The sequence below is a fragment of the Castor canadensis genome, chromosome 3 (genome assembly GCF_047511655.1).
Source record: "Castor canadensis chromosome 3, mCasCan1.hap1v2, whole genome shotgun sequence".
In the NCBI taxonomy this organism is placed as follows: domain Eukaryota; kingdom Metazoa; phylum Chordata; class Mammalia; order Rodentia; family Castoridae; genus Castor; species Castor canadensis.
This window is the reverse complement of record NC_133388.1, coordinates 185,910,485-185,982,573: the sequence shown is the minus strand read 5'-3', so window position 1 is coordinate 185,982,573 and position 72,089 is coordinate 185,910,485. Positions and strand designations below refer to the sequence as shown.

At 39.9% G+C, this 72,089-nt stretch overlaps 1 long non-coding RNA gene across 1 annotated transcript; it reads right to left on the bottom strand.

Annotated features, from left to right (window-relative positions):
- Positions 1 to 39,197: 39,197 nt before the first annotated feature.
- On the bottom strand, positions 39,198 to 69,493 carry LOC141421737 (uncharacterized). The gene is made up of 4 exons (XR_012446437.1): positions 69,429 to 69,493; positions 56,764 to 56,813; positions 45,532 to 45,563; positions 39,198 to 40,958 (listed from the first exon to the last, which is right to left on the bottom strand). It is a non-coding gene; the product is annotated as an uncharacterized lncRNA (long non-coding RNA).
- Between the last annotated feature and the right edge of the window lie 2,596 nt (positions 69,494 to 72,089).

Sequence of the window (72,089 nt, the reverse complement as noted above, 5' to 3'; positions counted from 1 at the left end):
GTTCTAAGTCTGGGAAGTCCAAGATCAATATGGCAGCAGGTTTGGTTATCTAATGAGGCTACACTCTTCTCAAGATCATTCCTTCATGTTGCTTCCTCCAACTGGGTTGAATGCTGTATCCCCACAGGGAAGAAGTTGGAAGGGCAAGCTAGCTGAATGTTGTCAGAAGCCCCTTTAAGAAAGACTTAATCACACTCATGAAGGGAGGAGGCCTCATGACCTAACTACTTCTTAAAAGCCTTACTGCTAAATATCAACACACTGGCCACTGAGAGTCATCACCTGAGTTTTGAAGGACATACATTCAAACCATAGTCAAGTAGCACTTTAAAGATGAAAACTGAAGCCCAAAAAGTAAAACTTGCCCTTCCATTCTTGCTAATGTTATTGTGATACAAACTATTTTTCAAAAAAGTGTGATAAAAACTTGAGCACTGTGCATTTGGTGGTATTGAGTATTATCGTAGAACACTTGAAGTGCAATAATAACACTGTGCTTATGTCTTTAAATGACAAAGCTGAAGCAGAATCCCTACCTTTTAAAGGTGCGTATTGAAATATTCATGAATTAAACATTCTAACCTGTGGAATTTGCTTCAAAAAATTCCATGAGAGAATTGGGTGTGGGTGAGCTTCTAGATGAAGTAATATTGGCCAAGGCTTGATAATTGTTCAAGGTAGGCAGTAGGGAAGTCACTTTACTATTCTCTTTATTTTTGGTCATGTCAAATTTTGTATAATAAAAGATTTTAAATGATATGAGATTCTTTGTAGATTTGCTCCCCCTCTCCACCCCCTTTGAAACCATCGGTCTCCACTCCCACTCCTGACTCCTTGAATACTTTAGCACTAACCATTCATTGCCTCTTGCTTTCTTTTGCTTCTGCTGTTCCCTAACTCAGGGTGTCCTTTCCTTTCTCTTTTACCTGTTCACTCATTAAGACCAAGTGCAAATGTATTTTCCATAAAATCTACTTCTCATCTCTGTTGGAGAGAGGAGTTGAGCAGCCCTCTCTGAGCACCTACAGCAGAAGAGTTCATCTTTGTGGTAGCACCTATACAGGCACATCATGGCTAAGAAGGTAGAGCTGACAGGTCCAGAATGTGGGTTTCTCCCCACCTCACTCTTTCAGCTGTTACTTACAGAGCACCTGCTTTACAGCAGCTGCCATGTGTCTATGAATGAGATAAACATGAATGAGACTCAAACTCTACCCTCTAGAGATTCTCACTTATTTGAGAGATGGGGAAGTTGTCCATTTAAAAATGTCATGAATCAAAACATGGCAGGTTGCAATAGAAGAAGATCCCCAAAGAGATGCAGAATACTCATTCCTTGAAACAAGCCTGGATGGGTAAGGATGTATTTAAGTGGAAAATGGAGTGGGGGAAGAGAGGGTCCTGTTCAGCCAAGGCAGGAATACATGCCCAGAAGGCCTGTGGCCAGAGGGAGCATGGTACATTTGGACAGATGTGCATGTCTGAAAAGGAAGAGAACAGTGGGATAATAGGACAAAGGATGGAGCCCAAAGCACATCAAGATAATGAAACTTGTCTTTTTCATTATTGATTCTCCAGTGCCCAGCAACACCTACCATACAGCGGTCACATGTTCAACATTTCCTATAGTAATCAGCCCAGAGACATAACCACTGAGTTTACTCGTGCCAACATGACCCCCGAGTTGAATGTGTGCCACACAAAAATGAACAATGGATTTATCTTCATTCCCTTTCCTTTTTAAAAAAAAATTTTGTCCATATCATGAAGATTTCGGGTAAAGTCAAGACAGAGCTGCATCAGGAATAGGCAAGTCTGTGTAAGACAGAGGAGTAGTCTGTAGGACTTCATCTCTCCTGGTCTGAGCCTGTGACGTAGGTCAGCTCCCAGAGAGTTGACTCCTGGCAGGATTCCAAATCTGCAGCCAAGAGCCCAGCAGCTTCCTTTTCTCCACCTCCAGATCAATCACACAAGATTTTCTGTAGCCCTAACTCTAAATTTTCCTTTGATCATTATCTTGTCCCTTGATATAAGCCCAATCTCTGTCAGGGCCAGGGCACCAGGAGAGACAAACTGCCTGTTAGCAAACTGACTGCAGATTCTTTGGAAGCTGAGCCACTTGCAGGCCGCCTGCTGATGCTTTCGCTCTGTAGGACTTCAAAGGGGAACCCCACATATTTAAACACCAGGGGGTAGAACTGCTGGAAATAGATGCAAAGACTACCTCCAGAGGCACAGCAGTGCTCTTTTTCAGCTTCAAGCAGTGCTGTTCCCTAAGGAGGCTCAAAAACCAAAAGGTATTGGTTAAGGAAACTGGAGGTGGGGGCAGAGTGGAATTTTAACCAGCAGTAAATGCCTCTAGGTAAGAGATTTCTCTTCACTGGGCCTCAATTTCCTCATCTATAAAGTGAATGGATTGATGATGTTTTAAGTGCTTTTCTATCCTTGAGGATGTATCTTATTTCTGGGAGAATGGATGGATGGATGGACGATAGAAAAATGAATTACGTAGATAGATGATAAAAAAGGCCACTGTAGAGATAGATAGATAGATAGATAATTGACAGATAGGAAGGCAGGAGGGAGAAAGTGCCAGAAATGGCATAAGAAGAATCTCAATCCTTACTCCATTGGTTATTAACAGACTTTAGCCAGCTCCAAAATCTGTGCATTGCCTTAGGTTTTAATTCCCTGGCTCTCAATTTTCTCAACTGAAATTCGTGCAGAATGTTTCACCGCATATCAGATTTAAATAAAATATTATGCAGAAATTGCTTCTTGTTACCTCATAGATGCCCATTAAATGCAAAATAGCCAAAAACTACTAAAGCACTAGAGAAGTGCATTGGTTCTCAGAATCATCGAAAGAAAGAAGGTATGTGCAATTGCCAGACTTGTATATAAAACTGCCTGTTTGACACCTTCACTTTGATGCTTCTCATCTGTCTCAAAATCAACCTGTTCCAAATTGAAAGCTTCAAGCGTCATTTAATCCCCAAAGACCCCTTTGACCTACCTATCTTAGTGATAGGACTATATCCATCGCATTTCTTATAGAAATCCAAGGACCCTTCCTCACCCTTCCTTCTCTCTAATCTTCATGTTTAACTTCTCACTAATTCCAATCAAGTTGATTTGCAAAACACTCAAATCACCAGCTTTCCAACTCAACTCTATCCTAAATCAAGATGTTCACATCTCTTGTCTAGATCACTCCAGGTTTTTCTAACTGTCCTCCTTACTTCTATACTTGGTCTCTCAGCAACCTTAATCCAATTTCCATACAGCAGCAGGAAGATTCTCTGAACATGTAAATCAGGCCAGGCCACTTGTCCACTCAATATCCTTCAGGGCCTCCTTTTCCCTTAAGATATAATTCAAGTATTTCACAATAGCCACCAAAGCCCCCTATGCTATGACTTGAGTTGATGTCCTCAGATTCATCTTGCATCATTCTCCCTCTAAGCCAATGTGCTTTATCTGCACTGAAATACCCAGTTATTTCTCACTTCAGAATCTTCATTCCACTACTCCTCTATTTCACTTATCTAACCCCTACCCATCCTGTTCCATGAGCTAATTAATGTCTACCAATCTGCCATCATGAATATCATTCAAAACATTTTCTCTGACTCCTCAGTTAAGTGAGGTTCCTGATTATATCCTGCCCAAGGACCCTCTGTTTTATCACCAATTCCTGTTCCTGTGAAATCCTGCTTGTTTCAAGGCTGTCTGTCTCTTGAATCAAATCATAATTCCCACAAGGACAGAGATTGCTTTTGTCATTGCTATTGTTCACCACTTGTGTCCCCAGCAATTCATTTCGTTTCAAATGCTTATGTCACTAAACATTTGTTGAATTGTTCAATGAATGAATGAAGTCACTACATTTTCAGTAGCTTCTAATAAAATCCAACGGCAAGATGTAATGTCTCAGACAATGCTTCACTATTCTCTCATACTTAAACCTCAAAAATACTTGGAAAATAAGGTATCTCCAAACTGAATTTCCTAGGTCCCCAGAACCTCAAGATTAAGACTTGAAGGAAATTAAAAGCCTTCTCATCTAACCTATAACTTGTAACGGAAGATTTTTGTATTTCTAACCTTGCTGACATTCTTCATAAAAAAATTATCTGTTGGTGACTGCATTGTAATAGTGAAATTAAAATATTTTTCTTTTGAAATGCTTTCCAGTTGATTGTTATTTTATCATTCATATGATGAAATATAAAGACATTTTCATTTCCTAAGTCTAGATAAGAAATAGGGCTGGATATCACTGATAGGGGAAAAGTTCACTGTGACTGCTCACTACCAGCATCAGTCTTATAAACAAACAAGTGCTGACCAGGAAGCAACTTAGTGTGAAGTTCTAGGTTCTTTTTGTAAATAAGGTAACTAGAGTCCAAGAAAATTGAAGGTTTTTCCTCCAATAACCTTCCTAGTCACACAACTGATAAATTCTGAAACCACAGCACTTGAATATCTGACTTCAAAACCCACACAATGCATAAATTTTGAAAGTTAGGTAAATTCTGAAGGCAACTTATTAATAATACAAAGATTACTGACAGGTTCTATATGTCCCTCTCTAAATTCTCAATTTGCTACCAACTCAATGGCCTCTTATTCCTGGCACCATCTTTCTTTCTTTCTTTTTCCCTTCTTTCCTTCCTTCCTTCATTTCTTCCTTCCTTCCTTCCTTCCTTCTTTCCTTTCTTTCTTTTTTTTCTATGTGAAGGAGGTATGGTGTAGCATTTGGAGGAAGCCATGTGTCTGTGGCTCATTTTTTTTTGACTGGGAGGATGGTTTTAAGTAAGAAACTGCTTCTGGCCCGTTGACAGGCAAGTGGTTCATGCAATGAGGAGTCTGGCTGAGGGTTGAGGTTTCAAGGGTCCCTGTGCTCTCTCTCTCTCCCACAAAATTTCCACACAGAAGAGTCTGGCTCCATTACTAGAAGCTGCATAGGTGTTTGCATTTTTCTAACATAACACTTCTCACAATTGCAATAAACTAATTTATTAAGTAGTTCTAGGTTTGACAATGTCTCCATGACTAGAGGTTCATCTCATAAAAGCATGACCTACTCAGAGTCAGTGTCTTGATCCATTTCCTGCTGCTACAAGAGAATACCGAAATCTGGGTAATTAATAATGAATAGAGATTTATTTCCTCACAGTTCTGTAAGGTGGGAAGTCCAAGATCAAGATGCTGGAATCTGGTGAAGGCCTTTTTGCTGTGTCATCCCATGGTAGAAGGCAGGAGAGCTAAGAGGAAAAAGAAGCCAATCTCACCCTTTTATAACAGCACAATCTCCCCATGAGAGTAGAGCCCTTATGACCCAAACATTTCTCCTTTTAAAAAATTTTTTATTAGGAAATATTCATTATACAGAGGGATTTGTAGTGACAATTCCAATTAGACTTATATTGTACATTATTTACATTGCCCCCATCATCTCTCCCTGTCAGTCCCCTCTCCACCCCACTTAAAGCAATTGCAAAAGATTATTTAGTTCTGTTTCATATAGGTATATGAAGCCTATCAACCATATACCATCACCTTAATCTCCTTCCTTCACCTCCCGCTTCCCACCAGTACCCCTCCATCTGCACACACTGTGCCTATTTTTCAGTCCTGGTTTTCTTTATTCATATTTAAGTGGACTTTCAAAGGAGTGTCTCAGTGTGTGCCCTCTGTGGGTGTGCTTTACTTTGGTCTGTTCAATCCCTTCGAATACTCTCACTATTCCAAACTTCATTGCATGTTTAGTGATTTGAAAATCAATACCTACTTCTTGAAAATATTTGCAAAATGAAAATGTACTAACCCACAATTCAACTAACCAGAGCCAACACCCTTTATTTTAATAACCCAAATGGGTAAAACTTCATGTGGACAATGGCATATATACAGGGAGAGTAGCGATTATTAGTAGCCACATTTCTTTTCATAGATAAAAGTACATACCAATGTTCCTGTTTATCTTAAAAAAAATCGCTAAACTGCAACCAATAACGTCCTTCCTGTGTTAATCAAACAATCATGCCTAGTTAATAATGACCAACTAATTTAAAAATTTCAAAGTAGATGTATACAATTTGCCAAAGTTTACTTCTAAATGATGCCCAACCTGGTTAATGTTTATAGCCTCAAGGTGTTCACCTCCTCTCAAAACCAGCCTTGCACATCAGCCCTATGGGGAGGGACAGCTCATGCCAGAGGTAAATGTGGGCTCCAAGATAAAGAGTAACTCAGCCAGAAAGCTAAGGTTCAAACATGTCTGGTTTCCATTAACTGGGATTGCAACAGTCTCTTCAAAGGCAAAGGACATTCTTCCTTCCACACCTAAAAAATATTGCTTCCTCTAAGGTATGTACAGGAAAAAATCCCAGGTCAAAGTGCAGCTCTCTTTTGTAGAGTTATCCTGTTAGGCTGATTTTAGATGAATTTTGTTGTTGTTGTTGTTTTTAACAAGGCAAATAATATCTGCTTATCATAAAGGAAAAAAAGGTAGAAAACACCTGTCATTACAAACATGAATTAACTGAGGTCATATCATTATTATTTCCGAAAGCATTTAACAAAATGAATATGTTCTTCACATATTGCAATTTGTGAGTTTCTCTCCAGCATTTTAATGCTGCTTGGTATTCAATTGAAAGAGTATATATTATTGTAATCAATCAATTCTTTTTGACATTTGATATTTAGACTGCTTCCAATTTCTAAACATTTTAGCAATAAATATCCTTTCCTCACTAACTCATTCCACAAGGACTTAGTCAGCACCTACAGTGCCAGCCATATGGTGCTTAACTTTTTGCTCTTAATTGTTTCATTAAGATAAGGTTTCCCAGAGATGGAACTGCTGGTCAGAGCCTACTTTTCAGGATCTGATTAGAACTGCCCCTTGTGCCCCTAGAGAGGTGGCGCCAATCAATCTCTCCATAAGTTCCACCTAAGGATGCTTCACTCACCCCAAGGAGATAGCAGGTCTGGTTTAAGGTCAGATTTACTCACACTGGACTCATGCTGGTGCCAGCACCTTGTGGAAACAAATCCTCAGCACTCACTCCTGAGACCTACTCAATCAACAATTGTGGTAGGTACAACCCAGTACTAGGTTTTAACACATCATGTCTATGATGAGTAAAGTCTGAGAACCATCTATATAGAGCAAAGAAACAGCTGCAAATGATGCCTTCAACTAATATTTCCCCTGATCACTGTGCAGACTTCCTTTGTCAATAAATTTTCCTGACACTGGTTGAGAGCTAGCTCTTCAGCAAAGGCCCCAAAGGGTTATCAGCCCAATTTTGAAGCTGGTTGATAAGAAAGTAAACTCCAGAACTGAGATGGGCAGAATACTAGACAGAGAAGGGACAGAGAAGTGGACATCTGCAGGGAGACTGAGTAGGGTGGCAAGTAGAGCCTGAACTATTTGCTGAAAGATTGGCAACTAACATCTGCCTCACCTCACTTGTAACTTTATGACTTTGGGCAATTATATAATTCTCTTAATCCCCTGGTTTTTTCTCTAGTTGATCAGGAATAAAATACCCCATAGTGCATGTGGCTGAGAGGTTCACATCCAATGAGCTATATGAAGTGCTTTGGAAACTGTAAAGCCTTATGTATATTGGGGGCTAACACTATTATCAGAGACCTGGGCCTGGTGTAGGGGAAGGTTGCTCTTCCTGTGCAGAGTCCCTCTTCCCAATTCTAACCATGAAATTCACTTCTTCCTGTAAACCTTCAAAGACCCCATTTATCAGCTGTCAGAGTACAAAGCAAACAGCCTCCTTGGCCTCCTTTTGAGGGATATCACTTACACTTTGCAGTTGGAATATTATCCTTCCTATCTGCAGACTGCAGAAATGCATGATCCACTACTCTGCTAGGTTTTAAGGAAAAATGCTTAGACGGAGCACCCCAGTTGCAGAGAAAGAAACAGACTGTAAATATTCAACCCACTGTTGGATATAACAGCGTAATGTTTAGGGTTCAGAGACAAGAACGCCAATCTCGACACTCTTACTGGAATCAAGAGGGTATCTTTGGCCGTGACAAAAGTAAATGGCCAAAAGAGAACCATTGAATTTCCCTGACAAACTGCTTTCCCTGAGTTCTCTTATCTGAGAAAATAGCTCCATGGCTTCTCATACCACAAATACGAATCATCCTTGATTCCTTTTCTTTTTCTCATCTTTTTTTTTTTTCCAGTACTGGAGATTGAACCCAAGGCCTTGCATATGCTAGACAAGAGTTCCACCATGTGAGGTCATACCCCAAAATTTTTTTGGTATATTTTGCTGTTTTTGAGATAGGGTCTTGCTAACTTTGCCTATGCTGGCTTAGAATCCTCCTAGCTTCACTTCTGGAGTAACTAGCATGGTAGATACTGACTGAACACACACAGCTAGTTCTTTGGATCTCAAGTAAGTCTCTTAATCTGAGTCTCAGTTGCCTCATCTGAAAACTAATAGAGAATACTTTGTCTCATCTCAGGCTGCTCAAGAATTAACTTACACAGCCTCCTTCTAGTCTTTGACCACATACTCTGCTGAAAACACCAACAACTGCTCTACAGAGAAAGGTGACATCTTTGAGATCTATTGCATAAATATTCAGGAGACCCATGCTATACCCAGGCACTGTATAATAGACATAAAAATGCAAAGGAAGGGCTAACAAAATGGCACAAGTGGTAAAAGTGTCTACCTAGCAAGCACGAGGCTATGATTCAAATGCTAGTACTGCCAAAAAAAGAAAGAAAGAAGAAAATACAATAAGAAAAAAAAAAAGTAAAAATGAAAAGGACAGAAGGGTCCCTGCTCTCCTGGAGCTTATAATTCAGTAGGTGGTGAGGTTAATGGACTCTGAAGGAATATAGAAACAAGAAGAATTGCAGATCATAATAAGTGCTGTCCAAAGACAGACTTAAAATAAGACAATTTGATAGAAAATGGGTATGTTGCCACTTGAGACTGGGTGGCCAGGAATGGTCACCTATTGAGGTCACATTAGGTTGAGATTTAAATGACAAGAAGCAGCCAGCCATATAAGTAGGATGAGAGAACAGCATGCTTCAAATTGAGGGGACAGCCAGTACAAAGACTGTTAGGCCTGAGGGAACTTGGAAAGGATAAGGAATACCAAGAATAGCACGGCTGGAATGTGGCTCATGCAAGAAGGGGTGAAATCTAGAGTCAAAGAGTAAGGAGCTGATCAGAGGACTTTGCAAACCAAGGGAAAGAATTTGAGTTTACTTTGTTTTTCCAATGACAAGAGAAGCCAGCAGGAGATTTTAATCAGGAGAGTGAGTTGGTCTTATTTGCCTTTTTTGAAGATCACTTTATGGGGAATCGATTACAAGATGAGAAAATACAAGGGAGATTAGTGAGGAAGATGTTAGCAGAGGCTCAAGTGAGAGAGGTCAGTGGTTTGGACTAGAATGGATATGGGGGAGTCAGCAAGAGACACAATTCTGGATGTATCCTGAATGGAAAGTGAAGAGGACATGGTACTCAATTCAATGTAGAAGTTGAAGTTGACAGATGGAAAGAAAAAAACATCAAGGACAATTCAGGTTTCCATCATGAATTACTACAAAGCTACTTAACCTGAATGGGAAAACCTGGAAAAAGTAGTTTTTCAAAGGAAAGAGCAAGAGTTCTCCTTTGGTCCTGTTATGCTTGTGATACATAAAGACGTGCCTGTGGAGATGTCAAGCTGGCATATCTAAGTCTGGGGCTCCAGAGTATGCTCAGATCTGGATGAGGTAAAAATTCAGAAGTTTCTGGTATCTCATATTCCACTCAAGGGCCTATTTCTTAAAATTCTACACAATGTTATGCCCTCAATTCTTTGCCACAGCCTAGGCAAACATAAATGAATAGCATAACTTCTGTCCTTGAGATACTCTCACTGATCTGATAGAAATGGCATCACACCATTTACAAAGTACTGGGCTGCACATGTGCCTGAGATGGTAACCTGACAAGCCTTCCACTATGTACCTAGTTTTCTCTCTGGTCCCTAGTTCTGTTATTCATAAATGGGAGTAATACCACCCATCTTGTCTACAGGGCAACAGAGATCTTGAAGGCAATAATGTAAATGGAAAACAAGAGCCCTGGATTATCATCCTGCTGCAAAGAGGGAGAAAGCTGGCATGACAAGCTTATTAACAAACTTACACCAAAACACAGGGCTAAGTTCTGGCTGATAGGACTTAAATGTGCGAGCCTATCTAATCACTGCAGCAGGAAATGTAATTCTTCACAAAGCCAGTGTTGCTATGAGAGAATCTGCATGAGGTAAGATAGGATGGAAAAGTTTCTACGCCACTACTGCAACTCAGTGATAGCTACTTAAAAACAGGCACAAAGCACTAGGTGGCTGTTGGTTTCCTAACAGCCCACTCTTGACCCTTAGCAAAGTTCATCTTTCAGACTTTCTGCCAATGGCATAACATTGTCCAAATTGTGAAAGCAATGAGCTATAGAGTAGATATACCCTGAACTCAAACTTCAACACCAGCCCCAATAACTCTACCACGTGTGACCAAGTCCCTCAGCCTCAGTTTCCTCAAATATAATATGATTGTGATAACCGTCCTCTAACAGAACAGCCAAAGCACATAGAAAGAATGGTGTGTGTGGTACATAATGAATGCCCTAAAAATGTCTTTATCTAAAAAGCAAGAATAGCATATGAACTTATTTAAATCTTTATTCACTCAGGAAGGCCATGAATGGATTTTGTTAATCTGGGCATTGCTAACCTCTAGCAGAGTGGAGGTTCTATATATGTTTGTGGAATGAACAAATAGCATGCAGAATAGCTGTGTGAAGTCCTTCAAGGGCACAATAAGGAACCTCTGGCTAAAAATGCCTTCCTCTATACCAGAGACCTTTCCCTACTGAGCTCAGCTGGTGCCCAGAAGTTGGAAAAATCTACTTTATGACTTATAATTTCTATAGCATCTTTGTTTAAGAAGAGTGACAGTGGAGCTCAATGGAAGAAAAAAAAAGAAGAGTCCCTGTCACTATATAATTATCTCATTTTTCTTCCCCACCCCCAATAGAGGAAAGACTCATTTTAACAAAGGCAACATTAAAACTTGCTTCTGCTCTGGCAGGTTAAAAATATGTCATTGTGAAGACTCCTATAGCATGATCAGCTCACACAGCAGGAGAATATTCATTGCAAGAAATTTCTTTCACCTTGTCAAAGTTGAATTATACAAAAGTTACAGTATTTTTAAGGCTAGTATTTCCCAAAGTACATCAATTGGGACACTCAGTGTGTAGAATGTTAGCGGGCATTCCTGGGAAGGCAGGGTTTCATTGTACCTACGTTTGGGAAAGACTATCAGGTTGTTTCATCTTTAATATACTAGTGTGTGTTGCCGATATCCAATAGCATATAAGTGATTACCCAAATTTATTGGCTTTCCATAGTATCTATAGAATTAACAACATTTTGAGAAATGTCTGGAGACGGAGGAATAGAACAGATACTCTTTGCTACAGTTTGAATATTAAACATCCCCTAAAGGCTAATGTTTTAAAGGCTTGGTCACCAGTCTGTAGTGCTACTGGGAGGTAGCTTTGTGGGAGGAAGTTAGGTCATTGGGGTCATGCTGTCATAGACTAAAACCCCTAAACCCAGGAGCCAAAGTGAATGTTTTCTCTTTTTAAGTCATTCACCTTATGTATTTTGTCACAGCAATGGAAAATTAGCACATCTTTCCAAATCCTTTATGGCCCAAGTGAACTGCTCATTTCTGGCAATATAAAATGCTAATGGAAGCTACAAAGAAGTTGAGCATGTTTTCATACTCTGGGAAATATATCTCTGACAATATCACAGATTCACGTATTTTTTTCAGATGAGGATTCATTTATTCATTAATACATATTGGAAATCTACATGAACGAGGCGCTATTATTAAGGCAGACATCTGGTCCCTCAGAAAGAAGATCCTTTTGAATGCTAGAGGTGATTGAGAAGGGAGTGGAAGCTTAGGTTAGGATGTAGGGTTTGGAATGGTGGAAAACTTGAGGAGCTAGAAGAATGGGAAGAAATGGAGTATTAAAAGTCCTATTGAGAACTTACTGCTATCAGGCTATTTGCTGGGTCTTAGGAACTCAATGGTAAATAGGATACTGTGTCAATTTTCAAAGAGCTAATTCCTTATTGAGGAAAGACAGTATCTGATTTTACTCTAGAAAACTTTGGGCTAACATGTAGAAGGGCCAAGTCCTCATAGGGTATGGCCTTAGGACATAGGTAAAATAGGTGAAAATTGAGAAGGCCTGGCCTAGACCAACGATAGTAGAGATAGGGAGACTTAGATACATTTTTTAAAAATTAAGGATGCAGAATGGACAGAATGAGATTAAATGAGTGATTAAAAAAAGTAAGAAAGACTTCTAGGATTATAGCTTTCAGCAAGTAGTAGAAAATGGTATCAGTCAGGGAGACGAGGGTATGTGATGTGAGATGATAGGGTCAAGATTTTGGGGGGCTATTCAAGAGGAGATGTCAGAGAGGCAGCTGAGTTGGGGACACATTTCTGCAGTTCGGAGTGAATAGGAAAGAGGTAGAGACATGGAAGCCAATGCCATAAGTGCAGTAACTGTGCCATGAAATTGAAAGGAATTATGGAGGGAGAGAGTGTAGAAGGAGAATCAAGAGGCCTTCAAAACCCATAAACTTGTATCAACACATCGATTTTTTTTGCCAGTTAAGACCTATTTTGAATTTCCTACCTATCCAGAACTTCAAGAGAACATTTTTTGTTGCTGAAGATGATAACTAAGTCTATGATAATTTGTTACAGCAACAATAGGAAACTAACAGATAGACACAGCAGACCTGACTTCAACGTGGGGCTTAAAAGTGAACTGCATGGTTCTTTCTTAGAAGAAGCAGGAGATAAGTGAATATGCCTGTCTCCTCAATGCTCACCTGCTCTGTGGCTAGACAAAAGGAAGATTGGCCTCCCACTTATAGTAGATTTAAGCTAAGTACTTCAGCATAGCACAGTAGTTGAAAGAGAAGAACTCATATAATATACGATTATATTTTGTACAGCTCAAAAACAGGCTAAACTACCCACCAAGTCAAGAGTTAACGTGGAGGTTCCCTTTGGGGAGGAAGAAAGAGGTTATATTTGGAAATAAGCAAGTGGGAGACTCCAAGTATTGGCTGTGTTTGCTTCTTGATCTGGGTAGTAGTCTCCCAGTTGTGTCCACAATGTAATACAGGGATTGGCAAACTTTTTCTATAGAAGATTCAATAGTAAATAGTTCAAGGTTTACTCTGTCATCACAGACCAAAAAGCTGCCAACAAAAAACCATAGTGGAAAGGTGAATGATGGAGGGGTGAACTCAGCTATGATGTATTGTAAGAACTTGTGTAAGTGTCACAATGTACCCCCAGTACAAATAAAAATATATGTATTATATATAATCAAATATATATATATATATACATTTTTAAATATATAAAAGAATCCATACAGGAATCCCTGCATTCTAGGAAAACCACACTTATATAAACAGGTGACAGGCTGGAATTTCCCTCTGGGTTATAGTTGTGCTGTTCCCTGTGATAATGTATTGAACAGAATATTTATAATTTTCGTACTTCTCTGTATGTATTTTATTGTTCAACTTTCAAGAGTTTATAACAAGCTAAAAAAAAAAAAAAGCAGGATTGTTTCTGCATTCAGGCTCCCTGGATTCTATTCTTGCTTCTTCTACTCAATTACTCTGTGACATTCAACTGCTTAATTTCTCTGAGACTCTGTGTCCTCATCTGCATCCTGGGCACAATAATGTACCCTAATTCATAGGACTGTTGGAAGACTGACTTGAGATGAAGCACGATCAGTGCTGAAGACAATGTCTTATTTACAGGCAGCTTTCAGTCAATGCTCACTATTCTTATTCTTAATATAGATACTCCTAGCGATTCTATAAATACTGGCTCTATTAGACACATGTTACAAGATGAGCAACTGAGGCAGTCATTCTCCTGCCAAAATCTTTCAGTGGTCTTTGTCTCATTCCAGTTTTCTTAAACTAGCAAACAAGATTCTTGGAAGCCTTTGACACAGCAATGTGTAACTCCCTGACCACACCATGTTCTTCAAATTCCTGTACTTTGAGAAATGCTGTTCTACCTGCATGAAAGAGCTTTTATTTCAGCAGCTCAGTAAGTCCTTGCTCTTCTCCCAATATCCTGTTTATTGCCATCTTCTCTATTAAGCATCTGAGTCTTAGATACCAAAGACTAGTGACCTTAAACACCTGTAGTCCTAGCTACTCAGGATAGAGTTCAGGAGGATTGTGGTTCAAGGCCAGCCTGGACAAATAGTTCACAAGACACTACTTCGAAAAATATCCAACACAAAAAGGGCTGGTGGAGTGGCTCAAGGTGTAGGCCCTGAGTTCAAATCCCAGTACTGCAAACAACAACAACAAAAAACCTTGAACCCCATGCATCAGGTATCATCTTTCTCATTCCTACTTGTCTCTATTTGTCAAGGCCATGCACCCAAAGCATGTCTGCTGCATGGACTGAAGTTCTATTCCCCTCTAAGGTGTGAGTTCTTATTTCTGCTTGTCCGGCTTCCAACATAATGCCCAGCAAATGGCTGGTGCCCAATAAATAGTTGTTAGATGGATGACTGAATTGATAGTTGGAAGCAACTCCAAGGCTTGGGCATTCCCACAGACAGGTAGATAACTGGTGGCAAGTAGCACAGTCCCAGTCTCAGCAACTCCATAGAAAATTCCAACCATCATGAGTACCAGTCATCAAGGGATAATAGTATAAAAGTCTTATCTGTATTTTACACCACAGGGGAAATTCTACAGATGTTACCATAATTATGTCTCACATTTTCCAGTCCTAACAACAAATAAAATACATGCCCAACATTTCCCAAAGAGTCTGAGAGAAAAATACTCTGTTGAGGCAATTATAGTCCACAGCTGCTGCCTACGATTGTCTACAACTCCCACAGAACCCAAGAACATTCCTTCAGTGTTAGAAGGGACCTTCTAGCTGGGTTAGCTTGTCAAGGCCCATCGCTTTACAGATGAAGAAATAAATAACTTGTAGAGTTTTCTTTTTTCAAAATCATTTTACTTAGATATTTTATGTTGCTGGACTTTATGAGACACAATGTTTAGAGACAATGTTTCATTTCAATTATAATCTTACAAATACATACATGCATACATAATATATACATAAATACATACACAAGAGAAAGGAAACTATGAAAGTTATTTGGAAGGAAGATATAGGCTGAGAGAAAACTTGGATACAATTTTGCCCTTGTCAATAATGACAGTTCCTCTTATGGAAATTGTTTTGCACAACAATTTCCAAGCAGAGAGCACAGTCATGATGAACACACACCACCCACATCTGAAGTACTCCTGTGTGTTATAGGTAGAAAGGCATGAATCACTTGACTATATCACAAATCCTTACAGAAAAAAGTGTTTTATAAGAACACTTGTTCTCTAGGGAGTTCCCAGAGGCTTCAATGACTGCTTCCTGTTATGACCAACTCCTACAACTCTGGAGTCTGGTTCTTTATATTTTAAATCATCCAATGTGACTCCCTTCTTTGCTGCTGGGGAAAAGCCAAACCAGTATTGCTAGGTCCAGTGTAGCATCAGTTACAGAAAAGCAGGAGGCAAGCCCACGATTAGGGGAAAAGTTCTAGTTCTTCATGGTCTTATCTGGCTCCTTTGTTCTTGACATCCCCTTCTGGGGTCTTGTTCAATCCCTGGGTTCTAAGCAGACCAAGTCTTGTTTGATAGGTTTCATTGCCCTTCTGTTGCCTGGAGTCTCCTTTCTTGAGCATCTTCCTGGTCAAGATGCAATTTTGAAGGCTTTGGCTCAGAGTTACTTCTCTTCTTTCTCACTGTGAACAGGTGTTGCTTCCAGCTCCCAGCCAGTGCATCCAGTAAAGCTCTCCCCACAGTTCTGTGGACCCATTGTCTATTCAGTTATTTCCTGTCTCATGGAGACAGGGCCCTCATCCTACACCTCTGTGTCTATCATAGTGTCAGGCAATGCAAGTTTGTTGGATGCATGAAGAAATTAATGAAGACAGAGACCCAGAGAGAAGCCAGAGTCATGTAGGATGGTAATATGGAATAGTGCAATAATTTGGGGGAATAAAGTTAACTAAGCTTCTTTATCAATAGATTTCTCAGAATCTTCTGTAGGCAAATGTGCTTAGTAAACATCTACAGGGGTGATATTTATAAGTACCTAGGAAAGAAGTGCATTCCAACTTACCTATGGAATACTTATGTGTGTGTGCTCTTTCTGTTTCCCAGAAATACTGCTCAGGAGGTATAGCTTTAGGGCATCCTCTACCAGACTGTTCCCTTGAGGTGAGTCCTTCACCAGCAAGCATATTACCAGTCATTGCCTGAGTGATGAACCCAATGAACAAGGCTGTAAGTGCTGCCACAAATGACTGAGTTGAGTTAGACTTCAAAGTATCTCAAATCAACCATGAGGCTGAAATTCCCACAATGAAATTCTTCCTCTCAACTTAAGCAAATGCATCTGGACTTTGAGCTGGAAGCATCTTGCATACTTCCAATGGCAAAGCAATGGAAATGGGTATGCTAAGTCACTAGCTTCTATTCTTCATCTTTTGGTAAGTGAAAGGCACCAGAATACCTTCTAACCATAACACTGATGTAACACACTTCTGGGTGCTCTGTACTCAGTGTGGTGAAGATAATCCTGCTAATTTCACCACCAGTGGTATTTTTATGGATATAAAATTCTTGTCATGTTTTGATTCCTCTAGGTATTCCATGAATAAATAAGAAAGGCAATGTGATTCAGAAATTCATTCATAAAAAAATTTACTGACCACTTACACTGTGCTAGTGTTGAAGATACAATAGTCTGTTCTAGAAACTAGAAAACAAAACATCTTCTATTATCAAAAGCACTTAACAGTAGATCAAATAGACAATAATATTCTGTACTTCTATAAAAATTAATCACAACTTAAAAGGAAAATCACTGTAGCACCCGGTTTATCAGGACATCCTTAGCACAAAGTAGGTAATAAATATTTAGTAAGTGAAGAAATGTATGGATGAATATGGCTGCATTTGAATGGACACATGACACATCCAGAAGGTTTTACAATGTACTGGAAACTGAGGCATACCTTCCAGATGGACATGTTCTAGATAGTGGGAAGAGTAGATGAGAACCTCCTTAAGTAAACAGGTTGTCAGGAGGAGAGGGCTGTTTCAAGGACAAGGAATAGCCCCATCCATTGAGTGGGGACTTTGGGTTGTGACACAGAATTCACACCAGACAGTTATATTGGGGAAAGGCTTAAAAGACCATTAACTGCCATGTTACAAAGCCAAAATCACATCCTAAAGGTAGACAGGAACAACTAAAGGAAGTCTTTGACCCAAGAAGTGATAGGTGATAGCTACTTTTAGGCATAAGGATATCTCATTATTACAAGGTGAAAAACACTAATTCGTTGGATATGGAATGAAAAGACTTCTCAAATCTGAATTCTTTGGAAACATAAATACAAGGTAATGCTCTGGGTCTTGTGCATAGAAAATATTGAATAGACAGTGTCCAAGACCAGCAAAATGACACCAAATAAGCCAATGCTTAACAGGCATGAGATTTGGGCAAGTTGCTTAAGTTTACCAAACCTGAATTTCCTCCATCTCAAAAGAGGATAAAAATAGTACCACCTAATAAGACTGGTTGTAAGGATTAAATTAGGTGCTGAATGTCAACTATTTACAAAACACCTGAACCACAGTAAATGGTCTTAGCATACTACTATTTACACTGGACTCAAAATCACAGGTAACTTTTCATCCACTCAATAGGTCCTTGTGAGAAGTCTGGGACTAAATGAATCAAGTTAAAGAGGCTAATTCCTCTGTTTCCTTGTGAGATGACAACACAGATTTTGAGGGAATGTTGTAAATCAAGTGAATATTTTTGTTTCTTTCATTAATATTTCTGTTGCCTTTGAGTATTCATCATTGTTAATGGCAGGAATTTAATTTTTTGGTGACATTTCAAAGCCTGTTTCTATATTAATTCAATTTCCATTTTCTAGTGCCAAAGATAAAGGCAATGCCAACTTATTCTCAATGTCAACTTGTTTAAGATCACAAAACTGAGCTCATCAATGACAGAAAAAGATCTGGAATGAAGGTTTTCTAACTCCTGGCCTGGTGTCCTCTCAGAACCATCAATATTATTTTCTACCCCCACTGAAGTGTATCCACTAAGCAAAAACCCTAAGATGAGTGAGTAGTGAAGCACCCACTTGAAGAGGTACAAGAATGCATGGGTGTTTACTGGTATGTGGTGAATCTGCAGCATTCACTTTCCAAATGAGTCAGCCACATGGTCTAATGGCTTCATTCAATTTTGACACTAAATGTAGACAATCACGTACAGCAACCACATGCAAATATTTGGACTGATGTCTTTTTTGCTCACAATGTTTTCCTTGCATCTTCTAATCAGCCAGCCATAAACAATATGAAAGGCTTTTCCATTTGGTATCTGAAATTTCCAGGCTGTGCATAGCATCACCAGAGGATCACATCCTCACATCAGTGCTTCCCAGCTAACACAGAAGGTTCTGCTCTCAAAGGATAGCCCTGTGTTAGGAAGCAGATGCTTAAATACAGATTAGAGGCTCATGCTTTTGGGTCTGTAGAAGTCAAAGCAATCAAACATTGTTCCAAACTAGGACTCAATAAACCATTCTTGTTTTAGGGACAGAAGGCATATCTGGACTCAAGTGGGGGAGTGGATTATGAGAACCCTATGAGAACTTGACATAAGCACAGTTGTGCTCAGTGATCTACAGGCTGAGTTTGGCACAGCCATAGTTGCAAAAGAGAGTGAGAAGGCAAAATGCAGCACAGCTGCTTTTCCTAAATTATTTATGTTCAGAGAAATAGGGACCCAGGTTTCTCTTGTTCCAATGTCACGCCCTTCCCTGAGAACTGTTGCTCCAGCTCCTTGTTTATCACTGGATATAAAAGACTGGGTGAAGAAGGACATGAGGGGTTTTTTTGATGGAAGAATTTTGATGGGGAATTTTGATTGACTGTTGCTGTTGCTGGATGTTGTGTGTCTCCACCACAGCAGCTTTCTGCACCAAGAACTTTATACATAGGCTTTAGAAAGCTAAGCTAAAGAAAAGCTAAAGAGAACATAAGACAGTGCAAGTCTGAGGGCCAAGACTTTAAGAGAGATTAAGGAAAACATGCGACAGTGAGAGTCTAAGGAAAGAGACTTTAAAGAATAGAAAAAAAAGAAAGACTTTTAGAAGTAAGGTTTTAAAGAATAAGAGAAAAGAAGGAAAGTAAAAGAAGAGTTAATAGAGAGAAGAAGCATCGAGGCTGTTGTGTGTCTCCATCCGAGCACCCAGCATACCTGATCCCAACTTTCTACATGTCTGTCTTCTATAGTTTGTCCTTTCTGCATTTCTCGTCACCCCCAGTTAGGTCGGTAGAACCAGGAGCACAAGAAAGCTCGCTCCACTCAAGACTTTGCCATTTCCCTTTTTTTTCATGAAAAAATGTCATCTACTGAATTCTCCAATACCCTGTTGTTAGCCCTGAGCACTACAGTTAGCACTAAGCATCTACAGCTTTCCCACCGTTACCATCCAAAGATGCACACACCAAGTTCTTCCCATCCTCATGCCTGCCAAATTTTGTTCCATTTGTCTTAAAAGCCCTCCCCACCTTCATTTACCTGCCACCTTCCACTTGAAAGCTCAGCTTAAAGAACCTCTTAGGTTCCCTAAATGGCCTCTATGCTCCCAAATAGCTTTTCAACCAGCCCTTCTTTTCTAGTACTTTGCACATTACCTTATGTGTTAACACATCAACTTCACACCAAGCTATGCTCCACTTAGGGGTAGAAATTGTCAAATTGTCTTTTTCAGAGGCCACTGGAATATGGCTCAAACATCCAACTTGGGCAGCAGGCAGGAATTGTTCAGGGAAAACGCTATATTGAGGAAAAATGAGTGGATAGAAATTAAAGCCAGGAAGGTCACCATGACAGTACCAAGATCAGAGCAGCACCATTAGTGTTAGTTCCAAAGAGGGAGTATGAATCCTGGGGAAGATGTGGACAGAAGAGTTAGACCAAGGGTCATGAAGAACAGGTAACAAAGTGAGTATGAAGTGCGATGAGACAGAAAGGCTTAAGATGGGAGTAAGGTGCAATGGTGAAAAAGAAGGTCATATTCAGGCATCTTTGGTAGTGACTTAGAGGTAAATGAGAAAGTCAGCCATTTTAAAGCAACAGGTTTATACTAAAATCTCTTTCTCACATCCCTGGAACCTGGCACACTATCTAAAACAAAGCAGATATTTGATAACTGTTTACTGAATGAATGGTGGAATTTTCTAAGAGTCGAACTACATATTCCAACAAGAATCTCTACCTTACTTATATAATCAGTTGATCATGTGCTCATGTAGCAGTTCTCATAGATTGCCTTGTTTACAAGTTACATGTCTTTGAGTCTCTTCCATCAGATTATTGTCCAAAAAAGAGCAATCCTGGAGTCCTACCCAGCAGACAGTAGAATATCATCTCCTGCATAGAGTAAGTGTACCATAAATGCCTGTGGAGTTGCACTGAATGACAATGAATTTAAATGAATTGCCTTTCAGTAGGAATCAGCTTAGTGGTCCAAAAGAAATGCTTAGTCTTAGATCAAGACCAAATATGAAGGCAGAATGTATAAATGAATTGAGTAAGCACATGAAATGATGTTCAGCATCACTAATCATTAGGAAATGCAAATCAAAACTACAATGATTACTGACTCACACTCATAGCTGTTATTTTTAAGAAGCAGAAAATAACTATTGGCAAGGATGTGCAAAAAATATGGTCCCTATGTACTGCTGGTGGAAATGCAAAATGGTAAGGGATGATGGAAAACAGTTTGGTGATTCTTCAAAAATTAAAAATAAAATTACATTCTGATCCAGAAATTCCACTTTGTGTCTATACTCAAAAGAAATAAAAACAGAAATTTAAGCAGATATTTAAACATCTAAGCTTATAGCAACATGGTATGCACAATAGTCAAAATGTGTAGCCAACTCAAGTGTCAATTAAAAGTGGAATGACTAAACAAAATGTAGCATATATACAAGTGGGATATTTCCTGTCCTTAAAAAGGAAGTAAATTGTGAAATATGCTACAACAAGGACAAACATTGAGGAAATTATGCTGAGTGAAATAAATCTGTCACAAGAGGACAAATGCTGTTGGCTCCCCTTATATGAGGTAGCTAAACTGGTCCAATCCACACAGGCAAAAAATAGAAAGGTGGCTGTCAAGTGCAGATGGTAGGAGAGAATGGGAATTACTGGTTAATGGTATAGAGTTTCAGCTTAAGAAATTAAAATACTGGAGAGGGTAGTGATCATTGCAAAGTAATATGAATATAATTAAACTATACATTTAAAGTGGTTAAAATGATGAACTTTATATAAATATGTTATCATGATGAAAATAGCTCTCGTTAGCTCTCTCTGTCTCCATAGATATGTATACATGTATGTGTGTGTGTGTGTGTGTGTGTTTGTATGTGAGTATACTCACACCTTGTGCTTTCTAAACAGGCTCTCTACTGCTTGAGTCACACCTCCAAATCTTTTTGCTTTGGTTATTTTTGAGATAGGGTCTCATGGTTTTTTCCAGGGCAGTCTGGATCATGATCCTCCTTTACCTATGTGTCTCACAGAGCTGGGATGACAGGTGTGAACCACCATGCCCAGTTTGTCTGTTTCAATGGAGTCTCACTAACTTTTTTTCCCAGACTGGCCTCAAACAGCTATCCTCCTATCTACACCTCCCAAGGAGTGTGCCTGGATTCATTAGCCAAATTTTTGAATATTGAAAAATCACTGTAACTTACTAGAGGTTTGTGATTTTGAACAGCTCACCTATTTATCACTTTTAGGGGAAAAAGAGTAAATAGTGACCACCAAAATACATACAACCACACACAGATAAGTACATGTAAATACCTCAACCATAACGACACACACTAGCTTATAGTAAGGCTTTTTAAATGAACCACATTGGAGACTCTAGTGATAAAAGAGAGAATATCTTACTTTCAAGACTTCTCTGTTAATTAGCTTCCAATGAGTAGGCGTTTTACTCTCATCCCATGAGCTTCAAGAATCAAAAACTCTGAGCAGAAATAGGCTCCACCGTGAGGTACGAAAGGATTGAAGAAAACAAAGAGGTATTTCTGTTGTCCTCCTACAAGCAACTCCCCTTCAGTACAACTCACTCAGTGGTTGAGGGAAGGCAGAGAAAATTCTTACAATCCACTTGCCCACACACAAGGCTGATCCTCTGCACAATGAGACATCTGCTCTGTTCACAGCCAATCCTGGATACTGGACCCGGATCCCAGATTCAGATCTACCCAAGCATTCACTGTGCTCTGGTCAGTGGTCTTAATGAACAAACAAACCAGTGCACAGACTTGAGGCTAGAAAGAAGGGGCTGAGAGTCCCTGCTCATGCTCAGAGGCTTTCCCCCAACTGCCAGCCAACTCTGTCACTTGTCCTCCAAGATGCAATTCAGGTTCAGCCTGGTTGCAAACTCTACTAATTATTCAAGTTTGCAGGAATATTTTTCCTTCTCGACTCCTAATGGATCCTGGATGTCCTTCAGAATGAAGGTTTATGTAACGAGTCTCTGTAGAGTTTTACTGAGCTCTTGCTCTCTATATTGTTTTATCCTCAATTAAACTGTGAGCCCCTAATTAAACCTCACGGCTTTCCACTTGACACCAGCTGGTAGTGCCAGGAATTAGTTAAGTGATGGAAATATTTCAGCAACAGTTTTATTGGGCAGAAATACAACCTGCAACAATATCTCCTTTTAGAAGATCTTGGTATATAGTTTAAATTCTCAATAAATGTCTATGAACTGACTATCTTGGGATAGCAAGAGATACTCCTAATATCATTTTGTGTCCATTAATCCACCAGGAAGAAATAGAAGGATTGTTTTTAACTTATTTTATTTTAATTGACACATAATAGCTATACATATTTATAAGATACAATATGATAATTTTATATGTGCACACAACATATAATGAGAGGTAATGAGCAATTCTATCTCCTCAAACATTTAGTATTTCTATCTATTGAGGGCATTCAAACTTTTCTACTTAGATTGGAGGTGTGGCTCAAGTGGTAAAGCAACTACTTTGTAAGCATGAAGCCCTGAATTCAAACCTCAGTCCTACCAAGAAAAAAAAATTATGAAACTCAAACTTTTCTACTTATTTTGAAGTCTATAGTAAAATTTTGTACACTACAATTTCCTTACTATGCTCTAGAATGCTAGCATGGACTCCTCTTATTTGACTGTACCTTAGGACCTGTTAACTAATCTCTCTCAGTTCTCCCTCCCTCTATTTTCTATAGTTTCTATCTGCTATCTTTTTCAGTTACACCAGCTTTTTTACCTTGCACAAATGAATGGGACCACCAGGCATTTGTCCTTCTGTGTCTGCTTCTTTCGCTTAGGATGTCTTCCACTTCCAACCATGTTGCTGCAAATGACAGCATTTATTTTTTCTATAGCTGGATAATTTTATATATATATATATATGTATATATATATATATATTATATATATGTATATATATAAAATATGTGTGTATATATATATTTTATATATATGTGTATATGTATATATATATTTATATCACATTTTCTTTATTAGTTAATTTGTTGATAAATACTTTACAAACCAGCCTCCTCATTGGAGGACACTCATGGTCTCCTCCAGGGTCAGAACTGTAGGGAGCTTTGGTGCAACTAACCAACCCAGTCTCCTTTTCCAGAAAGGGAAACTATGTCCACAGAAGGACTGTGCTTTTCTGAAGATCAATGAGTTGGAGGCAGCTCTGAGATTGGAACTTAACTCTTAACCATGGGGTAAGTGGGGAATCTAGTCAGAGATCTTGTATCAGTCCAGTTAAAAACTTCTTTCTTTAATATAGAGAGAAGCTCTAATGAGCAATTGTACTGGGATATTGTAGATTGGCAGAGCTGCTTAGAATCTTCTAAAAACCTGAAAAGAAACAAAATGCTGACCCAATGTCACAGAAAATGGAAAGTGACAGAAAGGAAGACAAAATAACAGTGAAAATCTCTTTTAAATCTAGATATGCTCTGCATTTCATTTTACTTTAAGATAAATAAACCATTGTCCCAGGCATTTTCAAAGAAGTAGAAACCACCTACTTTCCTTCACTCAGTGTGGGAATTTTTCATTCCTTTGTTAATTATTGAAAATGTGTTTCTCATTCAAGTAATTTTCAACACCTGTGAAATATCAGGTGGTCTGTCAGTTCAGAAGATCCAGAGGTGATGAAGGCAAGGCCTCTGTCCCTGAAGAGTGCAGGAGGCAGGGGACATGGACTGGCCCCAATAAACTGTGCAAAACACATGCTTATAAGATGTCTCAAATAGTTGTAGGTACAGAGGAGACATTTAATAAATAGCTATTAAATAAATGAATGAACTAACTAATTAATTAACCAGACTTTGAGGAATTTGGAGAAGCTTTTAGAGAAAAGTTGGAATTTAAGCTGGGCTTTAATTTATTCATTAATTCAAGTGACCATTCATTTATCTCTGTATTCATTTATCCATGGATCCGTGTAATGAATTATCCATTCCTTTATCCATGGATCCAACGTGAGTCGCTTGGGCACCATGATGAGCTGAGAACACAAGAATGAATAAATATTCTTCAAAAAATTAGCATATATTAATTGTAGGAAGTAAAGGGGCTTTGTTGTAACAATTCCCTACATGCTTACAATGTGCTTTGATTACACTCACCCCCTCTATTACTCTTTTTTATTCCCCAATCCCCTTTTTATATTTTTAAATGGGGTACATTATAACATTCACATGTGCACACGATGTTTTATATATATGTGTGTGTAAATATATATTCAACACCCACTACTTACTCTTTTTCTCTGTCCCTCCCCACTGATTCCCCGAACAGTCTCCCTTTTCACATTCATATATATACATTTATATGTACATATGTATATGCATGTAGATATATGTACAGATTGTTTTTCTCAGTCTGGCTTATTTCCCTTAACATGATGGTCTCCAATCCCATCTGTTTTCCCATAAATGACATAACTATATTTTTCTTTATGACTGAATAATACTCACCTATGTATATATACCACATTTTCTTTATCCATTCATCCAGTAATGGGCACCTAGGCTGACTCCAAAGCTTAGCTATTGTAAGCAGTACTGCAGTAAACCCAGGAGTGCAGGCCTTGTGTGCTGACTTATATTCCTTCAGCTATCTGCCCAGGAGTGGTATGGGATCATGTGATAGCCTCATGCTTTTAGTATGATTTCCATGGTGGAGGCGTCAATTTACATTCCTTTTTCCCTGCATCCTCCCCAGCATTTGTTGTTGTTGTCTTGCTGATGGCCATTCTGCTTGGGGTAAGAGAGAATCTTGGTGTTGCTTTGACTCGTATTCCCTTTAGGGCTAAGGATATTGAACAGTTCTTCATATATTTCCTAGCCATTCGTACTTTGTTGGAGAACTGTCTGTTCAATTCATTTGCCCATTTACTAATTGAATTCTTTGTTCTTTTGGTGTTTAATATCCAGAATGAGTTCTGGATATTAAGAAAGGTTCTTGATCTCATTGGGTGTGGTACCTCATGCCTATAATTCCAGCTATGCAGGAGGCATAAGTAGAAGGATCCCAGTCAGAGGCTGGCTTGGGGGAAGAAGAAAGTGAGAGATCCTGCCTGAAATAAATAACTAAAACAAAAAAGGCTGGACACATGGCTCAGGTGTTAGAGTGCCTGCCTAACAAGCACAAGGCCCTGAGTTCAAATCACAGTACCATCAAGAAAAAGAAAGGTTTTTAATCTCAGTAATGATGGAACAATGTGATAGGTAACATTTATTAAGTGGCTTTTTATTCTCATCTCTCTGTGTGTGTACCACAGTTTAAGTTCCCTGAAGGCAAGAACATTCTTTGGCTTTCACCATAAATCTTGAAACACCCAGAACACCTGGTAAGCACTCCATAATACCTGGATAGATAGTGCATGACAGCAGGAGCAGATGGCCAGGATTCTGATGACAGTGTGGGAACTTGTAAGGTAGGATCTTACTCACAACTTCAGGAGCAAATAGAAGAAAAAGAACACAAGAAGGATGCAGAAAAGTATCCATCACAGAAGTAAGAACCAGGACAATGTGCTGTCCTCAAAGCAACTGAAGGAAGAACGTCCAAATGGAAAAAGTGGTTGATAAACCTGGCCTCAAGAAGCATTTGTTACCATCTTGGGACCCAAGATCAACTGTGGAATGACCTTCAAGGAGACTCATTCTTAAGGTCATGTGAGTTCAGAGTTGCACCTGAGAGTGGGCCCTCCATAAGTTGTATATCCTCCATGCCTCATTTACTCCACACCCATTGGGCCACCAATATACTAGGAACTTAGGGCTTAGGGTACAATAGACAGTAACACTATCTCTGCCCTCCTGAATGTCAGGTCTAAGGAGCAGTAGTGACAATGCAGAAGATGACATCTGTCAGGAATGAGCAGAAAAGACATGGGAATTAAGGCATGGAGCATCCTTATAGGCACAGAAAATGGTATGGTACTTAAGCTGAGAAAATTTCACAGAAGAGAAGCAGGAAAATCATTCCAGACCAGGGAACAGCATTTGCAAAGACTAGGCATCTTGAAAGGATATAAAGTGTCGTAAAATGGTAGTGTGGTTGTCAGAAATGACAAAAACTTTGGTAGTAAATGAAGGTAGATACGTAGGCTCCCATTGTTCATACCTTTGGTCTAGAGCTCCATCTTTAGTTTGACCATTATATCAGTATCTGGGGCCTTTTTTCCTTGGAACCAAATTAATTGGGAGGCCTGTCAATCTGTTGGTTCTGCCTGATCCTAGCCTCTAAGAAAAGAGGGAGGAAACTTCAGCTGAGCCTTGGTACTCAGCTAGATGTATTTTTAGCTCCAGCAGAAAATAACAGCAGTGTGCATTTAATAAAAAAAAGAAAGAAAGAAAGAATCAAGCCCTGGGAAAGATCTAGTGCCAGTGTTGGAGCAATCAGGGACAGAATATGTTTCCAATTGAATTACTACTGTGGTCATAGCTATAAAAAGAGAGAGGGAGGGGAAAAATGTGAGGCTGGTCAGCTTCTTGGGAGCATTTAATCTTGGTTTGCTCTAATTTTAACATTCAAAGACACATGAGCCAGCTCTGCCCTTAGGAATTATTTCAGGGGGACTGGCCAGTACCCACAACTTGCAGTCAACACTGGGAGGCTCTGCTGCCTAAAGTTCTCTCCTCTCCTCTCCCCTCCACTCCTTTCCTCTCCTCTCCTCTCTTCTCCTCTCCTCTCCTCTCTTCTCCCTCTTCCCTCTGCCTTCCCCTTCCCCCGCCCCTCATCTCACCTCTTCTCTTCTGTTTTTTTCTTTCTCCTCCCCCCTCAGTTTTGGCTTTTACTAGCTCTTCTACTCACAAGCTGATGAGATACAGGGTGAATATTTATTATGAGGATAAATTTAGACTCTGACAAACTCAAGAATGTGGGATACAGAGCTGGGGCTCATAGAGAGGAGATGATGGTACAGTACGGAGCACCCCTACTGTGTCCAGATTTTTTTAAAACTCCATATTTTAAATTGTCCTGGGCTGTTCCACCCAATCTCATCACAATTTACCTTCACAGCATAGTCTCCCTCTTTGGTTTCCTCCCACTCTTCATCATATTGCCCAATTTTTAAAAATCCATCATAATTAGCTGCTACCTAATGAGGGCCTCCTTGTGCCAGACATTGGCTGTGCAAGTACAGACATAATGTCACTTTATCTTTAGATCAACTTTAAGAAGTAGAAACAGTTATCTATCTATGCCTGGTGAGGATGTGCAGTTACTTTCTAAAGGTCACTCAGCTAATCAGTGGCAGACCTTGGATTCTGACCCTTTCTAAAGCCAGTCTAACCATTGTGTGATCCTGAGTTCCCAATGTGAGCTACTTCTTTGAATGCTGTGCCTCTTCATACTCCTTATCTTATACACACTCTCCCTCTCCCTATAATGCCTTCCCATCCCGTTTCCTCAAGTTCATGCTTAGAATGTCTTCATTTTTGTTCACAGCTTTGTAGTATGTATTACTATTAAAATTGGCAACTATTACAATATTCAATTAATATTGTGTGTCATACATTGCCTAAGTGCTTACATGTATCTCTGATTGCATCATCTCAACATTCCTCTGAGGTCATTGCTATGATAATACCCATTTTATGGAGCAGTTAACTGACTTTCCCAAGCATAAGGAGCTGTCTAATGATAGAACTGGAGAGAGAATTATCATTGGGCACTGGGGTAATTTTGCACTGGACTTAACACTGGACTTGTATCATTGCACTGCTGCTCACAGCAGTTGTGAGGTAGGATTACGAACTTCACTCTACAGATCCAAAGACGGGACCTCAAAGAACGTTCTGATTGTCACCCCGCACAGGAAAAAATCAGGCTTTCCTCATCTCCAACTTGCCAGCACTTCACACGTTGCCCTGGTACACAGTAGGCGTTGACAAATGCCAGGGGGGTGGGTGAATAAATGTAGAGGATTGGTAACCTGCTTCAGGTGTGATGTGCTTAAATGCTTTGGGAAGAAAAGGCAGAGCACTCATGGAGTGAAGGACACTCTCAGGACAGGGGTACTCGGTGTGATCTGGGCTGTCAGGTCAAATCAGACTTATATGAGGTTTCTTCCCTTAGACTGATCACCTCCTGAATGAGAAGATGTCCTTACTGCCCCTCTGGCCTCTCCTGTCTCCTGGGCCTCTCTGAGCTGGCCCAGGTTGCCTATGGGGCAGCCCATAATAATCACACTTCTTTTGGCTCCCCCTGAACTCCAGCTGTCCTTCACTGCCCCCTGCCCGTCTACTCTGTATCATGCCCATGGTCAGAAAGCCACAAAGGCCTTTAAGGATAAAAAATTGAAGTTCTGAACGTGGAATTACACTGGGTGCTCTCCAGAGCTGGTGGTGGAGGCTCCAAATAAGTCACATCTTCACACCTACCATTTTTGGTCTTTCAGTCAGTTTTAGGGCAGTTGCCTCAAAGGGCAACAGAGCCAGTGAAAACTGGATTCCAAATCTGTCTCTGTCACCGCCTAGTTGCTAGACCCTGGACTCATCATTAACCTCTCTCAGCACCTGTTTCCATTTCCAAATTACAAAGTGGTGAGGCACTCAGATGGCATTATGGATGCAAGTGCAAGTTTGAGGATGATCTTTGCAATAGAGGAGGAATCTTAGATCACTATGGGTGACCAAATGTCCTCACAACAGGACCTGCTGCATTGCGTAGGATGGGGGATTTTGATTGCTATGTCTGGGAAATTCTTAAACTGGCCTAAGTTGGTCACCTAGTCATCCATCACATGTAAGGATATATGGGAGTCTATGAAAATATATGCAAGATGTGTGTACCCATTGCCTCCTGTTCTCTGCAGTTTCTCTAGTTCTACAGTTTCTCAATGGGTCTTCCACCCATTGATTTCTACAAAGGAACCAAGTCATGCTTTTCAACAAGGTAACAGGTCAAGGAAAACACGCTGCCTTGCTGAATCTTGAAAGGTATCTCTTGTGGGAGCAGTGGCTGGGTAGGTGACTGCCCTGTCCTGAAGATGTAAGTGGCCCCATGAGTCCATGAGGAACAGATTTCCATGATGCTAAATTTAAGCCAACTCCCCTCACCTGCTTCATGCCAGTCTTGTACCTTGCAGCTGTGGGCTTGGAGCAATCCAAAATAGAGGGCTTATTTGATGAAATGATGGAGGCTGGAAATAAATTCTTGTGGGAATTTTACCTCTTGATTTACTCACAAGAAGGATATGGGATGGCCCAGCATCACCCACAGAGAGAGCTCACCTCATCAAGTCTGCTGAAAATGCATGGTCAACAGACCCAGAGCCTGGTACTCAGGGTCAAATGTGTCCATTTTGGAACTACAGTAGATCACAAGCATATGACTCCAAGAAGACCACCATTGAGGAAAACCATGCATGATAAGGATGTATAGAGTTCAATACTGAACTGTGGATGCTTGATTCTTTTTTCCCATAATGCCACCCAACTTCCACTAAAGAACTGCTGCCTTTCACCAAATCACAAATTATCACTTTATCAACTTGAATTAAGCACATTAACTTTTTGCCTTGCTTTGGGCGTACCATTTGCTTTAAGGGAGGCAGATTTTCACAAAAGGGCAGGGAAACACCTGGCATGATTTAAATACAATCACCCATAACACAGGACTGTCTGAGAGCTTCTCCACGTCAACTGAGCTGTGGAATGACCATGTGGGAATTTAAATTTGAGGGTTTTGAAATTTCCTTTTATTTTTTTTAAGTTTATTTTTTTACCACATTTGGTCAAAACTGCATTTTAATTAATCTTTTAAGGCAGATTTCACAGCCTTATTTGAAATATGAATAACTAAACACATTCTTATTACAATTGTACCTGCTCCAGGTTGTTTGTCAACATATCTTTCTCTAAGAGAAAAGCCTAGAAAGCTTTACTTTGAAATCACAGATCTGTCATCAAATCCTCTCCACCCTTCTTCTCCATTAATCACTCTGTTTCATACTAGTTTTGTGGACTTTGGTAAGTCAATTACCTTTCTGGTCCTCAGTTTCTTGACCTATAAAATGACAACAGCAAATATAAAATGATAACAATAATCTTTTTCTACCACTTCATAGACTACATTAAAGCCAAAATATATATCCAATGTGAAAATGCTAGACAATATCATGTTAGGTGCACAAGTTGAAGCCATTTGCTGTTCATCATGTTCACTCTTCCTAAGACCAACTTTATTAATTGTCCGACTTTTTGGCATTACTTCTCTCCTTTATACATACTTAAACCAGAAAGACCATGGGTCCAAGAACAAAGCACAAGACTCATAAACAAAACAGATCTAGGTTCAATTCCAAGTTCCACTGCTTCCTGGCTACCTCCCTGAGCCTGAGTCAGCTTATCTGTAAAATGGAGACTGTCATATTTGTCAAACACCATTGGGTTAACAGTCAAGAGGCATAGGTCCTGTGGAAGCCACCCCAGAAAAAAGATTTACAACAGGATCAGAACTCAAACCCAGAAATCTTGACACTCAAACTAAGGATGTGAATATGTATAGTGCAACCACTCCAGAACCAGTATAGTCCATTAGATCAGAGGCTCCCTGCCATTTCCCAAGCTAACTATTACTGTGAGAGTAGAGCCTGGATGTTTACATGGTACTGGATGCAGACATCAATCAACTCCTAAGCATTTAGCGTGTTCCAGATCACTAAAATAGACAAAAATTTATAGGAGGTCTAATAAGTTCTGCTACTGAAAAGTTCACAATCTATTTGAAAAAGTAGATATCTACTACACTCCTTTCCGAGAGAGAGAAGGTGAGACAAAGAGAGCAACTGAACATTAATTTTCAGGGCACTCAGAACCATAGATGTTGATAGTCTGAGGCCAACTTCTAGATGAAAAGTTGAGATAATAATTTGCTTTGGTGACTGAGCTCATAATCCAGCCTATATAAATAAGAAAGCATGATGATGTAAATAATTAAGGAGTCAGTTGGTAACATCTGTGGATGCCCATTGCATGCTAGGCATTGTATTATAAGCATTTTGCTTATAATATTCTTTTTGTCCTGGAAATAATTTTAATGCTCACAGAAATTAAACTGCTGTCCAAATACAAAGGAACTGAATCTCCGAAAAGTGTCCTGAGTGAAGAGTCTTATACAGAAGAGAACACAGATTAGGATTCAGTTTATATGATGTTCTAGAAGAGGACAAGATAATCTATGTGTTAGAAATCAGAAAATGAGAGGGTGCCTCTAGGGCAGAGGTTGGCACACTGAGGCAACTTTCGGGAGACACAGTGATGTGTGATATTGCGTACGGGCTTTGCACTACACAAGCATATGCATTGGCCAAAGTTTGTAAATGATAAACTTAAAATTTGTACATTTCATTGCATATTCAAAAAAAGGAGATAATGATGAAAACACTTGAGTATAAAGAGAAGGTGTATTGATACTTGCAACTTCAAATTTTTATTTGGAAAAATAAGATTTGTGTGTGGATAGATCAGTGGATAGACCAGTGAATAAATCCATGATAAGACAAGTTATAGTAAAATGGTAATGTTCAAAATCTGGTAGCTGGTGTGTGAATTCTTTGAAATTTTTCAGAGTGAAGGGGAGAAAGAGTAAGGGAACAGAAGTAAACACAACAAATTCTCCTAGTTCTCCCAAGGAAAGCTCACAAATCTAGTGAGCTACTGTCCTGTCCCTGAGGTGTCATTGAAGTTGAACTGGGTCTGAAATGACTGCAAGGTGTGACTTCACGCAGATGGCCAAAGGTATGCAGCCAGTGACACTCGCTTTGAGCAAAAGCAGACACTTCTCTGAATGAGGTCTGGAGGCTCACCCTTGCTGAGTCACTCCGGTGCTGAGATCCAGAGCCAGCAGGAGTGAAGGTCAAGAGCACATGATAATGAGCCCTGGTACCCAGGGGTGAGCTGACGTCACCCAGGCACATCTTTTGGATCATCAGAATGCCTTGTTTACAGTGCATGAATGACGATGAGCTGACCAAGGGCTCCTGGATTCAGCAGAAGAGGAGCTCAGCCTCTCATCTAAACAATGCTAAACGATGACTCCATCCTCCAACATGGCCTTTAGTGAGCTGGTATTAGCTTAGCCATATTCAATAACTGGCCTCTACTTTGGTCTCTGGGTAGCTCTGCTCCAGTGGGGCCTTTATTTAGAATGGTATAACTGATGGTTCTTTTCTCAAAACAAAAACTCCCAGCCAATGGTGAACATCCCCGGATGTAACATCAGCAGGCCTGGAGACTGTTCTGGAAAGAGGTAGCTCCAGGGTCTCGTGAGTTCCCGAGATGACCTAGGCTCTATAGCCTCCAGCCAAGCAGGTGTCTTTAATCATGGGTTTCAGATTTACCATGAGCCTCTTATGAGGTCCTAATCTTCACAAATTTATGTCCTCCTGGGCTAGCCTGGCACCCCCAAAGCTTGGCAGGCTCTCAGAAAGTGCTGGCTGAACTGAAATGAAGTACCAGCAACTTGATGCTTTGCACACTACTGCACAGATTCTTAAGTTGGGTTTTGTTCTTTCCTGACACTTGCTGCAGCCTTGCTACACATCAGACATTTGACTAAATTATTTTTATCTTCGTCACAACCTAATGAGGTGGGTATGCTCCCCTTCATCTTAAAGTTTGGGGAAACTGAGGAACTGGTTAGTTTGCTAGAATAGTGGCAAGAATGAAGCCAGACTCTCAAACCATCTTGGCTGGACTTCACAACGCAGCCCCACGACAATGATGTGTCACAGCTTCACTTAGCATTGTCTCTCTGTGTCACACTTCGTCCTCTCCTCATGAGGGACCATATGTAGTGTCTTCCTCCACACTTGACCGAACAAGCAAAACTGCAAACACAGGCAAGGGAGCTGTGAAAGCTCCAATCATCCTCCATCCCCAGCTGCTGGGAACGAACAAAGAAACAAGTAAATCTACTCTTCATTGTGGGCTGGACCCTGCTGGAAGCCACATCACACTTCTGGGTCACCCAAGCAGATGAGAAGCCCCTCGTTGGTGACACAAAAGGACTGCGAGTCACTCAAAAGTGATAGCAAAGGGCTTTCAATACGAGGGCCTGATTGATCGAGGCGCTGGGAGAATGCGCTCTTTGCAGACCGTGACAAAGCGGCCCCTGTCCATTCATCTTGCCTGACCGCAGCCTTTCTCCTTCCCGCTGGGGAAAATGGCCCTCTAATCCAGAGCACAGCTACACCTGCCACATTCTGTTTCCATGGCTGTGGCTGCCCTGAGATTACTCTTTGAAGAGCAGATAAAAAATGTTCCAGCTGGAAGGATGGCTTCTAATATCTTTATCCTTGAATGATGCTTCTGACCCACAGGAAAAGGGTAAATTGTGCTTTGATGCCGGAAAGTTTATTCTGACAATTAAATCTCACTGCTCCTCAAAAGCCCCAGGATTTTCAGCTCTCCTACCAGAAGAGATGGTGTGCAGGTTTCCAGGTAAATGGTGTCAGGCATCAGTATCAATAAATCACCCAAATTGTGCCAGACCCCAGACACAGTATGTTATATCATTGCTGCCCTCAATTCCCATAGTGATTCTGGAGCTGGGCCTGCTCACTCAATGCCAGGGGAGGCAAGTGGGCTTTCCATCTTAATTCAGACAACGCTACTTAAGCACAGCTGCAAAGGAAGAATGTGATTAAAATAGGCTTCCCAAGCTGGATGCAGTGGCTCATACCTGTAATCCTAGATATTTGGCAGGCTGAGATTGGGAGGATTGTGGTTTCAGGCCAGACCAGGCAAAAAAGTTGGTGAAACCCCATCTCAATGGAAAAAAATCTGGGTGTGGTGGCATGCACCTGTCATCCCAGTTGTAACAGGAAGACCAGAATAGGAGGATTGTGGTGTGAGCCAGCCCCAACAAAAAAGCAACACCCGATCTCTAGAATAAGCAGAGCAAAAAGGGTTGGAGGCATGGTTCAAACAATGGCGTGCCTGCCTAGCAAGTGTGAAGCCCTGAATTTGAAAAACTGTAGGCTTCCCATAGAGGCATGGCATCTTGTGAGTGACAGTGGCACTGAGATCAGTCACCAGGGTTTTGAGATTCATTTAACCAGTTGAATGACTGTGGATAAGTCACAGAAGCTCTTATCAACAGAGAGGATAATGACAACACCTTTGTCTTAGGACTGATCTAAAAGAGACCAAGGTGCGGGGCAGTGCCTGGCATATGGAAGACATTGAGGAAAATGTTGACAATCCCAAAAGAAGACAAAGAGATGGAGAACAAAGTGGTGGCAAAGTAACAAAATAGCTTAAGCGAAGACATCAAGGAGCAGCCCAGTGTGAGTGGCACAAATAGCAGGAGAGTTTAGTTTATTCTTAACTTCTGGTCTCCACAGCACACCTGCCTTAAGCAGAGTTGGAGGGACATAGATGAGGAAGAACACAGAGTAGAATGGCAGGGGGAGGAGTTTGGATGTGAGCTGATGAGGCAAGACGGAGTTATTGCATGTTGTTGAACAGAGGAGTAGTGCGGAGGAAGGAGAGGGGTTTGGAGACCTTCCTGGAAACTTTGGCGTCACATCAGTGGCCCCACTACAGACAACCTGTTCCTTCCTTGTCCACTGCTCATAATTCTGCAGTAGGTTTTCACAAAGCATGATCTGCCAGCACTCAAATCCCCTGAGGATTCTGAGAAAATTACATAGTCCTAGGCCCTGCCCAGACCCAGGAATTCACAAACTCTGGAGATAACACCCAGGAACTCTCATTCTTCCAGATGCCTCGGAGGTTTCTTACACAGAAGTTTGAAAGCCATTCATCTAAAACAAGGGGCTTCAAATTTGAAATCAAGAAGAATCCTCATCAGAACAGTTTGTATTTTAATCAGGGCACTGGGTTTCCAAGGGCCATTCATAAGTAAAATAATAAGCCAAAGATGGTTGGAGACTTGTAAAAATACAGTCAGCCAGGCAATGGGAGTTCAAGCCTGACAAGAGTGGCCAGAGCCGGGATTATAATGAATTACCGGTCCCTTCTTCAGAGTAAGACTTTTTTTTTAGATCTACAGCCACTGCCAAGTCAAGGGCTAGGGCACAACCCAACTCAAGTATAGCTTGCTCAGCTGCCTAAATAGAGCTCAGGAAAGCGGCCAGATTCTCGTCAATTCCAAGAAAGGAGGCAGGGCTGCCCAGGAGGTGGAGGGGAAGTGAAAGAGATTCAAGTTACATCAATAGCATGAACTCAGCACAGGCCACAACAGACAACATTCCAGGTCTTCATAAGGACACAGGTGGGATGACCTGCCCTGAGGTGGGGTGGGCGGGGGGAGACACCATAACCTAGCAGAGAACACAAGAATACGGGTGTTTCTGAGTAAAAATCTGGGGGAAAAAGAGAAAGAGAAGAGATGAGTTCGAAGCAAGTTAGAAAGGTAAAACTTTGTAGAGGCTGTTGATGATTGAGCAAGCTTTTAATAGCATGTGTGGGATCTCAACAGCCAGAGTAACCACAGATAATAAGTGAGAACATGCAGGTATAGAAAAATGTACTTACAAAGAAATACAGTCAGGAGACTGCAGGAAATGCTGGAGATCCTGATACAATAGAAGCATTGCATTCTTTCCCACAAGTTAAGGCCAAAAATCTGGAAAGAAAAAGTAGGAGCAATTCATGAGGCCCTTGAATGCTGTGTGAAGAAATGGGGTCATTATCTTGAAGTAACATGAAGAACTTTATTCAAGAAACCTTTGTGAGCAAGTGCAGAGTGACTTGCAATGGCAGGCATTTCTCAATCTGCCTTCCCGCGAGCAGTATGTGGACCTGTATTGCTCCTGGTAGGTTGAGCCCCAGAACAAAGGATCTGTATATCTTTTGTTTCATCTTTGACCTTAACAGAAATACCTTCAAATTGGTTTGCAGGTAAAAAGATCAGTTTCAAGCTCCCCTGATTGTCTAGGTAGCAGAGATTATGAAAGTTTTCCTAGGGCTGCATCTGGAGCAAAAAGAGCAGAGGTCAGATAAAAAGGATTCACATTTTTTCCTCTTCTGAGTTGATAGCATTTAATCACATCCCCACATCAGCTCAAAGGGCATTTGATAGAGGATTAATGGCATCTCGCTCCAATTCCTATCCTCCCTCTGGCAATATGCCTTTGTAGCTCTGCCCTCCAAAAGATAAAATCCAAATTCCCACCCCTGCATCTGTGCTGGCCTTATGTCTTGCTTCAGGAAATATGGAAGAAGTGGACAGTTCTGAGCCTAAGCCTCAAGAGGCCTTGAGCAATCCTGAGGTTATTTGAAAACAAGTACCTCCATGAACACAAGCTCAGGCTAGCCTAGGAAGGAATGGAGTAAATCCCCTCTGAGGCCATCCTACCCACCATCCCTCAGTGGTCTACTGGCTGGCATCTGACACACGAGAACAGACGAGACCAGCCAAGCTCAGCCAGGATTAGCAGAACTGTCCAGGTGGCCCATAGACTCAAGAAAAATAATAATTATTTTTTAAACATTAGTGTTGTGGTGGTTTGTTATGACCTACAAACTGATATAGCCAGGACTAAAAATCCCCCAGTTGATCTCTAGCTTATAGATTCTCATGGCAAAGAAAGCTGGACCCTACATAGTGAGCTCTTTCAGGCTGAGTGTAAAAGTAAGAAGAATTTTTAAGCATCAAGAAGCATGCTTACCATTAACTGTACAGTTATCAGGAATTTAGTACTTAATTAAGTACTGAGTACTTAAATGAGACAGACCATGTCCTGTCAGAGCTTATGAGAGTGGGCCCTTCACATTTACAAAGGACTTTCCTATACAATGGTTCATTTGATTCCCACATTCCCCCATTCACAGTTAAGAAAACTGAGGTTCAGAGAAGACCATCGATTTTCCAAATTTTCATGCAGCCACTTAGTAAAGTCACATGGTCCACTAAGAGTCAGAGCTTTTCATTATTCCAACACTGGGACCAGATCACTAAAAACTAAAATCAGAATTTAAAGGCACTAACGTACAGGATCAGGATCCAACCCCACAGCTCTGATGCCAATCCCTCTACTTATTCTAGGATATCAATTGTAAGTTGAAGACAGTAACTGTATTCAGAGCAAGGAGAGGACATTCCTGGTCCTCACAGTTCCAGCTCCCAGCCCCAGTGCTGAACGCATGGAGGACGACAACTCCTCTGCAGAGTTGCAGAAGTCTAGGGATTCAGGATGATGGGATCAAGGTGCTCCAGTGTTCCTCAATCCTGCCTCAGCTCTGTGTCCCTCTGCATTGCTGTCCTTCTCATAGAAACTGACTTCAATCCAAGGGGTAAAATGGTCCCTGGCAATTCCAGTCTTCGGTTCAAGATCTAAGAGATACTCTGAATGGCCACATTAATTCCCTGGATGACTCATGCCCAGCCTAGGTTGCTTGCCAATCCCTGAGTGAAGGGCTGTGTCTAGAGACGGATGCTCTCTGACTGGTCATCTTTCCGTTAAGGTGAGCCACCAAAATAATCAATACATAGTTTTTGATGAATGAGTCTTGGTTCGTAATGGTACAGATCTGTCGCCACTGCTAAGGGCAAACCAGCATCATTTTACCCCTGCATTCCATGAGCTGAGTGTCGTCTAACCAATAACCCTTCCTGAGAAGCAAGACATGGCCTGCAATTGCAAAGGCATCTGTACCCTGAGCATATAATTAAATCGGGGCAAGTACAGCTGGTGGAAGCAGGAAGACATGCACAAACTCTTCAATCTAGGAATGTTCCCGGACCCTGTCATTACGCCCACTGGGACTCGATAAACTCTGTGACTCCAACTGCTCCAGCTGAAAAGTCCTGTCCTGGACTGTGGTTTTCCTCCTTGCTACCTTCATGAGATGTCTTTTCAAATCATCACCAAATTGAAAGATTTGCAAGTAAATCATTGGATGAGGAGTTGATTCAGGAGGTATTCAAGACAGGATGTTACCATGAAGAAAGAAAAGAGAAGCTTTTAAATTAAAAAAAAAAAACAATTTCACTTACTGGGTAATTTTTGGCAGGTTACTTTACCTCTCTGAGCCCCAATATTTGCATCTGTCAATGTCGGTAATAAAATCTGCCTCCTGTGGCCACTAGGAGGATTAAGTATCATTAACAGTCTTAGCACTGCCTAAAATGTGGCAGGTATTTGACAAATATCAGTTCTCCTTTCCTTTATAGATGTGAAATGTCCTGGTCTTATTTGTCAAAGTTAAAGAAGAAACAAGAAAGAAAGAGAAATACCTTTAGAAATTGTCCCTTTTTTTGTTTGTTTGCTTTGAGACAGAATCTTACTAAGTAGCTCACACTGGCTTCAAACTCAAGATCATCCTGCCTCAGTCTCCCAGGTGCTGGGATTACAAGTAAGTGTCACCACACCCAGCTCTAGAAATGGCATTCTCAAAGTCACAGCAAAATCAAATTATATGCCTAATTGCCCAGACCACTCATTAATTTATTCATTTAATTAATTATGTACCACACTCCTAATATCTGCCAGGTCCCCTGCTAGTGCTGTGATACAGCTGCTGATACAGTAAGACAGGGGACTCCAGCTTAAAGAATTAAAGCCTAGTGGACATAACTGGTCCCTAAGGAGGGAAGCATCTGAAACTGTAATTGCATCATAGCCAGTGAACATTGTAGCCACTCTTACATTGTTATTTGCATTCTGAGCTTTTACATCCTCTCTCCCCAAATAACTGTGAGCCAATCTAGGTCAAGGAACTTTTTATGTCCTCCACATTGCTAAGTAAGTGCTAAAATGCCCTTGCTGATTTCCTGGTTTGAAGGGAGAAATTGGGTTGGAGACAGAAGTGATCTTTCCATTCTTCCTGTGATCGACAATTTTCCTCTGTCTAAATCCTTAATTAAGGAAGATCACGTTCTGCTTCTCTTCACACACAGTATCACAGTGCCTATTTAAACAAGCCATAGCACTTTCTCATACCTCAGTTTTATCAACTGTGAGATGGACATTGTAGCACTTTCGCATATTAATCCCATTTTGAACTCACAGGATGCATTCTGAAGTAGGGATAATATTTTATTCATGATTATGTTTCTGCATCTAGCAATTTATGACACAATAACAGCTTATAAAAACAGACACCTCCTATTTCTTTGAAGTCTGGAGGTTGAATGGGCCACTCAGATATTTGCTGGGCTCAGATGATGTTGACAAATACACTTCTGATACATCACTGCTAAGATCATGGGTTATTTGGAGGGACTGCCTTGTCCAGGATGACCTTGGCTGAAATAACTGGGTTTGCTCCCTATGTCCTCTCAGGGATGATGGGGTCTCCTAGAAAACTAAGGGTTAACAGACGAGCACTCAATTTATTTAATGGCATCACAAGTTATCTTTGGAAAGCCACTCTAACAGACAGATCTATGTGAGTAAAGAGAAGAAGATAAAGAAAATGGATGTTCTGATTCCCCTTGTGTATTCTGAGGGAGAAAATACCCAACCTTCCTGGCAACTTGGAGATGTGTTAAAATGTGATGTGGCTGCTCATTTGTGTTTGACGTTGGTACCATTAAGCTGGGTGCCAAGTGGCAGCAAGGTGAGAGAATGCAGAGCTGGAGAAATAGGGGCAGAAAGGCATTAGTCAGATGGCAGCCTGCACCCTAACACCCCTCTTCCAACTTGGTCCTGTGCTCTTCCAAGGACCACTTGGCACCCTGAGATAGAGCCATGAGTTGAGAGCCTCTTCGATCACTAGAGACAGGTGAGAAGGAAACATGGCTCATGGGAATTCAGGTGAAGCAAACCACACAACCCAGGTTGATCGCAGCCTCTCAAGTGGATGAGAGTTGTGGGCAAATCCCATGATAGAGGCAGCCTCTCCCCAACTCCCCAAGCAAGGAAAACAGCCACTGAAATTTGCTGAGCATCACGGACAGATCATATCCCAACCATTAAGTGGGCAGGTAATGTGATGTTCAAATGTAACTGGACTTCTTAGCTTCAATCCCTGAAGTCTCTGCTGGAGAAAAAAAAAAAAAATTGCCTCTTGTTTTTTTCCCTTATCTCTTCTGAAGTCTGGGTTGTCAGAGTTAGCAGCGAGCTCTGCAGTCTGGAATATGTTCTCCATTGTGTTCTCCCTGTGAAGAAAATTGCAACGTGAAAAGGAAGGGGGTGGAGAGGAACATTACATTCTAAACAGTCCCAGGGAGATAATTGCAAAGTCTCCTTTGCACTCTCCTCATTCCCCCTCCCTTCCCACCTCTCTGACTGTTCTTCTGCCTTCAGGCCCTGGCACAGGGCCTGCTGTATCACTGCTGCCGCACACCGACCAGGACACCAAGACCCTGGAGCTCGGGCTTCCCTGCCGTGAGTTGCCAGCTCCTGCTCCTTCTTCCTGGGCAGCATGGCATCCACACATTGTTGTGGCTCTGCTTAGGGAAAGATGGGCTCTTTTGTTCTTCTTGGATGTTTGAGTTATTCCTTTAGTAGTTTTACTGCTGCTCAGGTGTGACTCAGTTGAGGTGGAGTCCAGGATTTAGCAAGTAATAATCTCATGATTTCATCTTAATTCCCTCCTCAGAGTCCAAAGGTGTGTCACATATCTGTATCCTTGATTTCATTTAATCCCCACGACCATCCTAGGATATGTTTCATTCATTTTTCCAAGTTAAAGATAAAATGTGAGTTCAGGTCATTTGGCCAATTTCACAAGTGGACAGAACTAAGATCTGAAACTGGATTTGTCTGATTTCTTAGCTTTAATTTCTGAAATCTCTGCAGGGAAAAAAAAATGACTCTGTTTTTTCCTTACCTGTTCCCACTTCCTTAAACTGAAAAAGGCAATCTGGAGTCAATGTTCTTGGAGTCTTAGAGAAAGAAACAGAAACCTTAAATGAGGTGGTTCCAGAAGTAGCTACCTGATCCACTTCCCCTCCTTGAGATGCAAGAGGAAGAAGTTTCCAGGAGGTGAAGTGAGTTGACAAGGTCACTCAGCTTTAGGTTGAGGTTAGAGGAAAAAAAACCCATACAGTTCTTTCTGTTACAGAGATAAAAGGAATTTAGACTGCCAGGCCACTAACCAGTCCGGGAAGTCATGCTTAAAAGGATCATTGTCTGTGCCCTTCTGCACAGCTTGGAAGAACAGCCACAAAAGTAGAAGGAGGAGAAGGAAAAAGAAAGAGAGAGGAGGAAAAGAGAAAGAGGAAGTGAAAGGAAGAAAAAGAGGAAGAACAGAAGAGAAAGTTTTCTTTTCCTATATGGAAAATAAGTATTTGTTTATTGAAAGGTATATAAAACGTTCCATTCAATTTACTATTTCTTTTTTTTTTTTTTAAATCTAAGCTCTGGGTTTCTTGGGTCTGTTTGTCCCCATTTAATGGATTAGAAAACAAAGACACTAAGTCATCTGAGATCTGAAGGCTAGGAGTCTTTCTCTACACCAGTGGTTCTCCCTACAACAACAGTACTGGCATTGCTTGGGAACTTGTGATAATCGAAGATACTCAGGCTCCGTTCCAGACTTATACAGTCAGAAACTCTGGTATCTGAGGCCCAGCACTCTGAGTTTTAACAAACCCTCTAAGTGATGCCTTTAAAAAAGAAAAAAGCAAAAAAACAAGGTCTCACAATAGGGCTCATGGTGACCTCAAACTCTCGATCCTCCTGCTTCAACCTCCCTAGTGCTGGGGTTACAGGCATGTAGCACACCAGCTCCTCTTAGTAATTTTGACACAGCTAAAGACTGAGGACTATGATGCTACAGTGCTTTGTAATGAACAGTTAATAGCAAAATCCAGTTATGAGTTCATACAATTTAAACATTTGTTGCTTTAACTAGAGAATGTTCTGAAAGCCATTTTATTTTGACCTTGGACAAATCAGTTGGAAAAAGGAGGAGCCTGCAAGCTTGTAGAAATCTAATCAGCCATGCAACGTGTGATACGCTGTCATTGATACCTGGCACAAAACAGCAGGTTGCTACTTGAAGTACAGAGGTGTGCACGGAAGAGGTTCTCATTGCTTCCTTCTGTTCTGTGTCCTGCTGGGCCACACCAGCTGTCAAGGCCACGTTAGTAAAAGATGCCCTTGTCCAGGGACCTCAGGGCATTGGTGAGTAGCCACACCAGCTTCTTCAGAGGTGAAGTGACTTACCCTGTGACACCCAGCACAGAGTGAGGTTGGGGGAGGTGATCCATGCATTTCCTGTCATTGCCAGTGTGTAATGAATGTGACTGCCAGATGACATTGGCACAGGCTTACTACAACAGTGCTTGAAATGACTACTCTTTCTGCCTCGCTGCAATACTTGTCACACAACTGGATGAAAATGATCCCAAAATCAAAGAATAACCTTGGAGTGGTTTATTTTTTTTTTTCCTCTTATTATTCTTAAACCTTGGGTTAGTTGCATTTTTTAAAAATGTTTTCAAGATTTTTCAGTGGGAAAGAGATTATAATGGAGGTATTTACATAATTCCTTCAGTTTTCAAAGCACACAAAAATTGAGCAATGTTTAGTTAATCCAGCCTACTAACATCTGGTGACAGCTCTTCACTCTGTGTCTGAATTTGCTGACAGAAACTACCCCCTCCTTAGTGTCACTTCCCTCCCCACTCTCTGTTTGGGTTTCTGCTCCACATTGCTGTGATTTGGCCCCGGAAGTCACCACCAGCAACCTCATTGTCACTCTTCTCTGGCCTTCACTCTGCTGCCCTTCCTTCCATTGTCAATATTCTTTTTCCTCCTCCTCCTAGAATCCATGTCCTCTGCCTGGTCCCCAGACATTGCTGTCCTCTAAACCCTTTTGATTTCTCCCTCTCTATTCTGGTCATACAGATCATGCTGCCCTTTTAGAGTCAAAGCCCTTAACTAACCAAGTAACGTGAGGAAGAGAGGGTATACAGATATAAGAAAAAAGAATCAGGAAATTCTGTATGCTCTGACATGGAGATATGATAATTTACATAACAATCTTCTAATGATAGAAGTAGAGGTGCCAGCTTTCACATTTATGATTATATTACATGGTTAAAACACAAGCCTACCTGTCTTAAGAATAATAGATAAGACAAAGGGAAAGAGCAAAACTGAAAGACCAGCCAGGGCAATGCTGGTAGAATGGAGATGGAGAAAAGAGACATATAAGGACATAAAGGCCCTCATCTTGAGTGATGTAGCTTTTCGAGGAGAAGTGCAATAAGCTAATTATTTCAATGCATTCATTCATTTCACACACATTTCTGGACCAACTACTGTGTCCTTGGGGGCTCTGCCAAGTCCTGAAGATGAAGTGTGGAACAAACAGGCAGCCAGTCTCAGACTTCATGCAGGTTTCAGACTAAAGAGAAAGGAAGGGTGACTATTTCAAGAAGAGCCAATGTAGCCTACCACAGGGGACAGAGATCCCTGGGTCAGAGGTTCTCCAAGTGTGGACCTGACCAGCAGCAGGAGCCTCACCACTTGTTAAGGACACACGTGCTCTGACCTCTACCCTCTACACGTGGAGGTGGCAGCCCTGCCCACAAACTCCTGGGAAGGGGGGGTCCTTGCACAGCTGCAATTTGGAAGTCACCATTGAAACCCAAGATGCAGGAACAACTTCCTGGGGCTGGAATTGGTTTGGAAAGGCTTAAGACAGGAAGTGACCTAGGACCCTGATCTTCAAAGGAAAGCAATTTCCCCAGGAAGACAAGAAGAGCTGGCAGGAACATTCCAGGAATTCCAGGTGTTTGTGCTCCTGAGCCAACTCACAATAGCTCCTACTCTCAGCTTTTCTCAGCAGATTTAGACATAAAGTAAGGGAAATGATGGATGCACAAAGTTATTCATTGCATTTTTGCAAACAATCTAAATGCCCTTCAGCTGATGACTTGTTGACTAAACTCTAGTTCATGCATATAAGTGAGTACTATCCCAGGCTCGGAAGGAGACAAAGTCTGTTCCTAGTGATGGGGAGATAAGCTTTAGGGAAGGCCCCATGCTTCTTATTGAGAAAATGTCTATGTTTCACACATGTGTTGAATACTGCAGAGAAACCTAAGAAACTAGCGACAGAAGTTTTAGCTCTCCAGGGGAGAATTTTGAGGTCAGGGAGACCAGAATGGAAGATTTTCAATAGATACTGTGTTGTATCATTTTGGTTTTGTTCTTTGTACATAAGATTAGCAATTCAAAGAAATATCTTTTCAATACAGGGACAAGTAGAGAAGTGAGACCTTCACTCAGGTCTCACTATTCTAGTGACTCCTGGGGCCTTTGGTAGGGTGGGGGATGTGACAGGGAGGGGTACTCCATGTGGTGTTATGATTATCACTTTCAGTACCTATTTTCTTCTAACAGGATGTGCATTGTGGGGCCAAGCTCTGGACCAAAAGTGAGAAAAGCTGCTTGCTGTTCGTGGTACAACCTTTGAGTTCCCGGTATTTGGGAAATGGTCACTGAATAGCAACAGCAAGGCCAGGGTGGGAGGGTTGGGGGTGGGACACCAACAACCACTGTGGTGGGAAGGAGGCCCATTCAGAAAAAGAACAATTTGTGGTTTCAGGCAGCTGAGTGAGAGCAGAAGGGAAATGAGAAGCCTGCAGAGGGGAAACACTGACCCTTGCCTCTATCCAAAAAAGGAAAAAATATATAGGTGCAAAAGAAGTAGCCTTGAGTGCAAAATGCTTCTTCCTTTAGCAGCTTTGAGACCTGCAGAAAATGCCACCTTACCTTTTCTTGTTGGCTTCATTTTCCCCACATCCCTGGAAAAAGAGGAAGCTCACCATTACAAAGTGTTGATTATGGCCAGGTTCTGTTTATTAACCCTCTTTGTTGCCACATTTAATCCTTTCCCCAAATACTTCCAATTAAACAACCCACTTGCAGATGTGGAAACTGAGGCTCAAAGGAGCAAAGCAACTTGTACAAAGTTGCAATGGTGGAATCAGGATTTGAACCTAGTTCTTCTAGACTCCAAAGTCTACTCACTGATTTTGTATTCTGCTGATCTAGGGAAAGTCCCATCCTCAGAATCTGAAATCACTCACAGCTGAGCTTGCCTGAGACCAAGCCTCAGATCCCTGGATTTGAAAATTGCAAGTGAAAGTAGTGGCAAGTATGGTGAAATCTGTAAGAATACAAAAGAATTTGCCAAAGAAATCTTGTTTAAGACAGAGTAAGGATTCCCAGGATTTATCTGCTTGGATAACCACAGTTTGTGTTTGCTTCTGTAAAAATACTGGTTTATCAAGTCTATGAACTTGATGGCAATCTTATGCCCATCCATCACAGGAGTTTTCTGTTTGCACATTGTCCAATAGCCAGGCCCACACAACTCTCTAGCTGCAAGAATACTGTCAAGATAAAAGTTATTTGGAAGGGATATGACCTTCTCTTGGGTTTCAAAAAAAAAAAAATCTTGCAGATGGCTTTAAACTGAAAGGCACCTTAACTCAAATAAGATATGGCATCTCTGGGATTTGTTTATTGAATCATTCAGCGCGCTCAGGATCCAGAGATAATTGAGAGAGAGCTCTAGTCTTTACATGACTTATAATTGGTAGAGAAAACCAACATACATGAGTATAGCACACACTCCAAATCAAAGGCCTCAGCAAATGCTAAAGAGCACAGAGGGGCAAGTAGTTAAGTCTCTCTAGGATTAGGGTGATAGGGGGATGGAGAATTTTGAGAAGCCTTTAGAGGAGGCAATCTTTGAGAGGAGCTTGTAAGAATACAAAGAAGATATTCCAGGTAGGAAGAGGAACAGGAAGACTTGGAAGTTTTAAAATTCATTATGGGTACAGGAATGTTGTTCACAGAGTTGATCTGCCACCAACTTGCTTAGATGTCTCATTTTGCCTCTCTGATTTGTAGTTTCAGGTATAATTCATACATACAATGGAAGGGAGGAAAGTGAGAGAGAGAGACTTATTTCCGTATAAGGTAAGAAGAGGTACCAAATTCATTGTCAGAGAGTCTTTGGTTGGGTTTATCAGAACTTCAGGCATCTCTCTAAGACAGCACATGCATTTGACTAAAAGACTATGGAGGAAAGATTCCAAGGTTATTTGATGGCTGTCATTCATATTGCCTCATATTGTCAAGTTCTCAGGAAAAGAAGTAAAAATTAAAAAAAAAAAAAAAAACAGCTAGACAGCAGAGAGCAGCCAGTCTTGGCTCCATTGATTGCTGCTATACTGGGAGAATCAAAAGATGGAGTCCTCTCCTAGCCTTGCGCTATTCCCTATAACTAGTACCAGCTAGTAATCTCCCTCTTGCTAGCCAAATCCAGTTTCAACATCAAATATTTCTGCATTCCTTTCCCAATCAACCAAAACAGGACAGGCAACTCTCTTCTATGTTTCCACTACTACAGGTTTCTATCATGATAATTGTCACCATACCCAATTGCAATTTTCTATTTATATTTTAACATCTCTCATTGGACTGCATAACTCATCAAGACAGGCCTCATTCCTCTTTTTTTATGTCTCCAGTTTGTTAGGGAACATGGACAAAGTAACTGTTGAATACAAAGAAGTGAACAGATGAGTGGGAAATGAAAGAATGAAAGACGGAAGGTGGAAAGTAAATTACCAATTGCCACAGTGTGGTCAAGAAAACTCACTGCCGGGGTTGGGGATTTAGCTCAGTGGAAGAGCGCTTGCCTGGCAAGTGTAAGGCCCTGAGTTCGGTCTCCAGCACCGGAAAAAAAAAAAAAGAAAACTCACTGCCAACAGTATGAATGATGTACACCGGAGGTATGAACACCACTTACAGGAGTGTGATGAAGGAACAAAATCCCAGAAAAATAAGTACTTATTACAATTTTTCTTGGGACCATATTTTACTTCCAATCTGCTGGATTTTGAAAAGTCAAGTGAGTTTTGGGGGGCATTTTTCTATGGAAAATCAAAAGGGACAATATATTTGTAACTTCAGCAGCTAGCTTCTGAGAACAAAAGGGCTTTTAGAAGACAATAAAAAAAAATTTTAAGAAAAAAAAAGAGCCATTATTTGATATGTAAGATGGCAGGCTAGAATAAAATGGAAGAATTGAGATGGCTGTTGCTGAGCCACAGAAAAAAGGTGGGGAAGTCTAAGAAGATAATGATATAAGTGATGATAATGGTGACGGTGATGGGGGTGGCGGTGGTGACAGTGGTGAGAATTGTCAATATTTTGAGCATCTCAATACATGCCAAGTATTCTTCATGCAACATTTTGTTTGTTCTTCATAGCAACCCTAGGAAGGGGTATTAGCCTGGTGCCTATTTTACAGGTGAAGAAAATAAAACTGAGAAAGTTTAAATAATTTGCTCAGGATTGCATAATTCATAAGTGGCAGAGCCAGGACTTAACCCCAAATTGGAATCCAAAGCTTATTCAGCTAAATACTGCTATTCTGCTATCCACTTTCCCATTTGTGATTAATATACTCTTACTTAGCATCTTGTTACCTTCATGTTGATATTTCCTGCACCCTGCATAACCGTCTATTGGAGTCATTGCTAAGAATAAATAAATTTTGTATCAAATTTTGAGTAAACTTTGTATCAAATTTTGTTCCTTGGAAAGTAGTTCAAAGGCCCCTAACACACTAACTCAACAGTGGTTGGGATAGGTATTACAAAATGAGAGCCTGGAATTGCACAGGGGACAGCATCCAGAACTTGATTTCAGAAGGTAGAAAGTCAATTCAAATGTGCTAAGATGAGCCCACATGTCAAATAGGAGCCACCAAATTGTCACATAAATGGCATTGGTTCTGCAAGTTGCCCCTGTTTATCTAAAGGCAAACCTCAAATCTTATCCCAAGCCTGAAAGAAGTCACAGATCTTTGCTTTGGGAAAGATAATCATGGAATCCATTGATACTAAGAAACTAGGTTGAGTGTCTGATCCATTCCATGGGATTTTATCTCCAAGTTTTCTACTAATTGCCAACTCTTCAAAGCTAGAAAACATGACCATTAACTCCCAGTCACCCAAAGGATAGGGGATGAAAGCGTCTCGTTAATTTTATAACCTGATGAATAAAAAGAGTCTTCAGCTGGCAAAAAGTGGATTTCTAGATATCCAAAATGCATACTATAATATGAAGAATATTATACTATAATCTAATATTCTTCCTCAGCTGGAGCAAGAATGCCTTGCAGTTTACAAGATGCTCTGAGGAACATCACCACCATGAGGAAATCGTAGCACTACTTGCACTAAAGATAGAAAATCTCAGAGAAGTTTAATTATGTATACTAGGATGCACAGCAAATAGGGAATGGAACTGGCGTTTTTCTGTGTTTCCTTACCCATCACTCAATGGCATTCTGCCACCTGCTCTGCCCTACACTTTTAGTCACTATTCTTTTCTAGCCCACATAAATAGTTTTCTCACTAGCAACCCATACAGAAGTTCAGTTGATAAACTTAGTACAAAGGAATTTATTATGGAATACAGACAATTAAATATAGATAATTATAAACTCATAAGTCTAAGATTCATGTTCTATTAATATTTTTTTGACTGAAAGTTAGCACATAGCAAATGTCTGAATTCAGCAACGATCATGTTACCATTTTATTTGGCTAGGAAAGTGTCTGGGGAGTCCTCAGCTATGAGATAACTCTCTTCCAATTAGTCACTCTGCCTGTCAAATCAAACTGAGAACTCACATTTGAGCTGAAAAATGCTCTCAATCAGGATCCCTGTAATTTTCCTCCTAAAACAATGTCATCAGGTACTGTCAAGAGTTGTTTACTTGAGAGAAGTAAAAGGAGCACTCAGTGACATCATGCTAATAAAACCAAGAGCCTTTCCTACATCAGCCAGGGACTAGGGTACCAGGCCAGGGACTAGCATCCAGCTGCAGCTTGTACTTACACGCAGGATACATGAGAAATCCCTAAGAAAACTAGAAGAGCAAATAAAGAACTATCCCCAGCCTCAGTCATAGAGGTCAGACAAAGCTCTTTTGGAGTCAAATGACAAGGCCATATTTTCAGCAGCCAGTTGCTCATCTCTCTTATTGACCAATGACCACTTCTTACATGGAACATGCCTATTAACCCACAGCCCAAATCAGTGAATAAGGATGGAAATGAACGGTCACAGATTGTTATAGTTTAAAAATCTTGATTCTTCTAGTTATGTGACTTTGGATAAGTTGGTTAACCTTCCTGATCCTTATAGTCCTCTTCTGTAAAATATAAGGGCACAAAGATAAAGGGAACCCCTGTATATGAAGTAACTAGCACATAGCTAAGAACTCAGTAATCTGGATTTAAATCTCATGCAGCATTTAAAACTTACAGAAGGCTAAAATCACCCTTGAGAATCCTTTAAATTGCCCAGAGAGAGCAAAGTACATGCTTTATGTATTGTACAGTAGTTACTGTATATATACAAATATAATTTGAAAGTTGTAATTACATATAAAATAGCATGTAGTTGAATCTGTGTAAGTAAAATAAACATGAGAAAACTCCACTCTAGATAGAAGCTTAGCCTTTACAATATTACTGTCCTGGAAGTAGCAGATAAAAGGAAGCATATTCTCTATCCAAGGCTCTCTTTGTGTATCTTCTCATTTAATCTTCACAACAGCCCCAAAATGTAGTAAGGAAATTAAGGAAAAGAGGAATGGAGTAGCTTAAATAAGTTCACACAGTGAATATAGCATACAGACTTGACTCACAAAGGAGATGAGATCTAGCTATACAGAAGAACTACAAATGAAATTGGAACTGCATAAGTATTTTAAGATGACAGTTTGGAAGAATAAATATGAGTGACAAAGGACTGATTCAGATGACACTTCCTAAACTTGGGATTTCAGAGCTGGAGGGACCCTAAGTACACATAGCCAATGTAAGGGAAAGAAAGTTTGAGATAGGATCAGAAGTTAAGAAAAAACTATTCTAAAGTCAAAATCCAACTGCACCTGAAAGGATAGAAAGGTGGGCAAGCTTAGTCAAATGCTGAAAAAATGGAAGCAAATACATCTGTGTTGATTATGGGGTGTAAAGTGTGAGGTCAGGTGACTTTTGGCTTAGTAGATATATAGAGAAGCATAGTGGGTGGCAATGATGGGAAAGGATGGATGATGTGAAAAATTAGCCAAGGCCATATTGTGTTCATCTCTGAAGTGACACTCCTGGAATTTGATGTTGATCTTAGGGGGTCACTGAAGACTCTTGGACTGTGGAACAAAAGTACAAAAAAGAGCATTTGGGGAAGACCAAACTAATCCTGGCCAACATGTTCAGGTCATTAAACCAGCTGGACTGCCCCTCCATGAGAAAGAGATAAAAAACAGTCCTACAGCAGGGTCATCTGTACCCAGTAAACAAATCACTAAACAAATGTGTCTGCTTTCAGGATGAATCTGGACTTTCCAGGCCTTGGACAGCATCTTCACATACAACCCACACGGCCTCTGCTGAATGTCCCTTGTGGCTTAACGAAAAAGTCATTCCTGGCACTAGTTGTTGGTGGTTTATTTTCAAAGCCCCTTGTAAATTGAGTATCCTGGAAGATGCCTTCCCTGAGCCTTTTCCCCTGCACTTAATTCTTTCCATGGTCACTGCTTCCCCAAATTAAATTTACATGTGCACTTGGCAATCCACTGCCAGCAATTTAACCTTCACTACGAGACATCTCTGACTCCTGGTGTCTGGAGTTTCAGTAGCAAAGTGTTTTCTCCTCAGTATCTTCATTGTATATTCACTCATTTTAAAAATCCACTAGTACCAAGAAAGCTTGTTTTGCAAAACTGTGATCAGTGAGTCTTGATCAAATGGAGCCTTTGTTTGTTTTAAAGAACATTAAGGAAATTCAAGGATGGAGTTACTTGTGTGTTGGATGGTGGCACAGAGTGGTGAAGTGTGGTTTTATGTGGTGTTAGATATTGTAAATACCAGGGACTGACAGGTAGGTGAGGAAGTGTTGGTGACTGGAGACTGACAGAGCAAAAGGGTCCTATAAGAAAAAGTCACAGGACTTTGAAGACTGGAAGAAATTCTACAGGATCAAGGACTAGAGAGGAATGGAACCAATAAAGGGAAGATGACAGAAAATACAGAATATGTGAGATTCTGGGAGTACTGCAACCCTTCTACTACTTGTTGCAAACTTCACTGTAAAATTTTTAGCTCAGTTTATTGCTTATTTTGTTCTGCATGAAGACATATTATTCACCAGAAGTTGATCTAGAAATATATTTGTTTTATAGCTAACTTTATTCTATAAAACCAAAAACCTCATTGACTTGTTTTTCTGCAGGAGAAAACATAATATAAAGGTTAATCCTTACCTATTACATTAGTTTCCTCATTGCCCCATCAATTTTTTTTTAAAAAAGAGCTGGTTCCCAGCAAGTCATTCATGATCTTTCTTGTACTTCAAATGTTCCCTCCTACTCTCCCTACATCAATCTACTGCACTTTTATTGAACATTCGTGCTCCATTCCATATAGTTATAGAAAGATTGAGAGCATGTCCAATAGAGTCAGGTGGATATCAGCTTGGAGTACAGCTCAGCCATCTGACAGACCTCTGTCCTTATGTAATTACTAATTCCTCAAAACATTGATTTCTTGATCTGTGAAATGACTATTAAATAAGAAAACATATGCTGGCTTCCAGCACACTTCTGGATATGAAGCTGGTGTTCAGTAAACTACAGCTGCTCTAGCTACAACTTCTTGGGTTTCTTTGGTGCATCTACCACTGTGTCACCTGTGCTTCATTTCGGCTCTGTGTTGACGCCTTCATGTGCATGATATTTATCTCCCAAATCAGACTTTTTGGATGTCAAGAATCACATATATGTTCATGACAGTCTCCAAACCAACCTTTGCTCTCCTGGTGCCAACTTCCAAGAAGTTGCAAGCTTTCTATTTTCCTCTTATTACTACTATTTCCCAATCCAGGGCCTACTAGAATTTTGCACAAATCTCTTAACCAGAGATACCTTTTTTTCTAATCTATTCCTTTTCCTTCCTTTTTAAACTCAATGCATACCAGGGACAAGATAAACACACAGCATCTTTCTCTCTAATTTCCAAAACAATCCTACAAGTATCCGCTACTATTCTGTTCTATAAATGAGAAAGCTGAGTGAAGCTAAGAGTGGTTGAGTTTTATATCCAAGGCTACCCAGTAAATCACCAGGTTAGAGTTCAAACACAGGCCTGCCTCAACAACAAAATTCTTTCCAGAATGTTCTATACCACCTTAACTTAAAGTCTACTGCCCAATTCATCTTTCTAATTCACAGATCTGCTCAAACCTGAAGGGACTCCTTTTTATTAAAAAAAAAAAAATGTGAATTCCTTGGTATGAAAAACTTCCTATACCTGATTCCAGCCAATAGCTTAAGTTTTATCTCCCTGCTGCCATTTATGAACCCAGCATGGCAAAAAAAAAAAAAAAAAAAGTTCACTGTGTTTCAATGAAGCCTGGCTCTTGTCAACTTGTTGAAATTGGCCCCTCTGTTGAGAATGGCCCCCAGGCTGGCACCTCATCACTCATCTCACACACTGCTTCTTCCTTGTCCACCCTGCATTCCACATGTTCAGGTAGTGTTTACCACACACCAAGCAATTAAGCCTTCGATGCAAATCAGCATTTATGGTAAGCTAAGGGCTGTGACAAGGTCAGTACAAGGGTGGATTAGGGGGCCACAGAAGAGAAACATCAGCCTGTCGGGAATGCCTTTCCGGGAAAGGTGGTGAGTTGTTTGAAACTGTAGGGAAAGGTAGCACTTAGTAAACAATCTCTTCTTATTCTGAGCATTCACACTTTTGTCTAGGTCTTTCTTAAGTCCACACTTTCTCCTTCATGTTGGAGTTACATTTTTTTCAACTCTTTTTTTGACCCCCACTTGACCTACAGCTCTAGGAAGACGGTATCTGTGGCTTTTTCATCCTTGAATCTATTGTACAAAATACTACTCCATTGTGGGCATGGGCCCAGATTTGGAAATGAAAAATTTGGATTAAAAAATCAGACTTTGGTTGGACTAATTAAATTTACTTCTTTAATACTTTATTTCCAGATGTATATTTTACAAAAAAATACTACTACCTCACAAGGTTATTATAACACAAAATAATGGCAAAAATGTTTGTGTTATGTTTAGCACTGTACCTGGTAAGAGCTCAAACAATGGTGGAATCTTTGCATTTCTAATGCATGGTCAGTGGCTTATTATCTTTTATGTACCTCTAAACAACATACAAAGAGTAGTCCCATGTCAACACTTTCAAACTTGAATTACCTTATTCTATTCTAAATTAAATGCATACAAGCATGATCATATTAATTAAAACTGTATCATGGGGGGCTTTTTGGCAAGGCATATTTTTGTTCTGCCTAAAGAGTCATAAAGAAACAGCAGTTGAGGCTGAAAAAGCTAGTGTTTAATCACATGTTGCCTTGCCTGGTGTTTATCAATTACTCTACAAGTAAGCCTAGTGAGTGACTCATTGCTGTCCAGTGTGTATGGACATGTGTGAAAGGCAGTGGGGATGGAGTAGCATCACTCAACCAAAGAAAGAGAAAGAACTTTGTGCAAGGTACTCAATGGGATTCATCAAAAAATCAGGTTTTTCTTCAATAATAAAAGAACCAGTATCTGATTTATCTGCTTTAGAAGCTGGTTATTTTTGCATACTTGATTTTATTTAAAAAAAAACAGAAAGAAAGAAAAAATTTAAAGCCAGGAATAGTGAGAAAATATAATTGTATCATTCCTCTAAGCAGCATTTGTGGTTGGTTTTTGGTTTAGACAGTGGTGATTTTTAATGACCCAGGGTACAGAATGGTCATCTAGGAAAGAAAGACCCATTATATATTCTCAAGTCGGCCCTCCTTCATTCAGTCTCATAGAGTGAGAGGGAAAGGTCAAAATTGCCACGACCTTCAGATGCACATGGTGGCTGCAGTCAATTAGTGACTTAGTTAATCATTGATTATCTTTCTGAACTTTCAGTTCAGAAAGATCTAAACTGAAATTCTCTGCTATAGTTAATGAAATAGCTAAGACTATTGAGCATACTCTAAGTATTCTATGCATCTCCAGGAGTTTTGGGAAGAATACACCCAGGAATGAGATCTATATTCTGGGTGAGAGACATGGAAATACATAACTTTTGAAGGTAGAGTGAAATAGTATGAAATGGAGGAAAAATTTGCATGTTTTATGAGTTTTCAAAAGGAAACAATTGTTGTACATAAGAGTAACGCATTTCCTCCTATAAACAAAAAGACATTTTAGCTGGATGTTGAAGACTAAGCTCAAAAGAAAAGCAAGGAAATTCATTTTTATTGAGCACCTACTCTGTGCCATATGTTTCATATACCACCTTTCAAATAATTCTCATAACGCTCTCAGGTAGACATTGCTATTATATTCCTGTTATAGATAAAAGAAGGCATTTTCCCAAGGCCGCACCACCAAGAAGTAGAAGTCTGGATTCCAACATGGCTCTCGATGATTGTAGGGTCTGTGACTTCACATCCTCTGCTGTCCTGCAGTCTGTACATAGCATATATGAGGCCAACTGTATGATCAACAAGATTAAAACCAAATAGTTTAAGAGTTTCTATCACTGAACCAAGAAGGAATATGTGGAAGCCTTTGTGACCAGTTAATTTCTCTAAGCAGATTGAATACGCTCACTGCCAATACTACTTACCTTATTCATTACCCAGTATAGATTATCTAATTTACAACTAACTTATAACTAATTCAAACAATTAATAAATGTTATTGGATTGGATTGAATGAATTTCTCTCTTGTAGGAAACAGTGTAAAGGTTACTTTTAGCCTAATGCAAATCTAATGATAATAAATTATACAAAATACTGAGTTAGTCAGAGACCTAATTAGGTATTCCATGGACTTTGATCAGAGCATCAACCTACCAGGTACCAAAAGGTACCTAATATCTATGCAAAAGGCCAGGAATTACAAAGAAGCATCATTAAAATGTAATGTGTGCAGGTTTGTGAGTACTCACAGAAAACAACCAATGCCCTTCCCCAATTTGAATGGCTCTGCAATTGTGGTTCCTCCATAGGGTAGAATATTATGTAGCCATTAAAGCTTTCAATGAATCTTCTCTTTGTCCCCTTGCCTCTTTGTTCTCTCTTCAAAGAGGAAATCTTGCTTCTCTTCTCTTTCTAATCTAGTCTCACCCCAAGGTGATCTCATCCAGTCTCTCTTAGCTCTTAATGTCATGCTCCTCTCCCCTTCACTCTTGGTCATCCAACCACTGGCTTGACACTTCCACTCAAATGTTTGATAAATGCCTCAAGCTTAGCATGTCCCAAACTGAACTATTGTTGATTTGTGTCTCTTCCTTGCCTCCCCTTCACACCCTGACCGATTACTCCTGAAGTCTTCCCAGTTTTGATTAATGGAAAGACCAAAAGTACTTGGAGTAGACCCTTGATTCCTCTCTGTCCTCATATGCCACATTGAATCCATAAGCAAATACTATCATCTCACCCTTTAAAATATAAGTAGAAGCACCTGATCTATGTATATTTCTGCAACTGCCTCTAGTGGTCTCCCTGCATCCTGGCTTTACAGCACAGAAGCCAGAAGGGCACCAATGACTTCTATTTCATCAGCGCAAAAGTACACATCATCACTAGGACCATAATGCCCTAGATGAGTCAGCATGTTCATGAATGCAAGTACACACGCACACACACACACAGACACAGGTACACACATGTAAATACCCCCCCATCATTACATTCTTGCTGTTTCCCTCTTACCAGCTACAGTCACGCTACACTGGTGTTCTTATTTTTTTTATAACAATGATGCTGGAGGTGTGGCTCAACTGGCAGAGTGCCTCCCTTGAAAGTGCAAAGCCCTATTAAACCTCAGTACCACCAAAAAAAAAAAAAATGGTGTCCTTATTTTTTCTAACAATGACACCCACCTTCCCACCTGTGTCGATAGCACATGCAGAGTGGGTTTCAATAGCTTCATCTAAAACAAAATGAAAAAATTGGATCAGATCATCTTTAAAATTCCATCCACAGAAGTTTTATGATTTTTATCAACAAATAATAAAGACAAAGAAATCCCAAGGCTAATAGTGGGACAACACTGTGAGCTATAATCAATAGCAGAGAAGAGTTCAGCATTTCCATAATTCTTCATCATTGGCTCTGGAAATCAACATCAGATGTGATGATGTTGATTATTACCGTGAGAACTGAAAGGTTAGTCATCTTCTAATAGGGAGTAGTATTTAACTATTTAAATATTATGGCCATAAATACTGTATTAGAATAAGAAGTGAAATCATCCTATTAAAATGCTAAGAGAAAGTAGGAGAAAAGCTTTGTATAAATCCTATTTAACAAATGAAAATGTAAAAATAATTATGAGGAAAGTCATCAACCTGACAAGAATAATTGTACTAATATCACGGGATGAAGAGTGATTAATTTTCCTTCTTTTCTAAATTTTCTACTGTGTGGGTATTTTAACCTGTTATAACAAAAATGGGAGTATGATGTTGTTTAATCTCTTAAATTTTTAAACTTAAGAGGCTGATCTCCAACTAGAAAGTATATGTTATGTTCCTTCAATTACTGGGTCCATACACTACAGTCATATTAGGAACAGTGTTCTTTGAATAAGAACATGGCAATAAAGGGTTAACAGGAAATTTACCCACATTGATGTGAGCTAGTCATGCAGTCAGCTCAGTTAGTAGCCAGGAGCCCAAACAGATGGACTCTAGGTATTTTCTTATCTCATAGTTAGGGACATAACCACTGATTTGAATTGCTGGACCTGCTCAGAAGCCCTGAGAGGGACTCTAAATTGTTCCTGCCCTCAGTGATACCAAGATGCAATTCTAAGTAAAGGGATGATAACATCCCTTGCGTTATCATTGCATTATCATTGAAGAATATTCACTGAGCATCCCAAACTGCAGTTGAGGCTTTGCAGTAATTATTAAGCCAAGACTTTGGAGATAGGAATGTAAAATCCAAACTTCTAGATTCAGAGCCCTACATTCTTGACTTTGGAGAGATTGCTCACAGCCATGAGTCTCAATGTTCTTATCCACAAAATGGGCAAAGTAAGATCTCAGCCATTACAGGGAAAAGAAGAAAGGAGTTACAGGAAGAAAAATGCATTCCACCTTCTGAGATGTTATGACCATTAAACATTGTAACAAATTAGTATAAGGCATGGTTCAAATCGCAAACTCAAAACTCCAGTCCTTTATTTATTCAGCAAGTGCCAACTGAATACTTAAGGTGAGCCAAGGCTGTGCAAGGTGATGTGGATACAACAGTGAACAAGGCTTCATTCTCCTGTTCCACAGAAATGTCCAAGTTGGTAGAAGATTACTCGAAATTAATGACTGCTGTCATATAGGAGGCTGTGCACTGGGTGAGCAGAAAGCACAGTGCTATAGAAGCACAAAGGGGATGGGGAGGGGGAAGGTAGATAAATAACCCCTAACTACAGTACAAAGAGTTCTTCATAAGAGCAGTAACCTGAGTTGTTTATTAAATACCGAGACTATTGAGAAGTTTTCAAAACTTTTGATTTGCATTATGTATTGTGATTAACATTCCTGTTTTAAAATAAATGAGACAACAGAGTGGATGAGTAACTTTCCTAGAATTGTATTGCTGGTAATCACTGGAACCAAGGTTCAAAGTGGGGAAGTCTGGCTTCCAGCCCCCATCTAACTGCTATGTACAGCCTGTGCTGGCTGTTGTGCTGGTTAAGTGAGGCAACACATGTAAGGTGTATAGAGAATTGCCCAACATATAGTAAATACTCAATAATTGTTGGCTAGTGTTAGTAATAATAGAAGTGATGGCAGCAGTAAAAGTAATAGCAAAAGTAGTCATGGGTCGTAATAGTAGGAAGAGCAGTAATAGTGGTAGTGTGGAAGTAATAACAGTAGTAGCAAAATGTAAAACAGCCAACAAATGCTTGCAGTTATTATTAGTCTAGGCTTAGAATCAACCTAAGGAAGGGAAACTGTGTCCTGGTTCTTCTATGCTATATGGTCCTTATTCTCAAGAAATCTGTATTTTTGATACAGGAAAAAGACCCACATACATGAAACAGCTGATGATTTTAATAACAAAAAAAAAAAACTCCTCAAGTTTCAAATTGAATTGTTGAATTTCCAAGAACAAGGGAGAATGATGGAGGGGTGAATCTAACTAAGATATATTGTAAGAACATATGTAAATGTCCCAATGTATCCTCCCCCACCACTATTGTATACTATCGCATACTATTGCATCTTTAGGATTAGCACAGAAGGCACATCCTTCTGTCGAGCATCCTTGAAGTACACAAGGCACTGCACAGGACACTACTAAAATGCCAGGTCAGACTCCCCTTACAACTGCTCCATGAAGCAGAGACCATACTGTCCCCATTCCAAATATGAGAATATGAAGGTTCAGAGAAGACAACCCTTTGCTTTAAGCTGGTACATCTCTAGTAAGTCACAAAGCCAGGATTTTATCCTAGAACCACGAGCCCTATTAAGCTGGCTGCTGGAAGATGGGTGAAATGCAATCTGGGCCAAAGATAGATTGGACTCAAAAGGAAAGAAGAAAAAGCAGCAAGTGCTGAGAAAGTTGCTGCTAGAGCAGGAGTAGGTGGAGGTGGTTGTGCTGGACTGAGGGCAGGGAGGAACAGGCCAGCTGTGAGACTCAAACCTGGCCCTGCCCCCCCCACAACTCCCCACCCAAGAAAAACCACACAGCAGAGACACACGTGTCTAGAGTGGCTTGTTTCAAAGTTGCATTTTGTTTCTGTCATATATACTAATGTGTGCAAGAACAAGACCAGGATATTATATTTTAAATTTTTTATTTCTTCTAAAATGTACCCAAAGTAATAGAACTTGTTAAAAATGCTTTTTAGGTTTGGGACAACAATTAGAACCATATTCGTATACCTATGACTCCATCCATAATCAAAATCCTGATCCTGCTGAAGCAGGTTTAGAAAACTCAGAATATCAGTCACTCATTGAATCAACAAACTGTTAATGAGTACTCACTCCACAGTAGGTCATGCTCAGCACTGCAGACGCTACAGCAAACAAGAAGACAATCTTTACTCTCCTGGAATTCACATTGCAGATGGGCAATAATTGAGACAAAAATGAAATTCAGTTAAGATAGAGAGCACCTGTTTGGACAAATATAAAATGGAGAAATATGAAGGGGAGGTATTCAGATTAAGAGTCTTTACTAGGTTGACCCTGAGAAATATTGTCAGAGGTTTGAACAGAGAGTTATTAGTAAAAAGGATCCCACAGTATGAAGATCTAAGACAGATAGTGCAAAGACCCCAACAGAGGTGAGTACTTGGGGTGTTTAAAAAAAACAGGCTGGATCACAGTATGTTGGGGAGAAAGTAGGAGGTGTAGTCAGAGGCCAGATCGGGCTCTTGTGAGCGCCACGTAAGAAGCTTAGATTTTACCTTAAGAACAACTAAAGCCATTTGGGGATAGTGAGCAGGTCAGGGGAGGAACTTATTATCTTTGAGAAATTATCTACACAGCAGCTATGTAAACAGTGGACTTTAGGGGACAAAGGAAGGTGACAAACAAGTTAAGAAGGTATGAGAGTGACCCAGGTGGGTAAGAAGAGGGTGGGGACTAGGATGGCTTGGGTTTTATTTGAAGCAAAGCAGAGAGATCTGGAAAATGTTCCAAGTTAGAATTAAAAGACCTCACTTACAGAGTGGATATGGTTAATCAGAGAATGTGTCAAATCTAGAAAAAAATCACTGGAACTTGGCTGAAAGAGCTTGACGTATGGTGGTGACAATCAATGAAATGTGGCAGTCTGGTGATGAGCAAGGTTCTGGGGTGTTGGGAAGGGAGTTCAGGGCTTCTGACTGGACATAACAGGTTATAGAGATGGCTATGAGACAGGTAGAGAAGTGTTAGGCAGGTATTTAAAAACAGAGCTCAAAGTTCAGAGGAGAGGACAGGGCTGGAGATTGAGATTTTGATTTTTTTTTTGTTTACCATGTACATTGCAAGTCAATCATGTGATGAAAGAGAGAAAGGGAAACTAGGTTTGAATGGACACTGGGAATGTCAGTCTCCTCACTTACAAAATAGAGATAATAACAGACACAACTTTCCAAGCTATCTGACCCCAAATCCTTAGTCCATTCCAACACCATATCACAGTCCCATTAATATCAATTTCACAAATTGTAGTGTTTTTCAAGGGATAGATCCACTTCACCTATAGGCACAGTAAAACCCTACAGTCCCATGGTCTCCACCCACTCTGCTTTCTTTCTCCTGATGCCCCTTTACCACCTCCATGTCCATGTTTTTTCTCAGAATACAAACATGTACAACATACTTGAGTTATTTTCCATGGGCTGCTGAATCCTAAATCCTCCCTAACCCCAGAGAGAGCTGGCTTCCATGGATCCAGCCACATTACACAATTTCAAGAAAAGTGGCAGCCAATTCCCTTTGGCTGGAACATATAGTTAGCCCTGGTCAGTGCCCAGTGGATGAAAGGCAGGAAAAGGAGTCCCCGGTCAATGGGGTGCTTGAGGATACCCATGTACACACTCTACTTTTTCTCCCTCAGTCTCGCCCCCCCAAAAAGAAGGAGAACCTGCAGCAATAATAGCTAGTACTGGCAAGCACTTTCATAGGCATTGTCTTATTGAATCCTTCCAGCATCCAACAAGGTTTATATTATTATAACCCTCAAGTTAAGTGAGAGAAAGCAGAGACTCATGGAGGTTAGGTTATTGCCTCAAGCCAACCAAATAAGAAGTGACAGAGTTGTAATGCAAATCTTTGTGCCCTCTGTGTACAATAGTTCATGAGATAGTGAACCCTTTTTAATCCATAGCAGAAACATCTGGAAAAAGCCTACATTTGGGAAGAGCAGTGGGTGAACAATCTGAATGAGTTCCAGTCCCAGATCTGTTATTTATGAATTATGCAACTGTAATAAGTCATTTACTTTCTCCAAACCTTCATCTTTTGCCTTGAAAATGAGCAGAATAAATTCTGTCTCTTCAGGTATATTGGAAGCAAACACTGTGATAACTGATGTAAAAATCAGTTGGTAATACTTAATAATAACATCATCATAATGGTGTTGATGATGACAGAGAGATAGACACAAAAATGTAAATTCCATAGGAGTCTCTTCTCTGATTATTAAAAATAGTGAGAATACAGCCTGAGCCTATACAATGTTCAATAAGTATTAGATAAGTAAGTAGTAAAGATTAACAAGAAAGATTTGGCAAAAGAGAATTAAATAGATTCAACCCACTTCAGACATGTGGGTTATAATAATATAAGCTTTGTTGGATTGCTGAAAGGATTAAATAAGACAATGCCTGTGAAATGCTTGCCAGTATGGATATAGGAGTGAATCACCTAAAATATACACAGAAAGTTAGGGTTAGGGTGAAGTTATAAGGCTCACTAGCAAGATGAAGATTCTATACCCAGGGTTCACCTCTACTTTTCAAAGGCTTCAAAAATCTGCCATGGCTAAAGAACTCCCTCTCCCCCTTAGTTACATAGCTATCTGCACAGTGCTCAGCACATAGTAGGTTCTTTTATCCCAAGTTATTTAAATTAATTTACAAAAAATGGGTTTACCTATGACATTTCATACTTGCATACTATGTACTTTGATCACATTCACCCCATCACCCTTTCTTGTCCCCCTCCCCTACTCCTGCTGCACCTCCAAGTAGTCCCCTTTCTGCTTCCATGTCTTTCTTTCTTTAAGATTCCACACATGAGAGAAAACATATGGTATTTATTTTTCTGGGTCTGGTTTATTTCACTTGTAGGTTCTTTCTAAAGGTGTTTTCTCATTGCCTTCTTTTTTCCTCTTTCTCAATCCCTTCTTATTTCTCTCTTCTCTTCCTCTTTCCCAACCACTTCCTTTTAATTTATTTTTAAAATTCTCTCCCACTCAGTCCCTCTCTTCTCTCATTTTCAGTCCCTCCATATTCTTCCTTCTCTTTTGTTTCTCCCTAGTTCCACCTTCATCTTTCATTCTTCCTAACCATTTTTCCAACTTGCTCAGTAGTGAGCCCTCTTGTGTTCTGGGTTCTACTCATCTCCACCCAGCAAGCTCTTTCTTTTAGTGCTGATAACTTTAGATAAGAAATTCACCCACATGACACCACAAGACTTCTTAGAAATCACAGCCATAGTCATCTTCTTGTGAAGGTGGCAGAGGTCCATTTCAATGTCTAATCTATGAATTGACTTACCCTCAAGAGTGCCCTAAAAATCATTATTTGATCAGGACCACTTATTCCATTCCACAGTCATTGAGGAGAAACTTGTCATTTCTAGGAAATGGGTGTCCATTTGTGATACTGAAAATCTTGCCTTTTTCAAGAACTTGCCATGTGGGGTTTTGTCTCACCTTGTGAACTTTGAGACTCTGAAGGTCCCTATGTACTTTTATCTTTTCACTTAATTTCCACAACAACCACATAGGTGGACCCTGTTTTTTCCCAACTTAGAAATAAAGAAATAAGCTCAAAAAACAAAAGCGAGCCATAGCTAAAGAACTGCCCCCATCCCTAGTCACCTAGCTGTCAGCACAGTAAGACATAAACAATAAGAGAGAGAAAAGGAAGGAAGGAAGGAAGAGAGGGAGGGAGTCAGTGAGTGAGTAGGGATTGAGGAAGAGGAAAAAAGAGGGAGGGGAGGGAGGGAGAAACGGAGGGAGGGAGGGAGGGTGGAAGGGTAGGAGGAAGGAAATGCTTGTCAGTGTGACTTCACTTTCATGCTATTCCATACAGTTGAATAGTCGCCACAGGGAGACTATTCACTCCCTGCCTCACCTTTCCCTAAGTCTACATCTGGGGCTCTAGTCAAAGCCTAGTTGGATACATTTAGGATATTGACAGTTGCTTTTAGGGTAATTGTTATCTTGATCAAAGTGAAAGTATGAGTCTGCTTCCTATTCTCAATCTAGACATCACCATATCTGCAATTAGTCTCTTAGTTTCACTAAAGGTTTTAGACATCTGCTCTTGTGATTTTGTTGTTTCTTTGTTTGTTTTGTTGCTGTTTTTATTGGGAGTTAGGAAGAGTTTCCAAAATCCCTCCTCTACCATGTGCAAACCAATCACCTCATTTTCAAGTTAAGTAAACAGGTCCGGAGTCAGAGTCAGACAGCTCAAGGGACAGAGCCAAACCATCTCTTGGCTCCTATTCCCAGATAATTTGGGCAATGTCCTCATTTTGTCTCTGGACAGCCAAGTATGGGAAGGAGAGCTCTCTGGTTTGATGCCTTGATGACAACTAGAATGGGAAATATGTTGAAAGGGGTTTCTTCCAAAGATTCTCACTTGGTCTCTTTCTCATCCCCAGGTGAACTCAAGTGATTTCAAAAACCTGGAAATGTAGTTGGGCCAGAAAGTTCATTCAGTAGTTTATAATCTCATTTTGTACAGAGAATCAAATTTGGTGGGGCAGGGCAGGGGGTAGTTGGACAGAGCTGTGGTATTTTTTAGTCAATTTACATTTATTAGGATCCACCTACAGGTAAAGTTGATTCATTCATTCAGTCATTCAATTTAACTTGTGTCCCTTTCATATGGCAGAGACAGTGATGTGTAGATGTTATAGAACACAAGCTTTAGAGTCAGGTAGGGTGGACTGGGCTCCTGAATGCATCTTACTAGCAGTTTAACTTTTTTTTTTAGCAAGCCCTCTATAATTTATGACCTTTACTGTTCTCGGCATTAAAATGGGAGCAACAATTACTACATAATTTTTAAATGAAATAGAACAGGTTAATAATCTACATGGCAATTTGCACAGTAATGTCCAATAATTATTATATTAATAACAATAATAAATGCTAGGTTATGATAGGATGAAAATATTCTATAAGTAGGCTGTCTCCTGTCTCAGTGAGGAAAACATCTGAGAAATTTTTGTTTTACATCAGAAACTCTTATTTGTCAGCAGATTGGCAGTGTGATGGCATGTGTGTCTCATTTGAGCCAACACACACCGACACAGATGGGTTTCACTCTTGAATCTGCTTAGTCTTGTAATTTTCCTCTTACTCATCAAAAAGAGTTCTGACTTGGCCATCCTATTTCCAGTAAATCATTCAAAATAATGACATTTTAGGACATAATTTGCGTTTTCATCGCCTTTTGTTCTAATACCCAATTATAACTGACTCTTCACTGGAGTAGATCCTTTGATACACTTTGGTTAGTAAATTTACATTATGTGTAAGAAAGATTGCCTTTCCCAATCCAATTAGTCAATGGTGAAAACACAGTGAAGTCAGAGCTGTGCTCCTAGATGTTTAAAACTAGATCTAGGGAGTAGGGATGAGGAGAGGGCTGATGAGTTGTACATTCGAGTTTTGTAGTGAAAATACTCCTATCATGGCCAACTTCAAACTACCAAAATGATGTCACTAAACAAACAAGGTCATGATCATATAGTATTTCCACTACAGAAATGTGATGAGTGGAAGTAAACTCAAGATGATAGACAATAGTTAAACATAATAAAATGACAAGGAAGTATTGTGTTTGTTAACTCTGTTTTTCATTTAATTTAGTTATTTTAAGTTTATATACTTTAATTTTAATAATGTCTATGCTTAACAGTGGGATTGTAAAAGTCCTACAAATTTAACAATCAGCTCTTCCCAGCCCACATGTGACAGCCTTGGGATACACCTGGGTGAAATAAGGAATTCAGAATCAAAATCAAACTGCCACAAACTGCTATATGATGAGAGGCCACCTAATTTACTTTTGGAAGGAAGTTTCCTCACATGGTAAATTGGGTCAGCATCCCTGCTTTTCAGAGTCTGAGAGGATTAGAGGGAAAGCATGTATAGCCCATTGCACATAATAGGTCCTCAGTAATGGTGGCCATTGCTATTGTCCCTGGGGTGTACTAGAAATTTAGATTCAAAAGAAAAAAATGTGAGATCCTACCTAAAAAAAAATAAAACACTAAAGCAAAAAGTGCTGGGGACATTGCTTCAGTGGTGGAGTACTTGCTTAGCAAGTACAAGGCCCTGATTTCAAACTCCAGTACCACCAAAAAATAAATAATATTAAGAAAATGAAATGAAAACTAAATAAAAAAGCCTCCTCTTACAGGAATACAATGAAGTTTGGAAAACAGGGAAGTAAATGTGGATATTAGGCAACCACATTTAGGGTCCATCAAGGGTAAAGGACAGGATCTTCCCAGTAAAAGGTGTTCAAGATGGTAAGCCCAGATTAGTTCTGATGTCATGGATGGCCTCCACCCCTTCCTTATGTGATTCTTCAGTGGAGCTGGCCCCTTAGAAAATGAGTATTATTCCAAACGAGACAACACAGGACCAATACAGAAAAATCCAAGGACACACATACATACAATTTATGCAAAGATACGCAAAGAAACAAAGAGGAATTAGATAAGTTCTGTACAGATTGGTTCTTTAAATGGGAACCTGATTATGTCACTCTTCTGCTAAAAATTATTCAATGGATTCCCATTCCTTCTCTTAATATTTGTTACATAACTTGTAAGAGAGAGAAGGCCACCTCACCTCCTCACACTCCAGCCTTCCTCCCTGTATTCCATCCACACTGGCCTGAACTCAGTTTCTGTATCTCTCCTTGCTCTCCCCCATTCCAAGGCCCTTGTGTCTGCAGTCCCTTCTGCCTGCAATATGCTTGAACACTTCAGATCTCAGCTGACTCATTCCTTCCTCAGAGATACCGTTCCTAACCCCACACTATAAGAAGACCAGGACATCAAATTACATACTACCATATCCTCTAACTTTCCTTCATGGCATTGACCACAAGGTAACTTCCTGGGTAATTATTTGATTAGCATCTAAATACCTGCCTGGTCTGGAAATTCCCTAAGAGGAAAGAGTCTGCTGACTTTGCTCATCTTATACTCTCAGTAACTGCAACAGACCTTAATGCCTGATATGCATTCCAGAGATATTTGCCCAATTAATAAATAAGGAATTAACTGGTGGTGTACATCTGCAATCCCAGAGCTAAGGATGGTGAGATAAGAGGATCATGAAGTTGAGGCCAGTCTGGGCCATATAGTGAGACTTTACCTCAAAAAAAAAACAAAACCAAAAACAAATATTATTCTTTTTTAGGTCTAGATTCCACATATGAGAGAAAATAGGCTATATTTGTCTTTGTGAGCTTGGCTTATCTCACTTAACGCGATGATCTCCAGTTCCGTTCATTCTCCCACAAAGGAGGGACATGGGAGAGAGTGATGGAGAAGGGAAGGAATATTATAGAAGCAAATTGTATACATTTATGAAAATAGCACAATGAAATACACCAAAAATTTTCTTAAAAGGAGGGGAGAAAAGGGAGGGTGGTTAAGATAGAATAATATAGATGGGATAAATTTGATCAAAGTACATTATATACATGTTGTAAATATCACAATGAAATGTTTGCACAGTTAATTTATGCTAATAAAAACAAATATATAGTTACAGATGAATAAATGAATGTGTTAACTATAACTAATTATTTACTTATAATTTTATCCATTCAACTGGATATGCTAAACCTCCATTTTGCTCCATATTTCATGCTAGATCCAGAGAGCACTAAACTGAGAAGTCTCAGTCCCTGGCTTGGAGTCCAAAGTCTAGAAGACATGAAACAAAGCATTAAAATACACTCTGACTGCATGGAATGAACTTGGATTGTGATTGAAGAAGTTAAAACAAGTAGCCCCAGAAAATAGTCACTCAGTCACTTTAAGACTTTCTCCATGAATCTATGTCCTGGAAATGACTCCGCTCTTTCATTCAAGGTCTATCTATCATGTGTACCCATAGTCAATATCCAAAACTCCTCTTAAAAAGAGAAGACCAAATTTATTTATGTTATTTTCGTGTTTCTTGAGAGTCTTTCTAGGTAAATGGACTTTAGAATTTCATTTTAATTGTGATAGAAATAGAAGGAGCATCAAAATTAAGAGTGCAAATGATTTGGATTTTTTTTGTTATTGGAATCCTCTTCCCAAAGCCACATTTTTACCTGATCTTGAGAGTCTTCAGTGTGTGTAACTTTTACAATTAGCATATGCCCATCATCTTAACTGAGGAACTTTCTGATAAATATTAACACCTCCCATTAGCACAATGAGAAAGCCCAACCTGTTTGGATGAAAAAAATTAAGATCCAGAACATCTCAAGGAATTGTTGACATTCACACAGGTAGGAAGTAACCTGCCTACTCCTATAGTCAATCATTCAATTCCAAACTACTTTGTGAGCTCTTTCCAACTACTTCATGTTGTCTTGGTAACTAACAGACACCGTTCCCTAATCATCCTTTGGTTTGCCTAGCTTCGGTGGTTAACATAAGAGCTCAGTGACCATGAAGATAATCTGTTTTCTAGCCTACATGAATTCTAGGAAAAGACTTGGGCTTTACCTTTTTCTTTCCTAGGAAACTCCAAAGACCTTATCACTTTTTCCTTGTTGTGTATTTTTGATTGTGGCATTTTCAATTAACAAAACATATACTAAGTGCCCACTTGGAATGTTCTAGCCAGTACCATAAGAGTTAAAAGACAATGCTCAGAAATGTAATAAAGAGTTTAAACATTTTTATGTTTTTTTAGCCTAGTAATTTTACTTCTAGAACTATACCCCAGGAAAATGATCATAGATGTGTATACTAGGCATGAAGCTAAAGTGAGTTCACTGATCTTAAAGAAACTTAGAGACGACATCTATCCACTGTAATGTTTTCTTAACTATAAAATATTATGCAATCATTAATTTGATATGGCGATACTAAAAAAAAAACCCTACTGGCATCAAGTAGAGATATTGACAGTGGATTATTAATGTACAAAATCAGATTATGAAACAAGATGAACACATAAAGTAAAAACACTGGAAAAAATACTTTTCCAGCTGTTAGTAGTGGTAAATTCTAGTACTCCAATCAGGCTTCCTTCTGCTAGAGAAATGTTTCTACAAAATATGTATGTCTATGAGAATTTTTAAATTAGGAGCTCAGAAGGATTATGAAAAACATAGACGATAGAGAAGAGGCAAAACACTGAAGAAAAAAGAACCTAAGTGCATTTTTATAAACCCTATGTAAGTAAATGCACACTTTTGTCAAATACATTTGTAACTGACATGAATGTTTTTAGGAGCTATAAGATAAACAAAGCACAAAGAAGAGAAGTAATTCAGCCAGCACAAAAGCATCTTGTCAGGGCAGAGAAATATACCAGCAGGCATGGAATAACAAAGAGTGAGAGTAGAGTTTCATTCGTATATTTCAGGATACCACTGGTGGTTCACAGAACATGGCAAGGTCTATTTCTCTTTTCCCAGGTCCCTGGAACTTTGCCATCTGTCCATTCCAAGCGAAGCCCCACTCTAGAAGACAGAAATTGTTACCTGACTCTATTATTAACTCAAGCTCCAAAGTTCTGCCCCCAGATGCCAGAGATGATTAAGTGTTGGCCAGTGATGCATCCAGAGAACACAGTATAGTCCACACGGAGAAGGAATTTTTGAGTCTCTTACCTGGAGATCTCTACTGAAAGTCCTTTCAAATGACCCTCTTGTTCTCAGTTCTGGAGCAAGTCACTGTATTTTAGATGGTCATCATCTAGAGTCCAGAGTTAGTTTTGTGTGTTTCAGGCCTTTTGTGTACAAAACAGTTTAAATGACTAAGAAGGTCTCAATGAGCTATTGAGGGTTTATATTTCAATACAGCTAAGGACTGGGATAAAGATCCATTTCTCTCGCTCATTAAGGCATTAGTTCTCTGGGTTGGTGTCCCAAATATGATAGAAATTTTCACAAATGTAGAATCTAAAATGGGTGCTATTCATCAGCACTTGACCGTCTTTCTGATACTACAAAACAGGTTCTTCCTTCTGGACAGCTCCTAAAATTTGTTAATGGCATATTTGTGTCTGTACCAAGATGACAGTCTAGAAAAATTATGGGAAAGACCATAAGAGATCTTTTTATGCCACCCAGAATGGGAGATATATCATTTCTGATTACTTTCTATTGGTCAGCAGTAATCACATGACCAAACCTAAATGTAAAGGAAGCTGGGGAATATCAGCTATATGCCTAGGAAGTAAAGGAAACTGTGCCATGCTGCCACCATAGACAAATAAGCTAATGAAATGGTAATTTCCAAAGTGTGTGTGAAAGCTAGACAAATGAAATCCAGCCTCTTAAAACTGAATCTTCAGTAATGCACAAGAGTGAAGATGTAAGGTTTTCTGTCAAGGAAAATGTAATGGCCGTCACAGGCTACTTTTCCTCCTAAGAAATAAAGAGATGTATTTCAGGGGGAAATAAGAGTTTCAAATAAGAAGGGTTGAAGGAGAAAAAGACCAACAAAATATCCTTGAGTTAGCTTGAAATTTTCATTAACCCAAGCTCACATTCCTCATTCAATCCAGTAATTTGGGTTTAAATGTAACCAGTTAATAAACCAAGGCTATTAATTGGTGACATTGTGGTATTAATTATCCTAGTGAATATCTCCCCACCATATATTTTAGCTTGGACTAAATTGATACCTCATGATAAAGAGAAAGGGAAGGGAGGAGAGAAGAAGGGAACATTTCCCCTCCCTGTTTGCATTGTAGGCCCTGTCCTTCACTGGACAGCTACACTTAGCTTTTGAAACCAGCCTCCCTAGTCTAATTACATTGACGAAAAGCAGCTCTGAGTGAGGAAACCCAAGAGAACTGGAAACCAGGTTACAACTCCCTTCAGTAATTTGGATCTGTAAGAAAATATGCATGTGGACAAATTATCTTTAACTCCTACAAGAAGAGATCCAGTTCTTATGGGAATTTGAATTTATTTCAAGGGTGGGAGTGGGGGCAGGAGGGATTCTTTTTCTCACTCTTTAAAGTGGATTTCATGAGATGAAAGAAATATTTCTGTCAGGAAAACACCTTAACTCTAATCAAAGCCAAACTGACATTCTTGGTGTTACAGGGTATAGAGTGAAAGACAAACGAATTATGCTCCTGTATCAGTCATGTCTGCTTGAACATAAAAACACGCACTGCCTTGTCCCCTCAATCTGAGCTAGTAGCTAAGAAATACAAACAATGATATGCAATCTCCTCTATCATGTAAATATAGCCCAATATTGATAAGGGTACATGAAACAGATAAATTCAAACACCACTAGTGGATGTACATCCTTGGGAAATAGTTTTGTTGGAAATTTTATCAGGTTGGTGTGTTCATATTTTGGAGCCAATGATTGAATTTCTGACCTTATTTCAAAGAAATGCTATTAATTCTAGAAAATAAATTTTTATTATAAAATGTTTGTTTTAGAACTGTTTATGACAGCAAATATCAACAGTAGGGACTGGTTTAATTTATTAGACATACAGAATACACCAGAGATACTTGAAATTATGCATATGCATATATATGAAAGGAAAACTTTGGCTCCATCAATGTGCAAATTATTACCAACTAATTAGTAAAATGACTTTTTTTTTATTCATATGTGCATACAAGGCTTGGGTCATTTTTCCCCCCTGACTTTTTTAAAGATGCAGTGTAAAAGGGTGAGTCTTGTCTTTAGCTTTAAATGACTACAATTCTATTTACTTTCTGACTAGCTAAAATATTTTAGTTCTGTTTCTAAAGTTGGGAGCATTTTAATGACCTTGTATTTGAGAGTGGGTTGAAATTGAATTTAGGTATCATTTTGAAAATGATGGCGTTTTGCAATAACATGGGGACATGCTTAAAAATATAATGTTAAATGCAAAATGCAAGAAGAAAATTGTTAGTACAACCTGCTAGCACAAATCAAACAAAAATGAAACAAATGTGGAAATATTTAAGTAGAAAAAATTGCTTTCCCCAGTTTTCTCCTTTCAAAATTTATTCAAGAAAAAAATCAAGTAATTTTTTGAGAATTATGTATAGATATATATAAGGAAGCATTGCCTCTTAGAACCCTATACCTTCTCACACCTCCACTGCAAGTCCAAATGGTAAGGCTCATTTAGGTTACATGAAGCCTGACCCTAGCTTTGTGTCTGCAGGATTTCCTATGAAACTCAGCAGGCCTCATTCCTCACAGTGCTGTGTGAGCCTTCCAAAGGCCAGACTTCTGCACAGAAAGCATCAGTCAAGTCTCCCAAGACCTCAGCCACTTTACAGGGAGTTGGGATGACAATGGTG